The 72089-nt window shown below is 43.7% G+C and overlaps 2 protein-coding genes and 1 long non-coding RNA gene across 7 annotated transcripts; 2 read left to right on the forward strand and 1 right to left on the reverse strand.

Annotated features, from left to right (window-relative positions):
• Window positions 1–2156: 2156 nt before the first annotated feature.
• On the reverse strand, window positions 2157–48706 carry hdac9b (histone deacetylase 9b). 5 transcript variants are annotated; one of them, XM_060053581.1, is made up of 12 exons: window positions 48182–48706; window positions 43414–43524; window positions 42166–42407; window positions 41431–41684; window positions 40188–40319; window positions 39965–40086; window positions 17198–17329; window positions 16782–16897; window positions 15552–15668; window positions 14914–15094; window positions 14394–14611; window positions 2157–4362 (listed from the first exon to the last, which is right to left on the reverse strand). In XM_060053581.1, the coding sequence occupies exons 3-12, from the start codon at window positions 42334–42336 to the stop codon at window positions 4015–4017; spliced, it is 1791 nt and encodes a 596-aa protein (XP_059909564.1). In that variant the 5' UTR covers window positions 42337–42407; window positions 43414–43524; window positions 48182–48706; the 3' UTR covers window positions 2157–4014. The 5 variants fall into 5 exon arrangements, with proteins under 5 accessions (XP_059909564.1, XP_059909563.1, XP_059909561.1 ...); XM_060053580.1 differs by lacking the exon at window positions 48182–48706 and adding an exon at window positions 47842–47960; XM_060053578.1 differs by lacking the exon at window positions 43414–43524 and having other exon boundaries at window positions 40188–40311; window positions 41432–41684.
• On the forward strand, window positions 26984–27700 carry LOC132459040 (SCAN domain-containing protein 3-like). The gene has a single exon (XM_060053424.1). It carries the CDS (start codon window positions 26984–26986, stop codon window positions 27698–27700), a length of 717 nt encoding a protein of 238 aa, XP_059909407.1.
• A 6731-nt stretch (window positions 48707–55437) lies between the features above and the next one.
• LOC132459183 (uncharacterized) lies at window positions 55438–57060 on the forward strand. Its single transcript, XR_009526129.1, has 2 exons — window positions 55438–56196; window positions 56332–57060. It is a non-coding gene; the product is annotated as an uncharacterized LOC132459183 (long non-coding RNA).
• The last annotated feature ends 15029 nt before the right edge of the window (window positions 57061–72089 follow it).

Consider the following 72089-nt stretch of genomic DNA (forward strand, 5'->3'; position numbering starts at 1 on the left):
TATCGCTATACGGATAATTACTTCATTTTTTTTCCATCACTATAATATGCTTGCCTTGAGATAGACGTACTAAGAGGATTCGTAGAATAATAGGGTAGATAAAACATGATTACAATACACACACACACACACACACACACACACACACACACACACACACACACACACACACACACACACACACACACACACACACACACACACACGCACACACACACACACACACACACACACAGACCCCAGTTCAATCCACATTGTCGGCTGGCTGGACTTCAAACATCTCTGTGACGCCATTGGTGTTTCATTCCAACCGACGTATTACTACCATATAGCACCCCTAACGACTGTACTTCTTTTATTGCTCATTATTCATATCTCTCACACACACACACACACACACACACACACACATACACACACACACACACACACACATACAAAAACACACACACACACACACACACGCACGCACGTGTACTAATACATTCCTTTCATTATACAGGGCAAACAACGTAGGAGGGTCTATACCTCTATAGACCCGCCTCCCTGCGACCCCTACAGGCTGCCGGATGTAACTTGTTTTGAATATCGCTATGTTGGGGATCCTTTATTTACTACCAGGGGGTCTCAGTGGAAGAGATAAGTGTGGCTGCCAGCTGGGCGACGCCTCACACTTTCACTAGATTCTACAGGTTGGATGTTACTGTGCCTAATCTATCTCACAGTCTTGAGCGTTGGATCAGTGAACATGCCTGTTTGATGGGTTTACACTGGGACTTCTTTGGCAATACGGGAGTTACTATATCCCATATTGAGATACCGAGCGAATATTGAAAGAAAACTTAAGGTTGAGAAATTAACCAAGGTTTTCTGATATATGAGTGAGGTATCTCACCAGACCACCCTCCTTGCCCGGAGCGAGGAAGAGGTGTTTGCCTATAGACTGAAGAGATGACGTGACGACGGGACTTATGTAGTAGGAGGGTGTCCCTCCTCTGCAGGCAGACGTCACGTCTGTTGGCCAGTCACGACTGGCGTAGTGTAAAATTGCTTCTGGGGGACAGCGCGAGGGGCGTGTCCCATAGTGAGGTACCACACTCATATATCAGAAAACCTTGGTTAATTTCTTAACCTTGAGTTCCAAGTGCAGGTGGTGACGTATATCATTTGCGTCGAGAGCAGCGGAGAGCTGTAGTTCACAAAGCGGCCTCCCACAAAACCTAACATTATCAATCTTTTTCGTGATTATTATTTTTTTTTTTTGCATGAAGAATTATCATTTAAATCCACAAACAATGTGTAATCCAGGGCATATAAAGACTGGGACCAGAAAATAATTACTTTCCATCCATTGAAACCATCATATTTTTCGATCTCATAGGTCCCATGGGCTCTACCGGAAGGGGCTTGACTTTGCCACTCTATTTAACAGATGTTCAACTTGAATCCCGCCCCTTTAACGTGTCAAAATCCCCCGCTTGCACGCAAGTCTTCCCACAATCCCTTGCTCTCCACGATAACCAGGAGGCGTGGCCAATCGGAGACCACGCGTCTGGTGGTCGGAGTCATGAAACGCAGAAATAATAAAATTGGCTTGAGGTATTTAACACAGATGTGTTTTTGACATCTTTTCAAATGGAAACTTTCTTTAAACCTTGATCAAAGCACATTCCAGGATGTTTTTCACGTAAAGTATTCTTGCTACAACAAAACGTGTCGTGCAATGCGTCTATTTAAAACCACATTAAAGATATACTGTTCAAGAGAATTACCATTTCAAGTGCTTTGTACACAAACTTTTTTTTCAAATGAAACCGTTGTGTTTCGGGTGGATCAAGTAAGTCCAGTGAGTTAATCTTTCTGTGAAGTTGCTCAAGCTTTATAGTAGAGTAGGCTACCGCTAAATGTAATTTCTCAATAGCTCTGTGCTCACACTGGCGCGCGTCTAGCTGCCGCCGCGGTTTGCTAGTACGTCTGAAATAATGGGGGCATTCTGTTTTGATGCGCCGCTTCGGCGCCGGAGTGTGTTGGGATTTAAGCTCCCTTAAAAGGGTCACATAGAGCCCCAAAGCTGACAGAAGGTTGGATTTAAAAACAGTGTGGAGTTCAGTCTTTTTTTATGCAGCATCATATTGAAAAAGTTGCAAGAACTTACGTTTCATGTAGGGGAATGAACTTTATTAAAAAAAAAAAATGTTTCTCACACAAGGCAGAAAAAGAGAAGAAATGCAAATAGCTTTAACAAAGAACAGGGCCACGACCAAGCACCCTACCAAAAACAGTCACTCACTCACACACACACACACACACACACACACACACACACACACACACACACACACACACACCACTGGTGGCGAGTAGGGTTCTTTGACCAAATCAAAACGGCAAGAGAACAAGACACACATTGTTGTGATCGTGGCGATACTTACACTAAAACATTGAAACCGGACAGTCGTAACACACAGTATAAAGACAGGCAGCGTTGTCTTTCCAAATTAATCCAAATACAGCACCCCGTAACAAGTGATTTTGAGTAGACTGTCAGAAATAAAACAAGGTTTACAAGTTTACAATACATTTGTTTGAGCACTTTTCTGTAATACAGACTATACACGCTGTAGTGGGCACTTTCAAACAGAAGGATTGTCTTTGACAAATGAAAAAAAATAAAACTAAGGAAAAAGGTCTCTTCGGGGTTATTTTTCTTGAGGTAACATCAAACCTTCTTAGTGGAGGTAAGCATTTCAACAGGAATACGGCGCTAGTGATTATCTATTAAAAAAAGGGCTCCCTTAACAAGTTCCCTTCTCACTTTGCAATCAGCCTGCTTGACAGTAAATCAATCACAGGCCTGGCCCCTCGTACTCCTCCAACACCAGTTCTCTACATTCCTGCACACATGAAAATCTCCCCCTCTCTCTCTCTCTCTCTCTCTCTCTCTCTCTCTCTCTCTCTCTCTCTCTCTCTCTCTCTCTCTCTCTCTCTCTCTCACTGTCACACTGTCACACTCTCACTCTCTCACTCTCTCTCTCCCCTGAAGCTGGGTACGAGCCCAGCAGGGAGGAGAGCTTGGCGCAACACAACCCAGGCTATGGGGCTTCTACTTAAGATCTGCTGGAAATTCCTGCAAACCCAAGGGCAGATTTAGTGTTTTTATCCTTCTAACTGCTTTATGTGCAGTGGACTGTAGTCAATAATATGCAATATTAATGCTAGTGCAAAGTCTGTCAGAAGTCCTTTTCATAAGGATTTAAGTATACATTCTCACGCGGCCACATATTCGTTTGGAGATTTGTTTGTCATTTCCAGAACTGAGACCAGCAAATTGAGAATGCGATTTTAGTTTTTCATTTCCTAAGACAACATTGCAGGACAATATGATAATCGTCAATGTTAAAGTGGATAAAACAGATTCTGAATATTTTATGAATAAAATTAAAATGATAACAATTGGAACATAATTTTGCTAAAGCTGTACACATTGAAGTTAGCTCTAAAATAATCTTTGATGCTAAATCCACAGCATATACATACAATTTATTTTGAAATCCGACTTGAGACTTCCAAAAAAACTCTTAAAAAGAAAGGGTTCAATCTTCATAATATATACACAACTTAACAACCTACTTTACAGAGCCAACTACACAAATTTCACAAACACACAGTCCAAGTGTCTAGGGCCAGGCTGCAGTTTAAGTGAAAAGGGATCACAACTTGTGGGTTTCAGGGAGTGAATTGGCCTAGTCAGGGTAAAAGATAATGTGTGTGGTGTATGTGTGTGTGTGTGTGTGTGTGTGTGTGTTTGTGTGTTTGTGTGTGTGTGGACTGTATATACGTTGGTATCTGCATGTGTGTGCATGTGTGTATGTGTGATTGTGTGTGTGTGTGTGTGTGTATGTGCACACATGCGCTTCTATGTATACTTCACATGGCTGTCTACATGTTAATCTGCGAATGTTACAGTATGTGAACCTCCTGGGGAGAGTGGAGGCAGGTGGGTGGGGGCCTTCCTCAGATCATGGCCCTTATCACCAGTCTCCCCTTGAGCTGGTGCAGATAGGCGCTCTGCTCTGCCTCCAAGCGCTCGCTGCTCAGTGCTTCGTCCTCACTGTCGGCCGGCTCCTCCTTCACCCTGACGACCCCCCCATGGTGGCAAGGGGGGTCGGCCAGCTCTCCGGTGGAGCCGCCGTCGCTGCTGCAGCCCCTCAGCGTGTGCTTCCGGATGACGCCTCCAGAGGGCACCCTTTCCTCCTGGAGCATGCCGAGGCTATGCTCTCTGATGTGGCCCTCCTCATCCTCCTCGGACTCCTGCAGGTGTGCGTTGGGCTGACGTAGCTGCTCGATGGACTTGGACAGAAGCTGCGTACCGCATTGGGAACACAGATGGATACATGATATATTGGCCGTTTTTTAACATAAACGTGGCATAGGACTGTCTTATTATCAGTTATAATAAGACAGTCCATTACATAAGGGCTGTGTTGATTAGGCTGCAAACAAATATAAATAGATATAAATATAAAGAAAGATAGAATAGTATTCACAACATGAGAGCACTGCCTGCCTGTTGCTTTGCTTTAGACAGAAGACCAGTCGCTTATTCTTATTAACACGCTGCGGTTACATTTTATGAATCCAATTTAAAAGAGCTTGGTGTAGCTTACAGGTTTCCTTTCTAAACTAGCATCCAAGGCCTACCTTAAATAAATTAAAAGTATATATTCCCGCTCAAAGGAAAATTAATGATAGCAAGATATCAAGTAAATCATAAGGCAATATTAACTTAACCACTTTCCATATTTATAAATTTCCTATTTTAAAGGCATTCTATGTTTATATTAAATATATTGTATTTGCCACAAGGGGTTGGGAGTTGTCTTAATCATCATGCCGGTGAAAATAAATCTGGCCTAATGTGAAAACCTCAATCAAAGCCAGAAATCTAGGGGTTATCATGGATTCAGATTTACATTTCGACAGTCACATCAAATCAGTTACAAAATCGGCATATTATCACCTTAAAAATGCAGCAAGACAAAAACTTGTACATGCCTTTATCACTAGTAAGCTTGATTACTGCAATGGTCTCCTTACAGGTCTCCCAAAACAAACTCTGAGGAAGCTTCAGCTTGTTCAGAATGCTGCTGCTAGAGTTCTAACAAAGACCAAAAAATTTGATCATATTACACCAATTCTGAAATCGTTACATTGGCTTCCTGTAGGTCAGAGAATTGATTTTAAAATCATGTTGCTAACCTATAAATCCCTACATGGTTTAGGCCCAAAATATTTAACTGATATGCTTCCACTACATCAGCCTTCTAGACCACTAAGATCCTCTGAGACCAATCTGTTAATTATCCCCAGAGTAAACACAAAACATGGGAAAGCAGGATTTAGTTACTATGCAACAAATAGCTGGAATAAACTCCAGAGGATTTAAGACTTGCCCCAACACTGAGCACCTTTAAAACAAGACTGAAGACTTTTATGTTTGCTATGGCTTTCTGCTAAATCTTAAATACATTGCACTTTCTAAAAAGCTTTTTTAACTTTGCCTTTATTTTCTATTTTAATACTAAAATGCCTTTTTAACTTTCTATTTTTTGCACATGTTTTTCTTTTACTTACCTATTATTTAATTTAATTGTATGACAATGTTTATATGTGAAGCTCTTTGAGTCTGCCTTGTGTATGAAAAGTGCTATATAAATAAAGTTGCCTTGCCTTGCCTTGCCTTTAAGTTCACATCACATCGCGTAACTTCATTCTAATGACATTTTTGCAGTAAAATTACGTTAACTTGTTAGCTTGCCATTAGATGAGTTACCTACCCCAACAGCTGTTGATAGCATTATGTACATCTTTGAACGTGTGCTAGCCCATTGCTGTTATCTGTACCGAAAAATGGCTTTATAAGCAGGATTTAGGTCCCCCGTTGTATAATCTATATTATACAACGGGTGGCTTGAATCCAGCGATCTGATTGGTTCCTAACTGTTGTATAATGAGCGTATACATAACTGCTATGACGCCCAATCATTTTGTGAAAGTTTGCATATCACTCCGCGCCTTGAAGTAGAAACGGTTATAAGTATAAAAGTAGTTGTATAAAAGCAATAGAACAGTTCACTGAAGCCTAAAAATATGTTGAATAATGGAGAGGGTGTAAATGTTGTTACTCCGGGAGTGAGCAAGGCGATGGAGAGACTAACGAAAGCTTAGGCACCTCCGCTGCGCATCGGGCCGAACAACGCCCCTTAACAGTGGTATAATGAGCACATAACACCGCCTGTCGTGATCGTATTGCTTAATTGTATGTTGATAAGCTACACTCAACATTAAAATATCTGTACCCCAATTTTCACATCGTCGATGGCTAATACAGGATCTCCCGTGCCTGATTGTTTATCGTGTAATTAATTTGTCAAAAGGAGGCAGAAAAAACAGCAATCCGTGGCATATTGCAAGCACCAGCCTCATCAGCCAAAATACAACAATTTTAATTAATATCTCCTTTAGTAAAGACTTAGCCTCTTCAGCCAGGCATTAGTAACAGTTGCTAAACCTCTTCCTTAACCCTCTACGCTCCAGGAAATTCCAACTCCCCCAAAAACTCGCCCGTGTCTTCCTGTAGGTACTGTGGGACATAAGACAATCCTCCACATCCCCCTATTGCCTCCCTCTGCTAAGAGATGAATCAGGACAATGATTCAGAGCTCCTTTCTCAGTCATCACAAAGGACTCATCTGTGCAGAGCAGCCATTTAAAACTTCCAGTTAGCAGGGCCTTTACATATCATTGTCTTTCAACCTGGTATCACACGATTTCGTGCTCATGTGCACTAACGTCTGGGACACGTTCTATTGAATCGTGTCCCAGAGCGCGATTGTCAGCCTTTTTCCGTGCTACACAGAACGAAATGTAAACCAATGCATTCCGAATGGGAGCGTTTCTCAGATGTTTTTTTGCTACACAGAACGAAATGTAAATGAGTTTTTCAGACGAGCGAGAGAGAGAGTAAGTGCGCTTATTTTTCGATAATGACCGGCGAAGTTCTATACATTATCCCGCTTATTACACGGCTACTTCCCAAAACGAAACAATTTATTTACAATGTATTTGTTACCAGCATTCATAGTGTTGATCAGCAGAGAAATAGTCCGCCCAAGACGTTGACGTCGTCGCTAAGCAACCGACAGCGCTTGGGTTGATACATATCCCGCTTATTACATTGACAAGTTACCGGACTACGTGCGGAGTGATACCAAAGGCAAAAAGTCCTTTTGTTTACCTTGACAGCGGTCATTATTCATCCGTTGCCAATGAATTATCAAAAAATAATTGACCGCCGGAAGTTGTGAAGTGCCCATGCAAGTGAACGGAACGTTGAAAAGACCTGTGTAATAAATTCCTTCCACAGAAGGAAATGTAAACCAATGCATTTTGAATGGAAGCATTTCTCAGACAATTAACGTGCTCCACAAAACGAAACGAGAGAGAGAAAGAGAGAGAGAGAGAGAGAGAGAGAGAAAGGCTTCAGAAGCGGTGTGCGCAGATAGTATAGTGCACCCTCTAGTTATATATATATATGTCAATATTTTTGAAGCAGACCTCCTCAAAAACTGAAAAAAAAAGAAAAAAGAAAAATAACCCTGCTCCACAGAATGAAATGTATCCAATGCATTTTGAATGGGAGAGAGGGAGGGAGAGAGAGAGAGAGAGGCTTCAGAAGAGATGTGCGCAGATTGTACAATGGCCCCTTTACTTATGTTTGTGTCAAAACAACAAATGCATCAAAAGGTAAATGTAGTGTACTAGGGATACTCTAAGTTCACCGTTTTTTACAGCAGACCTCCTCAAAAACCTTCCGTTCTCACGCTCACGAAAAGTAATCTATTGAATCGTGCCACAGAGCACGATTGTCCCACATTATTCGTACGGTACAGAAAGAAATGTAAATCCATGCATTTTGGATTGGAGCGTTTCTCAGAATATACACAGGTATATATTCAATATATACAAAGAGGCCTTCTTAAGCACATCAGTTACTTGGCTCTGCAGTGCATCAGTGTCCCTCTCTATGGCTCCCTCTCTCTCTTTTCCACTGTGTTTCGTGAATTTATATCGATATAACGAGAAAGGATGCAATGATAATGGCAAGAAAATAAAGGCTCCATGTCATAATAATTTAAATATAATTAAATTAAAGCGTGTAACAAGGAAATGGGACGATCTAGTTGTGGGCCAGTAGAGGCTGAATAACCAAATTTTCTGCATCGTTTTTATATTATGAATATTTTAATATTGCCTGGTATACCTGAACCACACTTACACATTGGTGGAAGTGGATTTTCAATTGTCAGATAGGCTATAGATCTTGTTATAACGATAATTGAATAAAAGCAGGGTCTACTTATAATATAACTAAATAATTTTATATTTATATATATAATATACATTTTAATATTAAATTAATTCAACATTAAACCAATGTATTTCAATCTGGAGTTTTTTTCGACTTCAGAAGGGCGGCGCAGTGCACGCTCTATATCACCCCCCATATATCATTCTATCTTCAACAGTTTAGACCTGTAATTAATACGTTTATTTTTTAATCATTGTGACTCTTTATCTTCTTATATCACTGTCTGGTGGCTAGTAGGCTATAACGTCACTCTGAGAGACGTGCACGGAAACATTTAACAAGGCAGGGTTAGAGTGTGAACTGGGTGTGTATTGACAACACAGTCTCACTCCGAGAACGTCAAATACCGAGTGTTGGCAAGGGCACTTTAACGTCGGTCGCTGACGGGAGAGGGTTCAATTCACAACAATGTTATGCCATCTCCCTCGATGTTTGACGTTCAGAGCAGGTGCTCCAGCAGCCCATTCACTCTTGTATTAACACGACTACGGCTCTAATAGACGCTGTCAGCATCTTTCCTATTGGATAGTTTTCAGGGACGTAGGAAGGGGGGGTGATGGGGGTGCTGCAGCACTCCCCCTGGCTGGGGCTGTAACTGCAAGTGAAAAACGTTTTCTGAACAAATCAATACTTTTATTTTTGGAGAAAAACTTACTCATACAACATGGTTATCATTAAACTATGGACATCCACACTTTTTATATTTATCATATTTTATTTCATTTTAGAACATTGTCTGTGTAGGCTGACGTATGACGCACAACGCAGCGCACGCAATGCGCGAAAGATCGATAGAGCTAAGTTGCAACATGAGAAGCAAATTTCAGATTATTTAAATACTGGCCCCAAAAAAGACAAACTTCAAAACAGCAGCCAGACAGCCGACTCCCTGCCACTGGCCCCCTGTCCCTCAACCACCCCTGAGGGGGGGAGTTCAGGGGCCGTATTCACAAAGGATCTTAGGGCTAAAAGTAGGTCCTAACTGGCGAATTTAGGAGTAACTCCTAAAAATAATGGGCGTGTCACTCTTAAATTTAGGACTCCTAACTTTTTTCACTAAGACCAATTCACAAAGTATTTTAGGCCTAAAAGTAGCACCTAAGTCTAGGAGAGCTTAAAAGTCCTCAAGAGGACTCCTAACTCAGTAAGACCTATTCACAAAGAATCGTAAAATGCCTGCGAGACGAAATGTTAGGGTATTAAACTTGTTGTGGAGTTAGTGGGCGATGCAATAACATCCCCGACTAACAGGAATAATCAGATTAGTCCCGAAATAAAATGTTTGGCCACACTACGTTATTTAGCAACAGGGGAAATGCAACTTTGCAATGCCAACGATTTAAAAATATCGCAACCATCAGTCAGCCGTGCCATAAACTTTCCTTTGGACATTCAACAATTACACAGGATCAAAGCCAACTTCATGGCAATTGCAGGTATGCCCGGTGTGGTCGGTGCTATTGACGGGACGCACATAAAAATAATTGCGCCATCAAAAGACGAGGACGTGTTTGTCAATAGGAAGAAAGTGCATTCCATCAACACGCAGGTTGTTTTTGATGCAAATTTTAGCATAGCCTACTGGATGTTGTTGCAAAGTGGCCTGGAGCTTCAGCTACCCATGATTCGCGCATTTTAATGGTGAGCGGTCTGAGGCAGCTTTTTGAGATGTAGGCTACCAGTTGGGTGTCACTTGCTGGGTGACAGTGACTATCCATGCAAGACGTAGCTCTAGACACCCTACCTCAATCCAGAACCGGGAGCACAGTTAAAGTATAACATGTAAGTGATTACGCAGATTACGCTTAGTCCTATGCGTAAAACACATCGTATTGGCTCTTTGACGCCTTTTAATTGTTGAATCCATATTTATTATTGTTTACTGATTTCCTCCATATATGCTAGAGCACACAAACATACACGAAATGTTGTGGAATTGGGCGGATGAAACGTCGGTTTCATGTCCTCCACGGCGAAATACGCCTCACCCCAGACAGGGCAAGCACAGTCATCACCAGACATGGGGGACTCGAGTCACATGACTTGACTCGAGTCAGACTCGAGTCGCAAATTTGAGGACTTGAGACTTGCTTGACTAACACTGATTAAAGACTCGACTCGACTTTGACTTGTACTTCATGACTTGAGACTTGACTTAGACTAGAGACAGATGACTGGAAATGACTTTTTTACGTGCACGAAGGGGTCACTCGCGGGGAGCGGGGGAGGGGGAGTGCAGTACGACCGTTTGATTGACGTACTTACTGTCCAATGCCACTCGGTGGTTCTGAAAATCATTGGCTGTTCACATAATGGTTTTGGAATGTTTTGAATAGTTTGAGTTATTGTTAATGTTAAGACATTGTTATTGTTAATGTTGAAATAAAACTCAACTTATGAACCACTCTCTTTACCGATTTTTAAATGTGGAAACTGGGTTAGATCATCGGATTTTTGTATGACTTGACTTGTGACTTGCTTGACCTGAGCAATGACTTGACTTGTGACTTGCTTGATTCTCACCACAGTGACTTGGGACTTGCTTGAGACTTGAAGGTTATGACTTGAGACTTGCTTGTGACTTTCACATGAGTGACTTCCCCCCACCTCTGTAATCACTGTATGTGCCATTCTACACAACCTCTGCAAGCGGAGGAACATTCCACAGCCTGACGATGATAATGTGGTAGAAATTAACCTTACATTTTATGTTAAACTATGATTATTATTAGGCCTACATATCATATAGATACTTTAATAGTGGAAAATAGCTGATCACCTCTGCCCTAGATGTTATGTGCCATGTGGCACCAGTGAGTGAGTCCAGTCCATTCCCACCTGATGTGCCATGTGGCACCAGTGAGTGGGTCCAGTCTATTCCCATCTGATGTACTCTCTGAAGACAATGCTTACATTCACACGTGTGCATCATCTCTGTTTGTATAAGGATAATATATGTTCTAAGGTCACATTGGGATCCAGAAGACATGAGAATATTCTGACATCCACACAGTATGACCCAGAAAAACATGCTATGCACATCAATATTTGATGAAAGTCCAACTTTGTATTGTGTAAGGATTGGGGACATAAGGAGCTGTACGGGTGTCATTCAGTAGTGTGTATTCGCGGATACCATTCGGCTTTGTTGTCTCTCGTTTGCGGGTGGCAATAAACTCTCCATCTATACTTGACCTGGACTCTCCGATTCCTCTTGCCTATAGCTAGTTGAAGTGAATTAGATAAGTGGTTATTAGAAATCCCACCACAATGGTGATGATGATGGCGATCAACATGAAAATGAATTTGGCCGTCTGGAACCGAGTGGACTCGCATTTAGGGATCACTTTGAAAACACATTTTACCTTGGCACAAATCAGTCAACACTTGTGTAGTTCATAACATTTATTTTATTTTCAATTTTACGTATTTTTATTGTTTGTTTCTCTCTCTCTTGAACGTGCAGGCTACAACGTCATTATCGTGGTTTGAACAAAATTTTCATCATGCGTGTATTCTGCTAACTGCACTATAACTACTTAATAGGAATTCATCTCTAGCCTAGGCTATTTCCTTGTTTTTCGGTGATTCAGTGGGCTCGTCTGAACAACCAATCACCGAACTGACCGCTTCTAAACTCGTGCACGAGAATTGACGTAATCCATAGCAACGGCGCGTCACTCTTAGTTCATTCTTAGTGATTCATCCTTAGTAAGAGTAGGTCTCAGCGGCTTTGTGAATAGCTTTTAAGAAAAAACTCCCACGTAAAATGTTTTAGCGCGAGTTAGGAGCACTCCTAGCGGTAAGATAAAATGCTTTGTGAATACGGCCCCAGAGCAGCTATGTAGCGGGGAAAAAGACTGCAGCAATGCTAACCCCCTCTCTGGTCGATCCTACCTGCGGCACCACCAACTAACTCTGTTGGTTAAGAGCCCTGCCAGCCAAAGAAGTTTGACTTCCCAGCCAGGCGCTCTGCAAATGAAAACGTTTATTTTTACGTTAAGTTGAACTTCTCTATTGTTACGTTAGTTATAATAAGTATAAGTCCCTGTGGGCTTAAGAGGGCCTCTCCGTATATAATGAATATATATATGTATATATATATTTATATATATATATATATATATATTTATATATATATATATATATATATTGGATATTGTCCGTGTTTATTGGGCTTAAAAAAATGTATAGGCAGGCTATATAAAGAAGAAGAAGAAGAAGTGTGTGATCATATTTTGATTCGCCATGGTTATTAAGTACCGGTACTCCGCAAAGCTTGCCGCCGGCTTTCGCTAGCTTGCCGCCGTTTAGTTCATAAGCCTACGGTAGCTTATAGCGATCAATTTGAGCGAGTGCACGAAATGCAACAACTTATTTATTTTATCACACAGGCTACGCTACAATCAAAACCCTCATTGTTTTACATGAATTGGCTCAACAAATGACCACTGTAGAATATTTAAACACAATTCAAATTAACACATTCAAAAGTATTTCTACTCAATTTTAAAGGTTGAATCTCCTCGTGACTGAATGTTAGTATAGAGCGCGCATGCTGTATGCGCGCAGGGTTGATGCGCTCCACTTTTTTCTGTGGAGAACCAGCGCCTTGAATATTCCGCACAAAACGAAACCGGATCGTTTTTGCCCGTTTCGGCTCCGTGTGGACGGGGCCTTATTTCCAATCGGTCATTCTGACCGGAGACATTTAGAATTTTCGGTCCTCCTAATTTTTTTACGGTCAAAGACCGGTAATTACCGGACAACGGGAACTCTGCCTAATACACTACATTTACCCTTTGATGCATTTGTTGTTTTGACACAAACATAAGTAGAGGATGCATTGTACAATCTGCACACACCCCTTCTGAAGCCTCTCTCTCTCTCTCTCTCTCTCTCTCCTTCCCCCTCTCTCTTTCTCTCTCTCTCTCGTTTTTGGAGCATGAAAATTGTCTGAAACACTCCCATTCAAAATGCATCAGAAAACATTTCGTTCTGAGGAGCACGGTTAATTTTATTTATTTATTTTTTCAGTTTTTGAGGAGGTGTGCCTCAAAAATAGAAATATTGACATGAATATAACTAGAGGGTGCACTGTAGTATCTGCGAACACCCCTTCTGAAACCCTCTCTCTCTCTCTCTCTCTCTCTCTCTCTCTCTCTCTCTCTCTCTCGATGCTGGGTATGAGCCCATGATACCGGGTTGTGTCTTTAGTGGTAACGTTCACTGTTCTGTATCTTTATCATTTGAGCTCCCCCATGGTATTTTATTTATTACTTCATGTTTTTCGTATTTCTTTTTTCAAGAAATTAATAGAAAATATCTGCTCTTGAATGAATCACACCAGTGGGTACAACTCAATAAGAGTTTCTGTATTTTCAGAGTTCTAGTTTGGATGCACTTGCAGCCAGCTTCATCGGCCCCATAGCTCGTCCAAGGTATGTGTGTTTGTGTGTGTGTGTGTGTGTGTGTAGTGGGGGGGATCAGTGTGAGCACAATGTTGCCTTTCAAATTGTCTGCCATCTTACACAATTCTCTCAGCACAATGACACCCTGCGGATGGCAAAAGCATGTATTCTGGGACATCTCTCCCCATCCCCCCTTGATTTGACCTCTGCTGAATTGAGTTTCACAGAGTTAGCATGTGAACGGCGCTGATGCCTGCAGCAATGATAACAGCATTAATGCGTGGGGAAGCACTTATTTCCCCCTTGAAGTTCTGTACCCAGAACAAATAACACCAGCATGTGGTGCATTAAATGTTATACCAGGAGAGTTAGCAAGCATTCGTGGACTTGTTAGCCCCCTTTTGTGTGAAAACCTAAAACTATATTTGCATTTGTATGTTTGAAAATGATAACCTCATGGTTGCCATTGCCTTGAAGGGCATGGCCTTTAATGCTTCAACTGCTATCGCAAACCAATGACTTTTGTCATTGGAATGAGGAATAGGCAATACCTTATTTATGTGGATCTGGTGCTGGTACTGCTTCTGCTTCTCCAGGAAGTGCTGGTGCTGCTGCTGGATGACCAGCTGGGCCAGCGTGTTCTGGGGCAGGGGGGCTGACTGGGTGCGGTTCAGGGGCCGGTGCTTGGGTAACTTGGGTCGACTGGTGGTAGACTGGCGCTCCTTCATGGCCAGCGGAGATAAAGGGTGGGCCGACACCAGACTCTGGGCTGTGATGATAACAAAAAAAAGGAAACAACAAACAATATGGGTTGAGTCAGTTGTTAAAATGTATCTTGAGGCCAGGATAGTGTAATGGTTAGCCGAATGGTTGCAGCCTTTCCAAAGGCATCATTGAGAAAAATGCCTTACCCCTTTCTACTCATCCTAATTGAGTATATTAAGTATATTAATAATTCTCTAAAAGCCGCTAAATAACTAGGTTACTTTCACATTTCTAGTTTAAGAGCAAAACACTAAACAACTGACTGTTTGACAACTGGGAGTGAAAATATAAGAAGGAGGAATTCACCAGAAGACAGGATCTTCTGTTGCCTCATCTGCTCCTTCTGCAGGAGGTGCTGGAGCAGCGCCTGGTGGCTGGGGCTGACCTTGGCCTCCAGGCCGGTCGGCAGGGGGACTGGACCCATCAGCTGGCCGTGGGGCAGCCCGTGCCTGATATCTGCTGACGATTCCTTCAGCTCAATGGCATCCTGGAGGGGTAATGCCCACAATTGTCACCATAATTTAAAAATGATATTTATTTTGTATGTTTTATTACTATGCATTTTATGTGCATAACATGTGTGGCGTCTTAATATGTAACTGTAAATGGACTGCATTTATATAGCGCTTTTCTAACCATTGGCCACCCAAAAGCGCTTTCCAATATTGCCTCACATTCACCATTCACACACACACTGACGGCGGAGACAACCATGCAAGGCGCCAGCTCGTCGGGAGCAGTTAGGGTTAGGTGCCTTGCTCAAGCACACCTCAACACTCAGCTAGGAGGGGCCGGGGATTGGCCAACCCGCTCTACCTCCTGAGCTACTATGGTTATCTAGCCCCTGGGGGAATGTGTATCCCTGAAGAGTAGACCAGAGTTGTGTGTTTTCTGAGTTGTTGTGATTCATTCAGATCTTGTGATGTGGCAAGGTGTGTACTCACGCTGAAGGGGGAGGACGACAGTCCCAGGGTGATGTTGGGTAAGGATGGAGACGTGTACAGGCTCATCACGGACATGGTACCCTCAGGACGGAACAATCTGGGCTGTGAGGGCCAACGCTGTATCAAGAAGATGAATCCCCTTGAGTAATAACACAATAAAGCCTTAATAAAGCCAAAACATGCCTATCTGTAGCCGTACGTCTATAGTCAAAAAATACATGAATCCCACCCCAAATAGTGGAAAATCACAACAATGGCCCAGAATCAACCCTTACATAATAGTTTCTTGAAAAGCCGACTTCTTCCTTCATCAAAGAGTGTATAGTGAGCATATAGTTCTCATGCTCCCTGTCGTTTGTCCAGGGTCCCCACCCCTGAAGCTACTTTTGAGAGAACATCAGCACTGGGGCACACTTCCTATACCCTGCAGAGAGGTGGAACATCTCTGAACTACCTATGTTTATCCTTCCAACCCCCAACCAGTACTCGCTGACCTGTGAGGGGATATCCGGCCCGACACACAACCCGAGGGACGAGTTCTCTCTGAAAAAGGACACCTAATGTAACGATGCAAAAAAACGCCTTGCTTTTGCAACAGGCATGAGGTCTTCAGGGGGCCTTGCAGGTCTTCATGACATTTGCAGCTTGGCGCCGATACAATAGCAATCTGCTGTTTGTTTATGTTGTTAGTATGTGGGTGTCTCTAGCTACCAGTGCCTGAGATATCAATGATACTCCTTCCCCATCACCCTTCAGCCCCCCTCACTTCCAGGCCAATGTCAGGCCATCTTTCCCCCCATGTCACTAGGAGATCTGAAGAGCCTTAACAACCTAAAGAAAACACAGCTGGCCTGTAAAGATTCTTTGGGAGGTATCATGTTGGTCGGCCACGACCCGCTCCCCCCACTCAGTAATGACCTGTTCTCAGGGCTGAAAAGGGTGGACTTATGAACGCCTTAAACGGCAACATTACTAAAAAAATAAATAAAAATAAATAAAAAATAAATACAATTATGAATTCAGGGTAAATGTACATTAAGGAAACATTCCAAGCTGAAGAGATAACAAGAAAATGAATGACATTTTAAGTCTTTTTACTAACTTATTTCATTTGATGTCGCATTAGATAGAAAGATGAGTAACCTAAGTGTCACTCTCTGCATGTAATGAACGGGAGGTTCATTACATGCAGAGAGTGCCTGAGTCTCTTGGGATGTTTTACTGTCATACCTCAGTTTTTGTGGTGGTGGGCAGAGAGGAGGGTCCATTCTCAGCCCCCAGTGCACTAGAGGCCCCTATAGGGGAGCTGGGGCCAGAACCAGGGGCGCTGTTAGTGGGAGTAGAATCTGTGGAAAACATCACCGTTAGATGGGCATCGTTATAACAGCTACATTCAGTGTTTCCAAATGCCCAGATCAAGACATGATCCCAGACATGAAATGCCTCAGTGAGAAGTGAAAATTGCTTCACCTGGAAGAAGCCTCCCTGTTATTTTTCTGAGCAAATATTTGTCAGAAACATCTACAGATAATGGAGTAAGAATTAAATCAAAACAAAAATGTGTAAAGATATTTCAGGATATCTAGCAGAATTTTTTTTGTGTCAATAGAAAATCATGACAGAAAAACGTCCTCAGCTAGTCGTACCCATGAGCTCCAGAGCCCTCTTCTTGTAAGGAGTTATGATGTTGCCATCCCTCCTCTTCAGCATGGGACTGCTCCTCCGCTCAGCCACCTTCTGCTTCAGCCTGGACCGCACCTTCAGGTTGGGCTCCGAGGCTTGAGAACCCAAACAAACACAACCTTAATTCGTAGCTTAAGTAAGGATACATCATTATGCATTCAATGTATGGTAGAAAATACGTTCTCGAGCAATCAGAGCTGTGAAGAAAAGTGTTATAATACATCAAAAAAAGTATAACAAATGTACAAATCTCAGATCAAGGTATGATCAAAGTCGACAAATACATTAGCTCATGAAATTCCACATATAATAATTTGAGGAATTCAGAGCCGGTTTCACAGATCACAAACCCACCATCAAGTCCCTTTCCACCTCATCTCACAATTAGGGGAAGCAACACACAGGGGGCCCTATTTAAACGGTTTGAAACGCAAGTATGAAACATGAAACGCAAGTAGCATTGTGGGTGGATCTTTGGCGCTGTTGCTATTATACCGACGGATAAATAACACCCGACGCAATTCTAGTAAGTAAGTACAATTAATTTATAAGGCACATTTAAAAACAGTTTTCACTGGCCAAAGTGCCGTACATGGTGCAAAGAGGCATATAAAAGAACACATACCACATACATAGACATAGATGAAAACATATAAAATAAACGACATATCACAAAAGGGGAGGAAAGGCCAGGGAGAAAAGGTGTGTTTAGAGCCTAGATTTAAAAATGGTGATGGAAGGAGCGTTTCTGACTGAAGGCGGCAGCTCGTTCCAAAGGCGGGGGGCAGCCACAGCAAAAGCCCTGTCACCCCTCTGTTTTAGCCTAGTGCATGGAACGTGCAGGAGACCCAAGCTACCTCATCTAAGGGACCTGGGTGCTGAGTGGTGGTGGATGAGCTCTGTGATGTAGGCCGGGGCAGGCCATTTAGGGCTTTAAAAGCCATAAGTATGGTTTTAAAATGAAATCTGTGCTGGATGGGCAACCAGTGGAGGGATGCTAGGATGGGGGTTACATGATCCCGCTTTCTGGATCCAGTCAGCAGCCTTGCTGCGGAGCTCTGGACCAACTGAAGGCGAGAGAGGAGTGATTGAGGGAGTCCTAGGTAAAGGGAGTTGCAGTAATCCAGCCGTGATGTGATGAAGGCGTGTATTACTATTTCCAGATTGTGAAATGATAAATGGGGTTCATCTTGGCAATGACATTGAGCTGGTAAAAACTGCTCTTGACTACAGCAGCAATTTGCTTGTCAAAGCAGAAATGTGAATCAAAGATGACACCCAGGTTTCTGGAGTGGGGTTTGACGTAGGGGGAGAGAATACCTAAGTCGGCCGCGCAAGGGGCTTTGGATTTGGAAGGGCCAAAAATAATGACTTCCGTTTTGTCCTTATTAATTTGGAGGAAGTTACTACCCAACCAAACTTTGACCCCCTCAAGGCAGTCAAGGAGGGTCTGGAGCGAGTCTGCAGATCTGAGAGGAAGATATAATTGCGAGTCATCAGCATAAAAGTGAAATGCAATGTTATGCTTCCTGATTATAGTACCTAGAGCAGTGGTTCTCAACCTTATTTGAGCAAATGCCCCCCTGACCTTACCCTGATCCTCTGGCGCCCCCCCCCCCAATAAAAAGATTAAAATAAACTAACAACCCCACTCACACTCGTGTTATATTGCTTAAAGTTGTCAGTGCATCGTTTTTCCTTGATTTTGCGTTGGCCACTAATAGCAATGAATGCCCTCTGAGTCGGTTTTGGTGCAAAAAATATTAATGAATATTCATGACATGCAATTAAACTTCCAGAGAGAGAGAGAGAGAGAGAGAGAGAGAGAGAGAGAGAGAGAGGGAGAGAGAGAGAGAGAGAGAGAGAGAGAGAGAGCACACAGTGCACCCTCTAGTAACGTTATACATGTGTCAATATTTCAGATGCATTTTGAAGGGCAGCGTTTCTCAGACAATTAACGTGCTCCACAAAACTAAACGAGAGAGAGAGAAAGAGAGAGAGGGAGAGAGAAGGGTTTCAGAAGGGGTGTTCGCAGATAGTACAGTGCACCCTCTAGTTATATTCATGTCAATATTTCCATTTTTGAGGCAGACCTCCTCAAAAACTGAAAAAATAAATAGATAAAATGAACCGTGCTCCACAGAACGAAATGTTTTCTGATGCATTTTGAATGGGAGTGTTTCAGACAATTTTCATGCTCCGAAAACAAGAGAGAGAGAGAAAGAGAGAGGGGGAGGGAGAGAGAGAGAGAGAGAGAGAGGCTTCAGAATGGGTGTGTGCAGATAGTACAATGCATCCTCTACTTATGTTTGTGTCAAAACAACAAATGCATCAAATGGTAAATGTAGTGTATTAGGCAGAGTTCCCGTTGTCCGGTAATTACCGGTCGTAGACCGGAAAAAAATTAGGAGGACCGAAAATTCTAAATGTCACCGGTCAGAATGACCGATTGGAAATAAGGCCCAGTCCACACGGAGCCGAAACGGGCAAAAACGATCCGGTTTCGTTTTGTGCGGAATATTCAAGGCGCTGGTTCTCCACAGAAAAAAGTGGAGCGCATCAACGCTGCGCGCATACAGCATGCGCACTCTATACAAACATTCAGTCACGAGAGAGGCCAAGAAAGAAGAGTTGAGGAAGAAAAGGTTGGATTGAACATTCATTCAGTGCGGGCACTCCCGTGACTCCCGGCCGCCACGTCTCCCGTCGTGCCGCGGCACCCTGCGGCCAGGGCACCTTGACCTTGGGCACCGCGACCACTCCCGCGTCTCCCGCGACTCCCGCCATGCCCCGTGAAAGAATGAATGAATGGCCCGGGAACCACGGGCACCGCGGCCCGGGCAACGCGGACTCCACGAAAACAGATCACATGCAGAGGCCTAATAAGGCCTATATATTTTGTATTTGAAATGCAACAGCCTTTTCGTGGAGACTACGCTCAGAGCAGCTGGAACTGAACAAGAGGAAGGAGGAAAACGGGCTATGAAACAAAATTTGATATTTTTTTCTTGCTATCGGCCATGTTTGATTGTGTTGTGTTGGTTATTGAACTGTTAACCCGCGAACTTGGGTTATGTTTATCAGAGTTACTATAGAGATCATGACGATACCGCGCTGCATTATCAATGTTCCACTGCGCATAGACAGTAAAAAGTAGCTGAGATGGTAGAGGGGTTAGAAACCAATAAATGAAAATAGGCTATTTATTTCAGGTAGCCTATTTTTTTTACAAAAAAATAATAATAATAAAAAGAAAAAATTATAATCCCCCCCCAAAAATGGAATCACGTTCCCAGCGCCCCCCTAGGTTGTACGAACGTACCCCAGGGGGCGGTACTGCCCCCGTTGAGAAACCATGACCTATAGGGAGCATGTATAGGCAGAAGAGGACAGGGCCTAAAATGGACCCCTGGGGTACCCCACAGGACACAGGGGCAGAGGGTGAGGAGAACTGTCCGATAGACACTGTGAAAGATCTATTCTAAAATGGGTTGGTCTGAGGTAGCTTAATTACTCATAGGTGTGTTTTGGGCGTAACATGCAATAAACCAATTAGAGTGCCATCTTCCATCTCCTTAAGTGCGAGTTAATATTTTGACAGCGCGGTTGCAGTCTCCGCTGATACAGATACATGACCACATGAATTTCAAACTTCAAGTGGCTCAGTTTATGGCCAAATAATAGGACTAATTCTCACATGGAATAGCGTTTTCTTCTACAACTTCAGAAATACTGAGTTGTCATGTAAATTTCGTCAAAGAGAACACATATGTAAGGTTGTTAATTAGACAGGCCACCATGTGGCACTGTTTACTGCGATTTGAATATTGTGTCCCTTGTGGTCCTTTTCTTCTTTTATCTGAAAGAGAATGTTTATTGAATTATATAGTTTATGGTTATATGTGTTTCTATTTACATTTTGTTGGGTCAAAGAGTATTTTTCTAAATCTTGTTTCATATGTTTGACCCTAATGGTTCCAAGTTCCAAGACGACTGTTGAAGAATTTCCACCGTTGGGGAATAAATTGCCAAGCGTCTTCCACAATCCCGAACAACTGTGTCTCGTGGTCCTTGTCTACCCATCACACCAACAATCAAACACAACGCAGAGTCCAAGGGTCATAGAGAGGCAGCGGGACATTTGGGTTACACATGATATGCGGTCCTGTGACCGCAACTGTGGGTCTATTTAATGATATGCATGCAGCAATACATTAACAAACATCGTTTGTTACCAGTATTGTATCGATTATCGTTATCGCCTTGTGTTCATAATATGCAGGTGTCGCCCTGTTAAAATACATTGCCATGGACTGTACTATGCGTTACGTATTTAGCTTGCGTGTTGTTAAGTATTTTAAGAAGCTGCATTACCCTCACATAGCCACAAGGGGAGCAAGACCTTATTGAAGGCTGCTCCACCACAGAAGGCATTACCTTTAGTTAGGTGAAGAAGCCGAAGCTATTACGTCACCCCGGCCACGCCCACTAGGCCACGCCCACTTGACGTCCTCTCTAGCGGGTGATTTCGAACTCCAGAGGCAGAGATCAATAGGTAGACGGCAGAGAGCCACCCCGGGCCTAAGCCTGGGGGCTTGAAGTAGATCACGGTATTTTCCTCTCCACGCGTTAGATACGATTCCCTCCCTTAAGCTTCAGTTACCATACCGAAACATGCCTACTTTATAACAAATAAAGTGAGTTAAAAGCAACCCGGGATTGGACAACTTTCTTCGAAGAATGCTGCAATCATTTGGTGACCCACGACGTTTGGAAGAAAGTCCCGAGAATCCCGGCGGGCGTGACGCTAAAACAACTTCAACAGGCCACACACGTCTGAGGTAAGTAGAACTCATTGTCTCAAAGATTAAATCTGAAATAGGATTGGTCATAAGAAAATTTAGGTGTACGTTTGTTTTAGCCACGGTCCGGTCGTGCTGCTCCAGAGGCCTAGACCTCGATTTAAAAAGCATAACAACACGTGTAGATCAACGGTTGCAAGGAACTCTGAAGGCCCTCCCTCTCCCCTTCTTTACACTTGAGTTGTTTTGAGTGCTCGTCGTTAACAATCGTTCTTGGTACTGGTTGAGAGGTAAACCTCCACTATCGGTCTCTGTATAGATCGGGCCAAAATAGTATATTAACAAGAGTTGTCTTTCACTTCTCCGCTGAGGCCGGCACGGTCTATGTTCCTAAGCAGTTGCTCCATAGCGGACGTTCGGAGTGAATACTATATTATCTGCCGATCCGCTAAATGCCACCCTCGGCTGCATGCTTACATTTTACATTCAAGTCTGTTGGTATTTTGTTATTAAAGACGATGAATTATTAAGGTAAAAGACCCCCTGACCCCCTACACTCGTGAAGTCCCCACCGCCCCCTCCTCCAGGCCCCCTACACACGAGCACCCCCCCACCCCTCCAACGCCTCCCTCCCCCCGAAACCCCTTCATCTTCCTCTTAAGATCCCGTCCAACACCCCACTCCCCCCCCTCCGCACCCCTTCGTGAATCTACTTTCAAACACTCTCTTCCCCTACCCTTCCTTATTCATATTGCTTAAAGAAGGCCACTCGCCTCTCTATTGTTAGTTAAATTGAAGTTATTTTCTTATTGTTCCTTCTTCCCCTTGCTCCCTCCCACCATAGACACCGGGCCATGTGTTGGAACCAGAATGTACATTTTGTATATGTGTTTGTATATTTGAGGGTCTGTGTGTGTCTGGGTGCTGAAATACAGGGAGCCAGTCCCTAGTTGATATCGGCAAAACACGCAAATATTTGTGTAGGTTGTAATCAATGTTTTTTGATTCACCAACATTAATAGTTTAAACGATCTGTAAATGTTTACATTTGTACTAAATTTGTTCTTCCTCTTCAGGCCTTTGCAACCCAAGCAATGATGGATGCCCGGCATTCATCATTTTAATTCTTTACATTACCACCCAACACTGATCATTTTACTTCTGTGCATTGATCTTAATATTCTCTCTCTCTCTCTCTCTTCAGGAAAAAGCAGTATATGCAGTAACGAATGCCTAACACTCAGACATTATGTTTTTCAAGGTTGCTGGGCCCTTCTGTCTGTTTTCATGCGTTTTGTGTATCAAAACAGGAGTGAAATAGACACGGGTTGTGTCATGCACAATGATATTAGAGAACCAGGATGGTTCAAATAGACACGGGGTTCAACTGCTAAAATAATATGTTTAATTAATAAATGATGCACATGGCTTTAACCGGTGCACAAGGCGGGAGTTAGCTCAACTGCCAAGATGTGCATAATTGTTGTAAATTTGGATTACTCTTTATTCTACCTAGTTTAGACGGTTTTGATTGACCTAGCTCAAGATTCACCAGGTGTCAGACGTAGGATTGTGGCACTTCCTGGGAGCCCCCGAGCCACACATCAACTGCACCAGGTGTCAAGACGTAGGATTGTGGCACTCCTTGGGAGCCTCCGAGCCACGCGTTAATCGACTAATCGTTCCTGCAGTGTTCTGAGGTGGTAACGGTGGAGCTCAATGGGAGGCTCCGGGAGAGTTAACAATCGCGGGCTCACACGGGGAGTGGTGGCGGTGGGGCTCATGGGGATGCCCCGGGAGAGTTGTCAATCACGGGCTCACACGGGGAGAAATCAAGTAAGTCAGTAAGTCAGAAGGTTGAATGTATCGATTTGATGTTGACCAACATATTCATGTTATGGTATAGTTAGGTCTGGGACCTGCGTAGCTAAAAAAAATGTTTTGGAAATAGTAATGAACGTGTATAGCTATAAAATAAGTAAAGATAAAACTGGGTTTTACTTTACTTCACTTTGCTAAGACATATGCACGTTTGATGTGGTATGCAAAAGGTGGCGCAATAGGATGGTGTGCAGAGAATAAGGCGTATGCACGTTTGATGTGGTATGCGATGTACATAGGAGTGAATCCAAGTGTGGACAACATCAAATGCGAGCAATAGGTAGAATAAATGAAGATTAGGTCATCCAATATACATAGTTAGTGTAGGACAATCGGGTAGTATGATGAAGGTAACTGTTATTATGAGATACGGTTAACACAGAAGTGATATTGAACATGCAAATTTTAACATTGTTATTTCCCTTTTACATCTTTTTGGTTATAGCAACTTGGTTGCACTACGGCGTTGTTAGGTTTGGTTGTCATTCAATGCGCATGGCTGAATGCGCAAGGAGGGATGTAGTGTGAAATTAAATCAAAGTAGATACTGTAAAACAATTAAAATTAGAATGAATGGAAATATGTTTTTGAACAACTAACTGCTGTACATGAGTTTGTATTTCTGCAATAGAAACAAAAGTTCCAGAACCAGATGCAGACACACCCGGAGCCTAAAAACTACCACCGCCGAGCAAGGACTAACAGTCACATGAGGAGATCAAATAACAGCAGGATTTGAATCGGTTCTGTTTTGGTTGTCCACCATTAGAAAAATATTGTTTGTATAAATAACATCATAATCAGCAACAGTTCGTACAGTTTTCCACGAATAAGGTTAAAGGAATATATAAGGTATGGATATGTTATTGACAGAGCAAGGAGGGGTAAATGCGATGATAGGCACAACATGAACATGTTGTACTTTTATCCCCAATAACACAGCTCCGGTTGGGTTGGTGGCCAGGGCGCTGGCATGATTACAATCCCTCAGGTTCGAATTGGCAGAGAACTCCGGCATTAATGACCCTTTCACAGGATGGATGGAGAATATGTTTGGGAGGTGGAAAGGCATGATCCAGTAAGTGCCCGTCGCGGGAATAAATGCAGAGACCGTGTTAATTGTCACCGGCTGCCGTTGTATTCCCTGTGCACGAGGGCTACTGCATCTGCTGATCACCACAGCAGTGGGCGCTACAGAAGCGCCAAGTGCCATTCAGGCTTACATGGGGATCAGATATGATCCGATGAAAGTGGACGAGACCTCACCTGAGGGGCCCGACCCTATCCAGCTGTAATATGTAGAATAGTCAACACCGATACTGAAGCGCCAGTATATAAGATAATCAATATCCCGGATTTACTTGAATAACAAATTTTGAACCACCAAGACGGGTTGTACCGTATTGGTCCGAATATAAGACGACCCTGATTATAAGACGACCCCCCGTTTTTCAACACAAACATTTAGAAAAAAAGATTTGCAGAACAAAGAACAGTGAATTAAACACTTGTTATATTAATGAGAAGCTGCATTACCCTCACATAGCCACAAGGGGAGCAAGACCTTATTGAAGGCTGCTCCTCCACCCTTATTGAAGGCTGCTCCACCTCCATCACCTTTAGTTAGGTGAAGAAGCCGAAGCCATTACGTCACCCCGGCCACGCCCACTAGGCCACGCCCACTTGACGTCCTCTCTAGCGGGGGATTTCGAACTCCAGAGGCAGAGATCAATAGGTAGACGGCAGAGAGCCACCCCGGGCCTAAGCCCGGGGGCTTGAAGTAGATCACGGTATTTTCCTCTCCCACGCGTTAGATACAATTCCCTCCCTTAAGCTTCAGTTACCACACCGAACCATGCCGACTTTATAACGAATAAAGTGAGTTAAAAGCAACCCGGGATTGGACCACTTTCTTCAAGAATATGCAACAGTGTGTTTAAACTAGTGGTGGGCATAGATTATTATTTTTTTAATCTAGATACATTTTGGAATTAATCGAGATTAAAATGGCAAAAGGCCAAATATCCTTTTGTTTACCTTGGCAGCGGACAATTATACTTGGCAACGGTGAATTATCAACAGTTTAAACCTCCTAGTTTAGTTCACGGGTAGCATATACTAACTATATATAATATCTATGTATTTATCTATGTATCTGTATAATCTGCTGAACACTCTCTTACTAGTCTCTGCTCTCAAGGGTCTCAATGCGGCTTTGGTCCATGTCTCCCCAACGCATGCAATGCATTCTGGGGGAAATGAGAATCAATAGCAAACCGCTAATATAGTACCTACTTTTCGTATTACATTCCGTTTTGTGATACCTAACAACATTAAATACAATAGATAACAGTTTACATCTTTATTACCAACAAGCAAATTGCACAAATTCGTAGGAAAATAAACACAGCAACACAGCCTTTAAGACACTTAGCGAGCTACATGTTCTATAAGTTTGCTATTAGCGAGGTAAATCCATCATGTTTTACTGTGTTAGCCTGACGTTATTCAAATGTTTTAACGTTATTGAACGTATGACATTTCAGACTAAAACGACGACGTCTGCTGCAGCATTGTTGTCCTCCTCATCATCAGAAGAGGATGAACCAGTTTGCGGTAGCAGCGGGAGCGTGTCTATGTTCCAGGGTCCTATGTTCCCCGGGTAATATGTTACCCTCTTTGTATGAGACTGGGGAACATAGGACTGTGGAGGTAGGGCGGCGTCTGGCCTGCAGGGGGAGTATGGAGCACCGGATCTGCTGGGGTGATGTGGTCTGATTGCAGACAGGAAGTGCGTATTTATGTGCCTGCTTGTCTTTCAGTTAGGGGTTGAGAGAGAGAGAAGGAAGACGCTCTCTGCGAGCCAGAGAGAGCGTCGCAAGACCACGAGATGGACTGCATGAACATTCGACGTTGTCCATTTGTTCTTGTGACATGTTTTTACATTTGCATGACATTGTTTTTATTTGCCACGAACTGGAAATAAACAGGAGTTTGCTTCATTTTCACTAAAGAACTATGTCCTGACTCCTGTTACAGTGGAGCCCAACGTGGTAGGAGTCAATCATGGAACAATCGCCATTGGCTAGTGTCCTCGGACACCTGGCACAAACAGCAGAGCGTCAGACCCAGCTACAGCAGGCCCTCCCGGTCGGCGGCCCGCTCCTTGGCCGCCGACCGGGAGGCCATGCGGGAGCTACTCGGCTCCGGGACCGGTTGGGCCTAAGCCCGGAGGAACATCGCCGCCGGTTCCAGGCCCTGGCCTTCATCGACGGCGTCCGGCCCTTCACCTATGCCCAGCAGCTGCGGGACCAGGCGAGGAGGTGGCTGGGCCCAGAAAGAAACACACAGGAGGAGATAGTGGAGCAGGTTGGCCTGGAGAGGTTCGTCGAGGGGCTTCCGACCAGAACATCAACCTGGATCCGGTACCACCAGCCCGGGAGCCTCTCGGCGGCCGTCAACATCGGGGAGGGCCACCTGGCTCCCCCTCTGTCGGACCGACGACCGCCGATCCCGCAGACCGGTGCAGCAGGCCTGCAGCCGGACAGGCCCATCCCGGGGCCGAGGGCGAGATGGGGGGGGGGTCCCAGTCAGGAGCAGGCACATAGTGCACCTTCCCACCCCATCCCGCAGAAGGGCACTCAGACGGCAGGGGAGGCGTGTTGGAGGTGCAGACAGCCGGGCCACCTTCGGATCAGGGGAGGAGGCGGGAGGTTCTCAACCCGAGGTCCAAGCGCCGAGATTCCCACCGGTGGACGATTTCCCCCTCGAGCAGTCTCGTGACGCTACTTTACGCTCAGCCTTCGACCAAGTGATTGCTTTTGATGGTTCGAGGGTACAGCCAGACGCAGTGCTGACTTACCCACACTTTGTGGTCGTTAGGGATAGGCTTTATCGGGTGGGTCGTGACACCGAGAGTGAGGAGATTGTTACCCAGTTGCTGGTACCCCGGAGCCGCCGGGAAATAATTTTCCAGGCGGCGCATTACAACCCAATGGCGGGCCATTTGGGGTACGAGAAGACACTAAACCGGATAATGACTTGATTCTATTTTCCGGGGATTCGGGCGGAAGTGCGTAGGTGGTGCGCCTCCTGCACCGAGTGCCAGTTGGTGAATCCCCCCGCCATCCCCAGGGCTCCCTTGCGGCCACTTCCCCTGGTGGAGGCCCCATTCGATCGCGTGGGAATGGACATTATCGGGCCATTAGAACGTTCCGCACAGGGGTATCGATTTGTGTTAGTCCTGATCCACTACGCAACCCGATACCCGGAAGCAATTCCGTTGCGCAATATCTCTGTGAAGAGTGTTGCTGACTAGGGCACCAATTTCATGTAACGCACGATGAAGGAACTTTACGGATTGTTGAAGGTCAAGGCCATCCGCACGAGCGTCTATCACCCAGGCACTGACGGCTTGTGTGAGAGGTTTAACCGGACGTTAAAGTCCACGATCCGGAAGTTTGTACTGGAGGATGCTCGAAATTGGCATCAATGGCTAGACCCTCTGTTGTTTGCGGTGCGGGAATTGCCTTAGGCTTCCACAGGGTTTTCCCCGTTCGAGTTGCTCTATGGGCGGAGGCCCAGGGGCGTCCTGGACCTCATTAAGAAAACTGGGAGGAGGGGTCCAGCGGCAGTAAAAACGAAATCCAGTACGTCATGGACTTGCGTGCAAAGCTCCACTCACTCGGGGTAATGTCCCGTGTGCATTTGCACCAAGCCCAGGAGAATCAGAAACGCCTGTACGACAGAGGGACTAGATTACGCGATCTTACACCGGGGGATAAGGTCCTCGTTCTGCTGCCCACCTCTAGCACCAAATTACTCGGGAAGTGGCAAGGTCCCTTTGTGGTCACACGGCGAGTCGGGGACGTGGATTACGAGGTAGTGCGGTCGGACAGGGTCGACTCCCGACAGATCTGCCGCAGCAATCTGCTCAAAAGGTGGATTGATGTGGTCCCGGTCACGTTCGCCACGACACTACCGGAGGGAGAGGAGTTCGGACCGGAAGTCCCTACTCCGGGGCCTGTCCCGCCGGTTGGCCGAGGAGAGGATCTGTCGGTTTCGTCTTTTCGCCCCTGTCTGGTCGCACCCCATTAATAGCTCACAACGTCGAGACGCAACCCGGATTAACGGTGCGGACACGTCCCTACAGGCTGCCCGTCCACAAGCAAGACGTGGTATGGCGCGAATTGGCAGCAATATTAGAGTTTGGCGTCGTCAAGGAGTCCCACAGTGACTGGTGCAGTCCCGTCATGCAGGTGGGGATGCCGGACGGGTCTGTCCGGTTCTGTGTCGACTACCGTAGGGTGAATGCGGTGTCAAAGTTCGATGCCTACCCAATGCCTCGGATCGACGAGCTAGTGGACCGGCTTTGCATGGCCACGTATTATACGACCCTGGACTGCACGAAGGGCTACTGGCAGATTCCGTTGTCTCCAGCTGCCCGAGAAAAAACGGCGTTCTCCACTCCGCTCGGTCTTTACCAGTTGAAGGTGCTTCCGTTCGGGTTGTTCGGAGCCCCGGCCACGTTTCAGCGACTGATGGACCGCGTGTTACGGCCTCATGCTGCATACGCTGCCGCCTACCTGGATGACATCGTCATCTATGGTGATGAGTGGGGGCAGCATGTGCAGCGGGTGGCGGCCGTCCTTCAGTCACTGAGACGGGCTAGGCTCACGGCCAACCCGAAGAAGTGCGTGATCGGGCGGAGGGAGATTCAGTATCTGGGGTTCCACCTGGGGCGGGGGAAGGTCCGGCCGCAGGTCGGTAAGACCGCGGCGGTCGCCGCCTCCCCTCGGCCCAGGACCAAAAAAAGAGGTGAGGCGGTTCCTGGGGCTGGCGGGCAACTATCTGCAGTTCGTGCCGAACTTGTCCGACCTGGCCAGCCCCTTGACCGACCTCACCCGGAAGAGGGCCCCAGATACAGTCCAGTGGTCGGAGCCATGCCAGGTGTCCTTTGAGGCTATTAAAACAGCCCTCTGTGGGGAAGCAGTCCTGCGTGCTCCTAATTTTGCTCTCCCTTTTTCCGTCCAGGCAGACGCGTCGGATAGGGGGTTGGGTGCGGTCCATACCCAGCAGGTGGAGGGGACCGACCATCCGGTGCTGTACCTGAGCCGCAAGCTGTCGGACCGCGAGGGTCGATACAGCACGGTCGAGAAGGAGTGTCTCGCCATCCGGTGGGCGGTCGGTGCCCTTCACTACTACCTGCTGGGTCGCCAGTTCAACCTCTACTCCGACCACGCCCCCCTCCTGTGGCTCCACCGGATGAAGGATGCCAACGCGAGGATGACCCGGTGGTACCTCGCGTTGCAGCCTTTCAATTTCCGGGTGGCCCACAGGCCGGGGGCGCAGATGGACGTGGCAGACTTCCTCTCCCGTCCCGGGGGGGGGGGGGGGGAGTAGGTTTACGGCCGGATGGGTCCCCGGCCTGTGTAGGGCGGTGGGGGTATATGGAGGTAGGGCTTTGACTCCGAACTTTGTGATTCGAATATAATTCGAATATCCAAAAAATAAATCAAAATTCGAACGAATATTAGGCAGCCCTTAATATTCAAACCTGTTATGGGCAGGCCAAGAGGGAGAGACGTCGGAGAACCCGACGCAGTCTATTAATAATATTGTAATGACCACGGAAGAGGCAGTGAATGAAGTATTGATTAGACAGTGATTTATTAGAAATCGAATAAACCGTTGGAACACGCAAGACCGGTAACCATAGCAACGCCGGTAAACAAACCTCGCAAGGTTATTAACCTTGTATACTTATAGTATGCATTTTGTAGTACGCCACAAATATAGCGCGTCCGAATGCTCAGTACGCATTATGTAGTACGGAAAACGTTTCCGAATGCGTACTACCGCCACAGTATACAACGGTAGGTCACTATGCTATCCCACAATGCAACCGGAGTCTCGTAACGAACGAAGAAGAGATGGCTGACCCGACACTACCAACAGCGGCTTAGAAAGACGTCGTAGAAAGCAGCGAAAAAAAGAGACATTAAAAAGAGTAAAAAAGTAGAGCAAGTAATTAAGTAAAAAGAGACATTTTTTATTTAATAGCAACTATGACAAGACGGAAAACAGGTAACTTATCAAGGTAATTTTGCCGGCTTCTGAGGGGAGATACGTCATCTCCAAACATCCGGTGGAGTTTCGGCGGTGTTCGGAAGCGTTCAGAGGCGTACGCATTGCTGTAGACCGTACTACACTGCCAAGTGTAGTACGGTCAAGTAGTAGACGCTGAACAGAAATAGTATGTACCAAGTATTCGGATTCAGCCCAGGTCTTACTGAAGGCATTTATGGTCAAAATATTATTAATAAATATTCTAATATTATTTTTGGGCAAAAGTCAAAGCCCTATATGGAGGTGGGGCGGCGTCTGGCCTGCAGGGGGAGTATGCTTACCCCCACATAGCCACATGGAAGCAGGATTGAACACATAAGCTGCAATTACTATACATAGGGAGCAGGACCAAACATACAAGCTGCAATAACTACTCCAGCCACAGATGGCAGCACCTTTAGACAGATGAGGAAGCCGGAGCCAAAACGTCACATAGGCCATGCCTACTTGATACAAACGCAGAAGCCGGAGCCAGTTGAGATCAGAAACACATGGCAACTAGTGGTGGATTTAATGATTCGTTTCCGCGACCAAGTTCGCGTGAGTCAGTTCGCCAAGAGGAGTCGTTCGTGAATCGTTCGTTCATTCGTTCGTTCAGTCAAGTTTCCGGTAGCACTGAGTCTGACTGACTCAGCTGAGAACCGTGCAATGGCGTGCATTCCATGATGCGATTTACCGGGCTGAACGAACAAACGATTTGCGAACGACTCCTCCCAGTTCAGTCGAGTTTCCGGTGAATCGATTCACCGGAAACTCGACTGAACTGGGAGGACTGGGCGAATCAGCCTGGTTTCCGGTAGCGGTGAATCGCATCATGGAATGCATGCCATTGCACGGTTCTCAGCTGAGTCAGTCAGACTCAGTGCTACGGAAACTTGACAGAACTGGGAGGAGTCGTTCGCGAATCGTTTGTTCGTTCAGCCTGGTTACCGGTAGCGGTAAATCGCATCATGGAATGCACGCCTTCGCACGGTTCTCAGCTGAGTCAGTCAGACTCAGTGGAGTCAGTGCTACCGGAAACTCGTTCGTTTGTTCAGTCGACTTTCCGGGGAATCCAATGGTGAACGAAACGAACGAGTCAACACTAATGGCAACCCCGTTGGTAGCCCAGTCTCTAGAAGATAGATCAGCCGTGTGTCGCACCACGCGCATGTTAAATACAATTCCCCTCCTTTTGCTTCATAGTTACCGTACCGAAATACTTTAACACCCTCTTGTATTTCCCTCTGGCAATGACGCAAAATTACTATTTTCGCGTCATTGCCAGAAGGAAGTGAAAAGAGGTAAACACGGATTACTCCCGTCTCAGGGGAAAATGAGAAAGTGTTCCATGACCATTTAAAAGTATGACTGGGTTTCTAACAATGCAAAGCTTAATGCAAATGGGTGGAGTGTTCCTTTAACTATTCAGCTTTTTCCACCTCCACTTTTTTTTAACCATTTCCTCTGGTACTTCAACTGTTTTAAGATGTAACTCAATCAACTTTCAACCGTTTATCTTCGTTTAAACCGGAATTAAACGGAATTTCGATAACATTTAAACATTCTTCAGAATCATAGTTTTAGTTTCAAACCATTATATTCTACAGTTGGTCCCATTGAAGCCGTCTGCCCATTCTTACACTTAAATTACTTAGGAAATCTTAACTTGGTCAAATTTCAACCGCTTACCATCGTTCAAACCATTAAACAAATCGACACATTTGTATCTTCAATACTATCCCGATTAAATTTAGATAGAATACATACTTTTTTCAGAATCACAGTTTTAGTTTTAAACTGTCATATTCTACAGTTGGTCCCATTGATTTTGACGCTGGAGCGTAATGACGTTCCGCAGTGTTGCCACATTGGGTGGTTTTTCCCGCCAGATTGGTTTACGTTCGGTTGCAACCCGGTATCACGCGATTTCGTGCTCATGCGCACAAACACTAATCTATTGAATCGTGTTCCAGAGCACGATAATCCGACTTTTTTTTTTTGCCGTGGAACGCTCCGTTCACTTGCATGGGTAGTAGTCCAGTGACTTGTCTACCCCAATGTCTTCCGATGCTAAGCGACGTCACCGTATTTGCGGACAAATTATTTCTCTGCTGATCAACACTACGAATGGCCAAAAGACTTGTATGCCCCCCCCCCCCCTTAAATATATACGAATTATTATTATTATTATTATTATTCTCATTCAACTTGAACATGTGTTTTTACAGTAGAGTGGTGGAGGGATGACGTATGTTGGCCAACCCGGAAGTGAGCGTCGCCCTGGATTCCCTCGACAAAAAGCCAACAGGTTTTTCAATTGGATTTTGGATTATTGCAGAAACATTTGCATCTTTGAAGCACCTCCTCAAAAACTGATAATAAATAAAAAATAACCGTGCTCCAAAGAACGAAATGTAAACCAATGCATTCTGAATGGGAGTGTTTCTCCGATTTTTCCATGCTACACAGAACGAAATGTAAACCCATGCAAATAAAGACTTCATGGTCATAATAATTTAAATATCATTAATCTCCCGAGTGTGTAGGGTGGTATTCTATTTTTTTCAACAGGGCTGCATCCAGTCACTTGACCGTCACTTGACCTATGGTGGTTGCTATCGACCGCCCCCCTCTAATCCTTACATGGCTCTAAAAACCATGCGGCAAAGGAGCTGCCGTCAATTGTCTTGTTTTTGTCGTAAACTAGGGTCCGATGGTTAAAAAATAGACAGATATTCCAAGGTATCCTTAAAAGGCAGCTTGGATGTTTTTATTTTCTGCAGTTTAGACTTCTTCTATAACCTATTTTTGAAAGCAAAACACCAAGCTCATTGATTTAACGAGGCAGGGTTATTTGAAACAATTTATTAAATAAATATTTGTGAGAGGTCATTCCTTCTGCTGAGTTTGCTTCCTATTTATGTCTAGTATACACCCCTACTGTCCACAAGCATGAAGTTCTTCCCAGACCTACACCCTAGCCATCCAACATGCATATCTGAGAATTAGACCTCTCTTTAATAATGACAAAAAGTTATGAGAGAAATGCACATGAACTTTTTGTTATCTCATAAGCGGCGTGGTGCCGGCTCCTTTTGACCTTTTGACCCCAGACTTCAAAAACGTGGCCACAGGCCAGCTGTTTCTACACACCTTAAGCCACAAATGTACACCTCCATCCCACAAAAAATGGGGACTAGAAACTAACCTCTGTCTTATGTACATTTACTGTACAGTTGGAGGTAACGCCCCTTTTCCGGCCTTTTCGAGATAGCTAGGGATGCTAAAATGTTTACACGCATACACATTTCCCGGGGCCCCGGGAACGACATATCCGACATATCCTTTTTTTTTTTTTTTATCAAATCGACATCGACATCGTCATTTGGACAAAGCCAAAGACAAAGTGTTGCCTGCAAGACCTAATCAGGGCCGTGCAGAGACCCTTTGAGGGGCAGGGGCTCAAATTCAAAAAAGGGCACATGTTTGTTCATGAACTCATCAGAAGTGGTTTGGTGTTGATATCTATAAAAACAATTAAGCTATTACAAAATAAAAGCCTTGAATATGAATTAGCCTAACTATACACAATGTATACGTATGACTTACAATTTTTTTTTAAATGTTTTTCTATTAAACACAGGGTGGTGGGAACTCCACAATGAGTTTATGAACACATCAGAAGTGGTTTGGTGTTGATATCTATAAGAACAAGTGAGCTATTAAAAATAAAGCCTTAAATATGGATGCAATACATGCACTGAAAACTTTAGCATTTTTTAAAAACAATTAAAAGTTTTTCTTTAAAACAAGGGGTAGTGGGGACTACAAAACGAGTACATAAACACATCAGAAGTGGTTTGATGTTGATAGGAATAATTTCAAGTGAGTTATTAAGAATTAAAAAAATTACGTTGCACTTTTTTGACGGTCCCTAAGCACTTGACGCTATTACAGATACAACCCCGGAAAATAGACGAATGTCGAATATAAAACCAATTTCACCCCGTTCTGCCAGAGACACTGAGACAGAGTAGACATGAAACGGATTTGGCCATGGCATGTGGCCAAGTAGTTACTACAGAGTATACAGATTAAATATAACGATGTATGCTTTCCCTTTGCAATTTCAAAAGGTTTCCCAGATAGGTTAGCTGTATAGCTAGCTGGTAGGCTATAGAAAATAAACCGAGTGGTAGCCACTTTCACAGGTCAGTTAAAACGATGCTAGTTGAAAAGCTTTTGCTGGCAAACATAGGCCTATACTTCAAAATGACACTACAAAACGAGATAACTGTTACAGTTTATTTAGCATTATCAACTTTATGGTTTTGGAAACAACTGTCTGTGTCTGACTCTGTAGTGATCTTACCCTGCGTTGTACCGTCTCTTAAAACAACAAGCGCATCTTGCAGGCAGGCAAATTGTGAAAGGTCACGTTGATAGCCTATGACGTCACCCAGTGGCAGCAGCGCACTGAGCGCCAGTAAACGAGGCTACAAAGTACAAACTTTACTTCTGTATCATTACTTTTAGACATTTTTATACTTGAATAATTGATTCACATGTTAATGTGTAATTTTACAAGGCATTGAAAATTTAAACGACCACTCAAAAGGGCACTTTGGTCCTTCAGAGGGAAAAGGGCAGGGGCTCGGGCACCCATAGCCCCCCCTCTGCACGTGCCTGGACCTAATGGTTCAGAATGTGGTGGAAAAACTTTCTCAAAAAAGTTTTTGAGAAAGGAAGGTCCTACTGCCCTGAAATTTGAATACCTTATTCATTACAAGGTTGTATAGGAAACGGCAACAATCCCTTTCTCCTCCAAGTCGCGGTTCAATCTCGACTTCAGAGACTCTGAGAAATGACATGATCACCCGAGAACCGCCATATGTGAGTGAATGTTGTTGTGTCTGGGTGCGGAAGCATGTTTCTATACGAACGCCCAGGGAGGGTAACTCACTCCCTTAGCACTTCCTAGTCTCACATGCAGTTTCCCATCGACCCATCCCCTCCGTTGATGGCCACCCCACCATCCCTAGTCTTCATCAAAACAGTGTAACAGATAATAAGCCCTCCAGCGTAGAGCTAGCTTGATACAACGGGTTTTGTAAACCATCTGTTATACAATAAGCAACCTGGAGCAATAATGGAGGCTATGTCAATAAATAAATAGTGCGTGGGTCTGTGTGTGGGCGCTAGGGATGCATGTGTAAGATTTGTGTGTGCGTGCGTTGTGGTGTGTGTGTGTGTGTGTGTGTGTGTGTGTGTGTGTGTGTGTGTGTGTGTGTGTGTGTGTGTGTGTGTGTGTGTGTGTGTGTGTGTGTGTGTGTTTGAGTGTGAGAGCAGTGTGTAGAGCACACAGCTGTGAAGGGAGTAATGATGATGTGCGCTGGGTTGGGGCCATGGCCAGCAGATTGGACCAGATGCAGCTATTTCTGGCTCCTGTCAAAGCAGTGCAAATGCTTTGCATATTAACTAAGGTGGCCTAATGTGTGCTTGTGTGGGCAAGAGGTACAGGGTGAGAATGAGAGTGGGAATGAAAGGAAAAAGATAGATAGATCTACTGCAGGGAGGCCGTATAGAGTTAGATAGATAGACTGAAGGGAGACCGTCTAGTAGAGATAGATAGATAGACTGAAGGGAGGCCGTATAGAGATAGATAGATAGACTGCAGGGAGGCCGTATAGAGATAGATAGATAGACTGAAGGGAGGCCGTATAGAGATATATATATATAGACTGCAGGGAGGCCATATAGAGATAGATAGATAGACTGAATGGAGGCCATATGGAGAAGATAGGTAGACTGCAGGGAGGCCGTATAGAGATAGATAGACTCCAGGGAGGCCGTATAGAGATAGATAGATAGACTGCAGGGAGGCCGTATAGAGATAGATAGATAGACTCCAGGGAGGCCGTATAGAGATAGATAGATAGACTACAAGGAGGCCGTATAGAGATAGATAGAGAGACTGCAGGGAGGCCATATAGAGATAGATAGAGAAACTGCAGGGAAGCCATATAGAGATAGATAGATTGATTGATAGATAGATAGATAGATAGACTGCATGGAGGCCGTATGAATCGGCTTCACACCTCGCAGCCCTGATTGGTTTCTATTTTTAGACTCTGCCACCACCAAGCTCTGCATCGCAAACTGTCGCCACGGGAACACAAGACAGCAGCGAGGGATGTAGCTTTTTCTCGCCTGTCTCCAAGGGGGGAAAACACAAGGCACCAGGAGCCAACCATGGCGGCGGGAGCGTCAACTATGGCTGCACGGAAACACCTTCCGTTCCTCAGCACCGCTGACAGGCTAGCCAGCACTCGGTCCGACTGAAACATGCATGCCAGGAACAAACCATGATCATAAATCCATAATGTTATTACATTCCAAGTCAGCCGCAAACAGGGATCATGGTTTTGCTCAGAACATATGTATAAGGCCAAATGTGGGCATTGTTTGATGTTGGGAATAGGCTGTGAGAAATATTTTAATGAACTTAAATGCACTGCTTTGATCTAACGCTAGAGTACAATCCTTGTCCCTTCTTGTTTGTCTTTAGCTTTACAAATGAAACTTCCAAAGGTTAAGTGTACCTTAAGCTGACCATATTACCCTTTTAAGAGCCCATTTCAAATCCCTTCCTGCTCCTGCTGAATGCACAACATTGGGTCAACTAGGTCAAGACCACAGCGGGTGTTAAACCTCTCAACCGCTCAGCTGACTCTATTCTAGCACCAGACTTTCACGTGCCCTATGTTCAGGCTATTATAGTCCCCGGACATAACACAGAAAGGATATATAGCAAGTTAACAGGTTAATCACATGGAATTCTCTACACTACTTTGAATGGTTTTTGAAACTTGTAATTGTCAGGCCTTCAACTTATCTACAGTTGAATGGTATATATTCATTTATCTTGCCAATGCCAATTGTAAATCTTTAAATGTTTATAGTTAAATGGGAGCTGGTGGTGATATATTTTCAGTTTGAGTTTAGATTTGGCTTGAGAATTTGGAATGACCTGAAGGTGAATTTTTTTCCTTCAGGTCAAAACTATAGCTAGTTACTTCCCTTTACAGTAATATACTATGTTTAAGGATACAATATATTAAATTGACAATGAGCATTTAACATTTTCCAAATTAATTCCAAATTGAACATATTGCAGATATTTGTCACAGCCCCTCCTCCTCAGGCTTCACTCTGATTGCCAGGTTGAGGACACTGAATAAACATGAGCACAAGACATCCAAATGCAAAAAAGTATTCTGAGATGGGCACGATTATTCAATTTGACAATGACAAGCGACGACGACACAATTTACCCGTCTGGAAACCCTTCCGGCTCTAAGATGTCTCAATTTTAACCTTGACTAGAACAACTAGAAGTCCAAGGAGAGATCTCTCTGGCCACTAGCTGGAGCAGCAGGAGGCCTAGCTTGTAGCACTAGAGTCATCTTTATTTTCAGAGGGCTATCTTTACTTGAACAAACAGTGGGTCCATCCTGTTCCAGAGCTCTGAGTCAGTAACACCTGCCAATCAGCTATCGGTGACAGCCAATGGTGCAACAAGGCTACCTTTGTGTGTTAGTTATTAAGTACCAACTTCTGCAAGGGCTTAAATGAAGAGTCACAGGAAGTGGGGGAGGCAGACCTGCACAGGAAATGACCACATATAGATTCTGGAATCCAACTGCTGGGTAATGTTTTACTACTAATTCAACATACATACAGTGCATTATACTAAGAGGATAATAAAGCATTAAATTGATCATGAATGAAAGGCATGCCAAAGTCTTTTTTTATCAACCACATTCACTGGACAATTCATATTTTGTCAGAAGTTATCAATTTAGTTTACCACGTAATTACCTTTTGGATGCTTGTAAATAGGCATATGATGCTATCATACACCTAAAAATTTAATTCAGGCAGCTTTCATATCTTAAAAACAGTCCGAAGCTGGTAATGAAAGCTAAGTGGTTACTCCTTGTCTCCAGGATATAAAGGCACGCCTACAGCGAGGACACTTGCCTTTACTGGATATTTTCAACCAAAGTAGCAATGAACATAAACCCTTTTCATGTAACTATTTAAGCATTTACCCTCACAAGTGCCTCAACAAGGACCAAGAATGCCTTTATACCTAAACACCATCATTCACTCTCCTGAATCTTTAAATTGTGCTGCATACACATAGAATGACAGGCCAGTAGTTCAATAACTGAGCAAGTGTAATGGATAGCCAATTTATATTAAAAGAGACACAGATGGAAAAATAACATTATGCAACATTTGACCTCACTGGAGCGAACCAAGAAGGAAATTCCCTCCCATTTGTACACCCTCCCCCTCCAGGGTCCCCCTGCTCTAAGCCAACAAATCGTAGCGGTTTGGGGGAAATTTGCATGCTGTCAATATTTTTTGTTAAGCCAATAATTAAGAGGAACACAACACTTTGTATTTCAATCTTGTACTGCATTAACTGCTGAAAGAGGACTTGGGAAATATCTGTCTGATTGTAATATTGGAACACTTGTTTATTTAAAATGCTGCTTATTCATTTTCAGTACTGCACCCCATTATATTTTCTCGGTCAGTGTGGGTGGTAAACAATTGTTCACAACATATTTTTTCCTGAAATGGTACTTTATGTATTATCCTGTGGTGGCCAGTAGGCTAAGAGTGTCTTGAGGCCGTGAAGGCTTGAAGGTGGGGGGCAGCAGTCCTAATGAGCCTAGCTGAGTTAGCAGGTCTTCAACACAGCCTAGGGAAGATTGGCAATGGTTCACACCTCATTCATTGTGGTAATCTGTCTGTATTTGTGTTTGTGTGTTTGTGTTTGTGTGTGTGTGTGTGCACAGCAAGGAGTGTGCGTGCACATGTGTTCACGGTGTGCATTCTTGTATGTGTGTGTGTCTAACGCACCAGTCTTCCTCAAGGGGAAGTCGTCCTTGCTGTCCATGGGGGAGGGGAGGGTGTACTGGCACGTCGGAGATGCCCCGCCCAGCGGGGAGCAACTTTGGTCCAAGGATGTGTGATGGGAAGTCCTGATCACATAGCACACACAAATACAATGATAAGAACTGTTGTGTTAGCAGAATACGTAGCACTGTGGTAATGCTGACGCAGCTTAGAGGAGATGACTTACGTGTACCAGAGCTTCGGATGGTGGATCAGGGAGTGAGTGGCCCCGCTGCAGATGGGATCCTTCGCTGATTTGCTCAGCAGAAACTCCTGCAACTTTTGCTTGACTTCCGTACTGGCAACCGCACCTTTGAGGCCAGAGGTCAGAGACACAGAGATTGACATTACCCTAGGGGTTACGGCTAAGATGTCGATATGTGGGACCCTATTTAATAACAATGTCTTATTTGTTTAGATGATTTTCCTTTTTGTTATTGCTGCTATCCATAATGTTTGTTATTAAGCAACAGTAAGCCATGTCCTACGTTTCCATGATATTTGTATAGTGATGATAGAGCCTTTTGTATGCAGGTTGATCTCCCCCTAGTGGTATAGCAGAGGTGGTCCCTGTGTGTTGCTGCTCTGGGTTCTTTATTCACAGCAATTTTTGGTTTAAGAGAGCTGAGCTTCATTATAGAATTGCCAAATCAACTAATTATATAAATTATTAGGTATAAATACAATCAAGACAACAAAGCACTTATCATCTACCTTCAGGAGCACATTTAGTAGACCCATGACTGGCTAATGATTAATTAATTTGGATTTTATTCATACGTGCTTAAAATCTAAAATCTAAAATAGTCAAGTAAGTGTAATAAAAAGACTTCATTAATAAAAAATAATGTAGGTTTACAATCTAAAATACGTAATTGATTTATGTAAAATGCAGAATTTGACCTTATACAGGATGATTCAATGAACATTGTTTTAACATTTATGAGTACATTCTCTGAATTCCATGACGTCTAATGGAATTCTTCTTCTTTGTGTGTGTGTGTGTTTGTGTGTGTGTGTGTGTGTGTGTGTGTGTGTGTGTGTGTGTGTGTGTGTGTGTGTGTGTGTGTGTGTGTGTGTGTGTGTGTGTGTGTGTGTGTGTGTGTGTGTGTGTGTGTGTGTTCGTGAGTGTGTGTGTGTGTCTAGTAGCAGGGTGGAGGGGTGGAGGGAGAGTATTAGGGAGTAGGGCTGGAGGGAGAGTAGAAGGGTGAAGGGGTGGAAGGAGAGTAGCAGGGTGGAGGGGTGGAAGGAGAGTAGCAGGGTGGAGGGGTGGAGGGAGAGTAGCAGGGTGGAGGGGTGGAGGGAGAGTAGCAGGGTGGAGGGGTCGAGGGAGAGTAGCAGGGTGGAGGGTGGATGGAGAGTAGCATGGTGGAGGGGTGGAGGGGAGTAGGGCTGGCTGGTGCGGACGGAGCCGCGGTGCTGAGCTCTTACTTTCTCTGGAGCGCTCCTTCCCCCGGAGGCTGAGGCTGGAGAGGTGCTGCTCTCGACGGAGTCTCTCCTGCTCGCGCTCCTGCTGGCTCTGCTGCTGCTGGCTCTGCTGCTGCTGGCTCTGCTGCTGCTGCTGCTGCTGCTGCTGCTGCTGCTGCTGCTGCTGCTGCTGCTGCTGCATCTGCTGCTGTTCCAGACGTCGCTCCTTCTCCACCAGCTCCTGCTGCTGCTTCATGGCCTGGAGCTCCTGCTGGAGCTGGACAACAAAAGCAGCATGGATTATAGAATAAGATTACTGAAGGTAATAAGAATGTATGTTAAAATGTATGTATACAAATATTTATAGACTCATATTTATATACACACATATATATATATATATTTATATATATATATATATATACATATAAATGTTTTTAGAATCTTTGGGACGTCTTTGCCAGCTACATCATTTTGTTTGTCATTTTCTTTATTATTGTTTTTATTAACGGCCTTTAAGAAAGTGCACCCACACAATAAACAATAGAAGGCATTATAACAGCACTATTGCCCCGAGGCCTCCCCCCCCTGCCCTCTCCCCCCTTACAGGCTGGGCTGGATCTGCCCTATGAGAGAGACACATTCTGAGTTGTTGTCTTCTTGTTAACAGTTTTTTATTGTGCTTTGCACTGTGTTTTGCGTGCTATAAAGTGTGCTAGTGTCACAAGGCAGCGTGATGCTATGGGACAGGTGCTGACCTTAAGGTGCTCCTGGAGCTGTGCCTGGTGCTGGCGGCTCAGGTTCTCGTGCTGCTTCTGGAACTCACTGATGAGGAGCTGCTTCTGGATCTGCTGTTGCTTCTGGATGAGTAGCAGCTCCTGCTGCAGCTGCCGTTCCCACATACTGGGGTCCGACCCCGGGCCCAGCATCCTCAGCTCCTTGCGCAGGTCTAGCGGGGAGACGGGATCCACTTCGAGGGCCACCTCTGGCTTAATGTCCACTGCATGGGGAAGATACCAAGACATTTGGAGAGGTTTCTCACTATCCCCACAAAACTGGTTGCTAATAGCGTGTAAGGATCAGTGGCGTAACATCATGGTGATATGCCCGGGAGCAAATGTGTGTGTGTGTGTGTGGGGGGGGGGGGGATTGATGTTATTCTTTCAGTGCGTTAGAAGAATTTATAAATGTACACAAAGAACAGATGACATCGGCCCCCTGGGGGACACCATATCAGCCTGTCTGGCTGTCTGTCACCAAACACGGAACTAGTCCTCCTAGTCCATTATCTCCAGGAAACCCTATCGGTCTGCTGTTCAGTTAATAGACTTGCATATAGACTTAACAGAAATTCGACTAACGGAACATTCTACTTCATACAGATAATCCTCCTTCCGATCCAGGCCACATGGAGTGTGTGTGTGTGTGTGTGTGTGTGTGTGTGTGTGTGTGTGTGTGTGTGTGTGTGTGTGTGTGTGTGTGTGTGTGTGTGTGTGTGTGTGTGTTCTTTTATATCTAATCCCTCTCTTGTATCTCAGCTGCACAGAGCAGTCAGTGTGATGTCCCCATTGCCTGGAAATGCCTTCGTCTCAATAGTGGGAGACAGCATTTCCTGTTATTCTAGGTGAGGCCAGATGTTATGAAAGTGGGCATCCCCTTGTCCTGAAGGCTATATATTTAGCCTGTAGATCAGGGGATCAATAGGATGCTTGGACACAAGGAAAATACAAGGCAGCTAAATCTGCTAGCCTCAAAGAGGGGGTCGGAACGGGAGATCCAGTGTAGCCATTTGTATTTGTTCCTCCTTCTCTTCCCTATCCGTGTGGCTGTATTTTTGGCGGACAAAGGGGATTGAGTAAGCGCACAGTATCACGTGACATTCTGTCAGAAAAGCAAATACAGTGAAACAATTGTATTTGCCATTTCTATGAGAAGTTGAGTTGTAGTCATCACGAGGTAACGCTCAAAGAATTGAATGCATTGTACGCTTGATAAATGTAGCTTACATTTTTTAAACAAACTGGAGGGGGGGAAATTAAAACCTCCTTAAAAGGCAAGAGGCTGGAGGGGGAGGAGGAAGAGTGCATTCAGTGGCTGATTCTTCTTCATAACACCACCTGTACACCAAGAAGCCAGCAGGAAAACAGGGACAACGTAAACTAAAAACACACACTAAAAACACACACACTTCATCAATGCAAATAAGGATGATCTGTGATGTCCAAACCAGAAGGCTTCTCTGTATAGCGGATGTGAATCACAACAGGCAATGCTTCCAATACTTGCCCGTAATGTAAAGTACACTGGCGCCCATTTGTTTTGTGACAGCCTGTTTTCTTTTCAGCCACCAGCATGCTGTGTGGGTGCTGATGGCCATTATAAATAGCAACATAGAAGCAAATGGTGCAATCTTGGTCTACGACAAGCAGCTCCCTCCACCACCAGCCTAACTCGGTGCTGCCATGGTAACAACGGCAACGTAATTATGTCTCGCCATCCTGCGGATATTGAGCCTCTCCGTGTGGTGTCTCCTGCTAACTTTTGCCTTGGCCACACAATGACATTCTGTTGGCCTTTTGATCCGTTACATAAGACTAGAGAGAGCCCAGCATAGAGACACAGAGGGAGAGAGAGAGAAAGAGAGAGAGAGAGAGAGAGAGAGAGAGAGAGAGAGAGAGAGAGCGAGAGAGAGAGAGAGAGAGAGAGAGAGAGAGAGAGAGAGAGAGACAGACAGACAGACAGACAGACAGACAGACAGACAGACAGACAGACAGACAGACAGACAGACAGACAGACAGACAGATATCCCTTTGTCTTCTCAAAACATAATGACAAAAACACACTAAATCAACACTACCAATCAAACGAAGAGAAGAGAGAGAGAGAGAGAGAGAGAGAGAGAGAGAGAGAGAGAGAGAGAGAGAGAGAGAGAGAGAGAGAGAGAGAGAGAGAGCATGGACCTTTCTACTGCTGAGAGGCATTATTAATCTTTGGCCTGTTAGCTCTTGACAAAAGGATAGTTTTTTTTTTAAAGCGTTGCAGTGGCCAGCCTGTAAACCTGTGAACCATTGAGAAGCTCAGTGAGTCAGACAGCCCTGGCCCCTTCTGTCTCTGTGTCTCTCTCTATATCTCTCCCCACTCTCTATCACCTAATGGACCTAAATATAGACAGTCCACACCTGCTGGCAGGGAGACTTCAAGCGACTGAGATACCTAATTAATCTCATCTTTCATTCTGTAGCCTGGCTGAGGCCATTAAGGACTACTCTTGATCACGGCAACCGTGTCCAGCCGGCCATCAGATTATCACCCACAGTGAGGAACAGGAGGACAGAGACACAGAGGAGGAGAGGGGCTGGTAGGGGTCTATGAGATAGCCCTCTACAGAACCAGAGCAGCTTGATGTACCCTTTGTATTGGGTTGCGGTCAAGTGTGTCGGGTAGGATGGTTGGTGGTTCAAAGAGATGATTAGGCACACGGTGTGTTATATACAAACAGAAAAGCTAAAATAAAGTGTCAATTCAACTCTATATATTTATTTCAGAAACAGAAGGTTGTTTCATTTATTTGATTAAATTGGAAAATGTACACACAATGTGCACAATAAAACGAGCTGAATCTATAATTGATCTGTTTTATGTATTATGAAACTGTTCCTAGGGCAGAGGAGAATACGGAACCAGTAACCAGGGTCTTATTATAAATGGTTTTCTGAGAAGGGTCTTAACATAGTCTACGTGCAAAAGAGCTGTGTGCTCAATTTAACACGACAGAAATAAAATCGCATGTGTTGCATTTACATATGGCAAAATACATATTTCTTTCAGTTTAAACGTGGCAAGAGAAGTAGGCCATTGCAGTAGGTCTATCATCCACTTTAACAACTCTTGCAGTAAAAGCAATATGCGTCCTGATTGGCTAGAATAGTGCTTAGAAACACCAGCAGGCACTGGTAAACATGAGATTTATGAATGACAGGTACCCCATTGGGGTGAAGCACAAGGCAGCGTGAAGCAGCCGCCCCATGCCCAAATTCCTCCCCACATAGGGCCTGCTGGGGGGTGAGCCTTGTTGACGGCGGCGGCCTCCTTCCTTTCTTTTCTTTTTGCCACATTAGCAGACTTCCCAAACAAGAGGAACAGGGCATAGAGACCACACATCCCCAGTGCCTGTAGATAGTGACTGCATATGCAAAATGAGGGCCGTATGCATGCAAGTGTCTACAAAACCTGTTTTAAAAAGAGTCGCGTGGGAACGTTTTCACAATTTCAGTTGCAGACCACAGACTGTATCTAAACTGGATATTTTTCAGTAGCTACATTGAGGTCATAATTGTACAAAAGTAGAATACTTTGAGCTATTTTCAATTTCAAGTTAATACTTTAAGCATTAAGAAATTTGCTGGCGGAACTAATTTCTACAAATTCCTCCCAGAAACAATGTAAAAAGTATTTTGATAGTGATAATTGTAGTCATTGCAGTTGAGCATTTTCCGCCACATAAATAGAGTCAGGGATGCAGAAGATGTTTCGTGGGCAAAAATAAACAAATTCTTGGGCCTGCTATGTGGTGCTGGATCTTTCATTAAGTGCATAGTTATTCTGGGAGGCTGCTATGTCTAAAGCAGGAAACAGGCCTTTATTTATAAGTCTGGGGCTCGTCCATGCAGCTGAGCCTGTGGCTTGCTGGCTATCTGCTAACAAACACAGAGCTCTCTCTGCCCGAGGGAGTTAGGGGGAACAACGATGGCTGCTTTCCAGTCTTAAGGTGCCACTAATCACAGCACTGATCAACAGCTACACAGAAGACAACATAAGGCATGAAAAAACCAAAGAGTTTAACAGCCAAAGATTAATGCAAGTGATTTCATACGAAGGGAAGCAGCACACTTAACCGATACGTTAATGCCTCCATTGGTATGTTAACATGTTTCATTATATAATGTTATATGTCACAGCACAAATTACAATATATTCGTATCTGGCACATAAAATTATCCTGACTGAATAAGGCAGTACAGTGATACTATGCTGCTGGCATTGGGCTGATGACCGAATATGATTCAAATTAGGCTAATAATGAAGATGATAGAGATGAACGCCACCAAGGGGGCTTGAAATGTGCAATAATGTGCAATAAGGTTTCTATGAAGAAACTGTTTTTCTCCCAAGTATTGTTTTTTTTTTAGGTGAAGATCCACTCTGAGAGGCCGGTTGTCATTGCGCAGGAATTGTTGAAAAAATGTCATGGGATTTACTGTCAACATAAGCAGTCAGGCATCACACATTTCAAAACATATATATATGTTGTGAATGTACCCACTAACTGAACCATAAAGAATAATAAACAACCCAAGTGACATCTAAATACAGGACTTTTTACTACCCTATCGGTGTTCTCACATGGGCAACTATGAAGCATGTTTGATAGGAAATCATTTTTTCTAAACGTCTGCTCCCAGCACTATTCTAGAGGCTGCTGAGATGGAACTATAACTCACAGAGGCCTAATCTTAGCAGCCTAATGCCATAAGCTTAAAATAACTCCCCCAAGAATAGCTGACCCACAGAATAAGCAAGAAGCCTGAATTCAGGCACTCTGAATGTCTGTTGTTTAGCTCACAGGACCACGAAGGCAGTGCATATGTTATGCACTGCCACACACACACACAGCCTGGTTTGTTTCCTCAAGCCAGTAAAAGGCAGCGGTTGATCTGGAGGTTCGACATACCGAAAAAACATTGTTCTTGTTGGTTGTTTTTGTAGCCCAAACACAACCAACACTCACCCATCCCCAGTAGTTTATTTCAAAATAATCATCACCCAATACATGTTAAGACCAACAAATACATATTGTCTCTTATCAGCTGCTAGTTGTACTCTAATGCTAGGCTATTTTAAACAGCTCATATGACTAAATCCCCCACTCCCCTCCCAGACTCTCCAGCAGGGATCAAAAACATTAGTGCCTTCCTAAAATCCTACATAGGCCCTTACATTTTCTTGGCTTGTTTTCTCCCCTAAATGAATGACTGGTGTTTGAATAAACAGGTTGAGTACAAAGACTATGAGTCTTTGTTCATTATTCCATCTGAGTGCTGTGCACTTCAGCACAAGGGTACAAATAGAGCAGGCATTGTCCGGTAAATACCCCGCCAACAAACCTTTTTGAGTTGTCCAATTATTATTTTTGTCACAATGTTTCCTCTTCCATTCAAAATTACAGGCTGACATAGAAGGGTTTGAATACACACAGACACACACACACCCCACACACACACACACACACACACACACACACACACACACACACACACACACACACACACACACACACACACACACACACACACACACACACACAAACATTTTACTAAAGCCACATCAAAAGTCAAAGCATATAATAGCACAGTCAACTTGAACAGAAGAAATACCTGGATGGAGAGGCAGAGCAGAGCCTTCTAAAACCACCTTGGTGAGAAGTGAGCTTTAGACTCACCCACGGAGTCACACAGCGAGAGAGAGAGAGAGAGAGAGAGAGAGAGAGAGAGAGAGAGGGAGCGAACGCTAGCGAGAGCCAAACAGAGGATTTAAAATAGTTTAGAGGTGGGCGAGTGGAAGCTGATCCAAAGATAGTGAAATGAGAGAAAGGCTGGATTGTTAGGGAAGTGGGGGCTGGGGTTTGGTCTGGGGTTGGCTGGAGGGGGGAGAAGCAAGATGAAAATAGTAATGATGGTGCTAAGAAAAGATGTGTCAGGGGGTCACAGGGCTCACCTGTGCTGTTCACGTTGTGCATCTTGGTGTGGCCAAAGAGCCGCTGGTGTCCGAGGTGTCGCTCTGTGGTGGAGAAACTCGACTCGCCCTCGTAAATCGTCTGCAGCATACTCCAGTCAGCGCTCAGGTCTCATCGCCAGCCCTGGCTTCCTGTCACGATGGAGCCACCCCTCATCCACCCGAGGGAGAGAGAGGAGGAGGGAGAGAGAGTGAGAGAGGAGGAGGGAGAGAGAGCGAGTTCGGGGGAGAGTGGGAGAGACCAAGTCGACAAACAGCCAACAATCTTGCTTTCGCTGTTCCAAGCTCAGAGAGAGAGAGTTGATAGAGTAGAGAGAGAGAGAGAGAGAGAGAGAGAGAGAGAGTAAAGAGAGAGAGAGGGGGGAGAGTGGGAGAGACCAAGTCGACAAACAGCCAACAATCTTGCTTTCGCTGTTCCTAGCTCAGAGAGAGAGAGTTGATAGAGTAGAGAGAGGGAGAGTAGAAAGAGAGAGAGAGAGAGAGAGAGAGAGAGAGAGAGAGAGAGAGAGAGAGAGAGAGAGAGAGAGAGAGGAGTGCTCTCACTGTCAAGCAATAACAGAAAACCACACTGTCCTATCCTTCTCTGTGTGTTTCTTTGCTTCCGCACTTCTACTTGGTGCCTCAGTGTGCAACTGACACGATCAGACGACTTCATTAGAAGAAGGATGAGGAGGAGGATGAGGAGGAGGAGGAGGAAGAGGAGGAGGAGGAGGAGGAGGAGGAGTGGGTGCTGTGCGTTGAAAACCCACGCTGCATTCCACCGAGCTGACTGACCCCCTCCACTCACATACACACACAAGCACTGTCGGTTGCTTGCTTCCCCCAGTCCGCCTCTTTTGTGTTTCTATGGCGACTCTTTGCGTTGCCTCCATGCTCTTGTCGCTTATTTCTTGCTCAGCGAGGTATTTAAGCAGAGATTAATGGGGACATTTATCGCAGAGAGAGATGCTGGGGAGGCATGTATACTGTGAAGCTTTGAAGCTGCAGCAGTAGGGGAAGGGGAGGGAGAGAAAGAGCGAGAGCGAGGGCAGAGTGAGAGCAGAACGAGAGCGAGTGCGCTCGATTTGCATGTAAACCAACAACTGCATGGCCCACAGGTGACAAAAATAGAACAATGGCGGTCCAGGCTAAAAATAGGTCAGCGAGGCTAGGGGATTGGAGCAGCATTGATGCGTTTAAAAATAACCCACCAAACACAGCTGTCTCCTTCTTCTCCTGCCAGCAGGCATGCCTCCCCCATTTCTCTCTCTCTCTCTCTCTCTCTCTCTCTCTCTCTCTCTCTCTCTCTCTCTCTCTCTCTCTCTCTCTCTCTCTCTCTCTCTCTGCAGATCTCTCTCTCCTGCTCTTCTGTCTGTTCTCCATCTCACCCCTGATATGTTCATCTAGAGAGAGAATTTTTTTATAGTTTTCAATCCTTTTTTCAAGCATTCCTCAATTTCTCATTTGTTTTTTTCAACTTCATCAATCGATCCTTTCCTCCTTAAGCCGTGATGGGCTGTCTGTGGAGGCTAGCGGCTATAACAGCGTTTCCGCTAGAAGAAATTGGTGCCGGTCATGTGACCGGGAAGGTTTCATTTTACCGGTCAAATTGGAAAAAAAACGGTCGGATATTGTCCGTGTTTATTTCACTTAAAAAAATTGATAGGCAGGCTATATAAAGAAGAAGAATAAGTGTGTGATCATATTTTGATTCGCCATGGTTGTTAAATACCGGTGCTCCGCAAAGCTTGCCGCCGGCTTTCGCTAGCTTGCCGCCGTTTAGTTCATAAACCTACGGTAGTCTATAGCGATCAATTTGAGCGAGTGCACGAAACAACAACTTATTTATTTTATCACACAGGCTACGCTACAATCAAAACCCTCATTGTTTTACATGAATTGGCTCAACAAATGACCACTGTAGCATATTTAAACACAATTCAAATGAACACGTTCAAAAGTATTTCTGCTCAATTTAAAAGGTTGAATCTCCTCGTGACTGAATGTTTGTATACAGCGCGCATGCTGTATGCGCGCAGGATTGATGCGCTCCATTTCTTTCTGTGGAGAACCACCGCCTTGAACATTACGCATAAAACGAAACCGGATCGTTTTCGCCCGTTTCGGCTCCGTGTGGATGGGGCCTTATTTCCAATCGGTCATTCTGACCGAAGACATTTAGAATTTTCGGTCCTCCTCATTTTTTTCCGGTCAAAGACCGGTAATTACCGGACAACGGGAACTCTGGGCTATAACATCGGATATTCAAGAATCCTCAAAATCTGTTCGACACATTATCTTCACACATGACCGCCTATCAAATATTTTTTCAAACGAACTAGACAGGAGAACCAGTGATGTTGTCTTCATGGATCGCTGCACAATCAAGATATTGAGGGCTTAAATGTGGGCAAGTGAGGCACCCAAGTCATCTGACAATGACAACCAAAGTCATTTTCACAAAACACATGGCAGAAATAATAGTAAGGGTTCGTCCTTTTGTTTCTAAAATATTTTTTCTGTAAACGTATGGCAGTTACAATTGCAATGATATATTATCGAATTGAAAATATCAATCATGCAAATATCTATCAGGATAAGGGGCTATATGTCTTTTGACAACATTTAAAATGTAACCTGATTCCCATTCCGAGAAAACACAAATTCTTAAGGATTGCATTAAGCAATGCATGTGTCTAGGCTTTTATTACATAATTGTTCAACCCATCATTGAGGTCCCGAGTCGCTCAATGGATTGGTTAAATTAGTCCTGAATAAAGTGGAATTTGCATGCCATTGTCTGTTTTGTTCATAATCAGATCGGGCCCCCTATCATTTTTGGTGGTTACAATTCATGTTTAATTGATTTAACCTTAAATTACTTTCATTTAAATATATCACAATATCCCTATACTTTCGTAATACACAGGTTTTCAAAATAAGCATGAGCGCTTTAAAATCATATTTTGAAAGCATATGTTTAAAATGATAACATCTTATAAAAAATATATGTGTTTTTTGGGTTGCATTTATCTTGTAGTATTCTCGATTGTTTTAATGGCTCTTATTGTTTATTTGCTTCTACCTTTGAACTTCCAAAATACACTTATCTTTTTAAGCAGTTTGTAGAATAAACAAAGTTACTTTTTAAAGTACTTTGGTGAAAAGACCATCATTACTATTTCGGTTTCTGTTATATCATTTGAGAATCCAACATGAAGTATAACATTTTCTGCATCCATTACATATGACATTGAGGGGCAGAATTTGATTTGATTTATAATAATATCCTAATTTGCCAAGATTCATTGCAAACAAAACCGTCCACTGATGCAGGACTGAGCTGGTCAAGCAGGCTGTCCCTTTAAATTTTTCATCTTCCTTCATAACTTGAACTGTTCCTCAGCCGGGGGCACGGAGCCAGCACAGGCTATATTTAGTGCTGGAGCTCTGATGCCTTGCGTCTAGAGAGACATAGAGAAGGAGTTTTACTGTGTTGTTTGAGCTGGAAAAACATTTAACCCCTTAATCCTTTATCACAGCACAATAAATCAGAGAAGGAAAGGCACAGCTTGCAGGTTAAGTTCCGGCTATAAACAAACTCAAGATATTTCACATAGCTTGTTGTTTGTTTTTTTATATTTGTTTTTATTTGCTAGTTCAGTTGTTTATTTATTATTTTATTAAATATACTTATATACACCTAAATTCGTTATTTATTTATAATTGTTTTGGTTTGTCAGTATTTGAATGTCTAACGTGGCTGCCATGTTTTTGGCGGCCATGTTGGATGATGTCGTTAACAGTTAACAGGGATCCCAGGGCTCCAAGTCCAAGGTAATGGCCTGGGACCATCTGTCACAGGATCTGTCCTGGGCCCTGGCCTACACACAGAGGAGTGCATGATGGGGGACACAGCACAGGCTGGAACAGCAATGGCATTAATTACAATGACATAATTTCCTTACAGATGCAATGCTATAAACGATTGCTAAAGAGAATGCCCAAAAAACAGCTTTTGAGAGACATTATTATGTTTGTTACTCTAGGTAAATTTCCTCATTTCAAAGTTTCATTTCAAATTTTTTTTTATTTTATATGATTAATTTGTATGCATATATGCTGATTGTATATAACACTTGGGAAACAAAAAAATAAATAAACTGATTAAAAAAGTAGGTCAACATGTTGCACACATACACACCACTCTTAGCTTGTATAGAATTACTGTCTCATAATCTTGAATAACATTCTTTCCTAAGCCCCACTACTCCCCAAAGCTAAAATAAAAAATGCTGAATTTCTCTGGGGTCTGGTTAGCAGTGATTAACCTATAGTTCTTTTCGAATATATATATATATATATATATATATATATATATATATATATATATATATATATATATATATATATATATACTGTATATATATATATATATATATATATATATATATAAGTTCCTGAGCCTGATGAGGGATTGTGGGATTGGAAATAGCACTGTCCAATAGGCAAAGCGCAGTCCTGCAATGTGGTGGGCCCGTTTTAGCTCCTACTGCGTCACTTGCGGCCTCAGTCTACTTTAGTCCTATTAAAGCATTTAAGTGTGAACGTCAGCGGCCGGCTGGAGAATCACTCCACCGCCAAGGGGTTACAGCCCAACTGACTATCACCTCCCTCACATCAGCCTGTGGATGTGTGTGTTTAGCATGTGTGTAGTGTAGTGTGTGTTTTGACATCAGAGTGTAGGAGGAATGGGGGTAGGGGAATTAAGACATAGACGAACGTGTATTTATACGTGTGTGTGTGTGTGTGTGTGTGTGTGTGTGTGTGTGTGTGTGTGTGTGTGTGTGTGTGTGTGTGTGTGTGTTCAGCTCATCTGAAACCATTAGAATATGTTTTGTTCCCACTAATAGCAGATGATCCACATGTTGAGACCAGAGAAGTGTGCCTCTCCTCCTCTGCTCTCTGACCCCCCACCCCCACCCCTCTTGGAGGATAGTCAGCTCATGTCTTCTAAGTTGATTATGGATGAGTGCATCTCCCAGCCTGTCTCATCCACCTCCATCAATCTTTCACCGTCCAGATCAATATGCAGTTATAGTGGCGTCTATTAAAGGGATTCAATGGGAGCTTATGTAGCTCTTCATGTGTCTGCCTTGGTGCCATGGTGCGGAGGCTCAGGTGGGAGCAAGAGTGTCATCATGGAGGGCGCCCAGGATACGCGGGATGTGAGGGATGCGGCCGGATGTTTTCATTGTCGGCAAACAGCCTCTGTTACTCCACAGGGATGAGCAGCACCCACTGCACCCCCTTGAGAGGGGCTGCATGGTTACATGGAGCTCTAACACTCCGTTGCCGCTGAGGAGTCTTCTGATTCAGGATGGGGACTCGCCCTTCAACAAATATCTAGGGGCCGAGGGTTATATGAGCCATGAGTCACTGCAGGACTACAACGGACCAAGCGGGGAGGGGAAGAGCACCCTCCTACTACCTTGAGGACCGGTCTGTGTCATTTCAAGAAATCCACCCTTCTCATAGTTTGTGGACTGTCTCCCAGTCCACATTCATGGTTTCCCCACAAATGATTTTGGTGCTCACTTTTATTAGGTTAGTCTGTTTAGCGTCCTGCAGGGTTTCCTGTTGGACTTTACAGAGTGCACTTAACAGTTTTGATCCAGATCGACTCGGTTGGCAAGTAATATTGATACAATTAGATGTGTGCACCACCCAGCCCACCAACCCTCTCCTCATCCTTCAAGAAAACCTCTTATTAACATCTTATCATAGGGGCACCCGCTCTGCAAAGGACTTTGTTAGCCTTATTCTCTCCACACACAACAAGGGCAGCAATTGCTGCTTATCTGATTCAAATCAAATAGATAAAACCAAGAATAGCCTTTAAAACAAAAAAGACAAAATTCTGCGTATTATATTAAATATTGAATCAAATATAAATATTTTAGGCAATCATGCAGGATAAAATATATTTATTGGAATGGTTTCATACTCTTCTTCCCATTAGCACATGGCTGCCATTATCGGAAGTGTGGACAACCTGCTAGATCATTGGACCATTCGTTAATTTTTTAATAATATTTAAAGCAGAGAGGAAGCAGCCTCAAAGGTCGAGCTGAAATAGTGCCACAGGATACAAGATTGTTTAGTATGGGAAGGGCAGCCTGGCGCTTATTGTCCCTCACTTCCACCTACGCCACTGCCTCTAGTCTACTGTCCTCCTGCTGTTCTCCCCGTGTCAGGTCTTGCAGACAACAATAGCCTCTTCCTCTGATATCAAATTTACATTTTCCTACAAATATCCTACCAGCTACACCCACCAACCCCCCCCCCCCCTTGCATGGGTGACCTTTGTTTTATGAATGTGGACTGCTATGAATGTGCAAAACATGGCAGATATTTGTATGTGCAAAGGCAACTGTCAAATATGAACATACAGTTTTTCCATATCATTTAAACACGTTTCCTGAAACGTTTTTTGTGTAAAAATGCAGAAGTCTTGTGCCTACCCTGCAGACGGACCCAGTGTTTTTCGGTGCCTGAAAACACACATTTTTGAAACCAGGACCCAGGTTGGAAAAGAGAAAAACGGCCCCCTGCGTTTCGCGCTATGATCGTGTGGACGCCAGATACGCAAACGATGACGTCATTGCCCCCCCACCAGCTGGGCAACGTTAGACATCTGTCTAATTTGTTTTGTTCGATTTGATTTGTATTACTTTTGTATCTTTAAACACATTTCCTTGGTAAATTTTACTTTTAATTTATTACTAACTGAACACTAAATAGTATTTTATGCTCGATCTATAAGGTTTAACAACTGCTTTCTCCTGTTTGTATACAGCGCGCAGGCTTGATGCGGATGCTCCACCTCGTCTTCTTCTTTTTTTTGTGGAGAATCAGCGCCACATGTAGGCCTTGAATATGTACTACAGCGTTTCTACAGCTAATTGAGTTTTTGCAATGACCAATGGGAAAACACATCTATTCAAAATACAAAACACATTGGTCAATTGAAAATACTGAAACACACACCTGAAAACACAAACTTACAAAACTGAAAACCTATCAGCCAGCTGCAAAAAGGCCAAAGGGCAATTGTGCACGTCCCCGGGCAGCACGGGGGTAATATATCATTGTGTGCTGGCATCGAGGGTAACTGCACCATCATGCAAAAATAGGTCCTTACAATACCCAACATATCATCACATTTCTACATGAACTTCATGTTGCAGCTGAACAGGACAGATCAGTGGGGTGTTCCACAAAGCCGGTTTTATCACATAACCGGGTAAGTTAACCCAGGGTTTGCTTTAACCCTAGGTTTTCCGTTCCAAAAGGATCACGGTATGTTAGTTGCTATAGCAACATATGCTCTGAATCAAACCTGGTCGGACCAGGTTTTGCGCAGGTTAAGTTTGAAACATAACCCGGTTTTGGGTATTTCAACCGGCGTTCACCGCAGATTTCATGTGTTCACAATGGCATGCCCTTTTGATGAGAGAACTGCTGATATCAGAGCGCAAATTATACGTGCAATCCACCGGGAGCGATTGATAAGACCACGGCTCGACATCTTGGCATATTGGATGACTTTTTGCTGGAGTGGAGAGATATAGATTCTCGCGCAAATCTTTAATATATTTAAATAGCCTTGCATAGCCAACACTACCAATCGAGGACCTGGCCTCAGTTCACTCCAGACTATTTGCGTAGCCCTCCGTTTTTTTCAAATGGTAGTTTTATCTAGGCTATAGGCCTAATGCTGGAGATGCTGAGCACATCACAGTCGTTTCAGATGACCCATCCAAGATTTGTATCGGCCTCCTATCATACAAAGAGCAATATTGTCTGAGTACTATGCCGAGAGGCATTTACAACATAAAGTATAAAATAGTCCTAACGGACTTGCATCCACTGGAGAATGTTCGATCGTAGCCGGCGGCTTCATTACAAGCACTGATCCATCTTGATCTGTGAAGTTGATGAATTGTCACTTTTAGGTTTTCTACCCAGTTACCTAAAAAATAAACATTTGGAATAGTATGCGCTGTGGCAAGCACACGGTTTGCATGTGTTACTTCGAAGGCAAAAAAAATCGAAAATACAAGAAAACACAAAAACCTACATTCAACCAGTGTGGGGTATGGCCCATGACTCTCTGAGGTGGTAGGTACCTCCAGGTAGGCTACCCCCTCCATGCCAGGGCGCCCTGAATTTATGTTTATCAACAGCTCCTCCACCGGGGTCAAGACAATTTGAGGGCCAGATCCAGTCTGCCGACTGTCTGCCTTTTCACGATTGGCTTAAAAAAATGGCTTATTTAAATTTATACCAATACGATGGTGGGAAAAGCTTACCAGTTTGTATGTTTTTTATAGGCCTACTTCATTTTTATACTTGATCCTCTGACCGCTTGGAAGCAATCGGAGTACATATTGTTTTAGAAGAAAGGGGTTATGTGGTAGGATCTTTAAGAATGCTTAACTGGGATATTTATATATTCATGGCTCAAATATTAAGGATCATGCTTTTGACGTGTAACTAACGCATTTACGCGGTCAGCGATCCGCTGCCAGGCTTTGGTTCTCCGGGTTCCAGAGGTTTTAGCGTTCCCTTTTCTTGTGATAATGTCCTTCTCCTCGTCATAGCTCTCCAGGAGAACCTGGAGTTCCATTTCATTGAAATAAGCGGCCCGTTTCGCCATATCGATCAGGGTTTCCATGATCCATACATCACGTCTTTTTAAGTTTGGCGTGGACGCGCACAACCCTGTGTTAACCAACCCCGAGTTGATTGAACTAATGCATAACCGCTGCTGTGGAACCGAAAACTCTGGGTTGGTCGGCACAGGGTCAATCAACCTAGAGTTCAGCGTTAACTCAGTGTTTGTTAAACCTCTGTTCGTGGAACACCCCTCAGAGCAGAGCAGGTTTGTTGTTGTCTGGGATAATGTTTCCATCGGGATATTTTGGTCAGGAACTGGTACACCAATGATAACCAATTTGAAGTTGTATACTCGCCATTTATAAACCCTATATAAGGTTTTTTTTCGGCTTGAAGATGGCGTGTACATTACCGCCAACCACATGCCTGCATGCCTCTTCTGCTGGCAATGGAACAGGCCTGTGGGACATTGAGGTAAGGTCATCCATGGATGGATTCAGCACACAAGGCGAGGATCAATAAGCTCACCCATGCACAATTGCTGTGTTTTTCTGTGTTTACATTATTTTTTAATTGCTTGAACAAATTTTGGCAAAACTTGGCTCATTGTGTCAAAACTCACGCACGAATAAGACACAACACTGAGAAATATACCATTCACATCTATGTCAAATTCTATCGAAACCTAACAATCCTTTGTCAAAATGTCACTGATGTCAAAACGATACACACTTGTATCATATGAATACACTTTCAGATCAGCAGCAACACACTAGTCTACGTTATATAAAACACTGCAGTCTTCCATATTCACTGTTTTTATTCAGTTCCACAGAGGGCACGTTTTCACAACAACCAAAAAATCGAATACTGAATACTGTACATTGCAATCCAGTACTTTACAGTTCAATAAATTCAGTTTAAGCTCAAATATAACAAACATTTACCAAATATACACAACTGTATTGTGCATAAACACAGAAAAAGACGCTAATTGTGCGTGGGCGGGCTTATGGATCCTCGAATTGTGTGCAGAATCCATCCATGGATTGACCTTACCTCAATGTCTCCTTAGGCCTGTTCCATTGCCTGCTGAAGAGGCATGCGGGAATGTGGTTGGCGGTCATATGCACGCCATCTTCAAGCCGAAAAAAAACCTTCTATAGGGTTTGGAAATGGCGAGTATATGACTTCAAATTGTTTATGGTTGGTGGACCAGTTTCGGACCAAAACAGCCCGATGGAATCGAACATTATCCCAGACAACAACAAACCTGGGCTGCTCTGATCTGTCCTGTTGAGCTGCATCATGAAGTACATCTAGAAATGTGATGATATGTTGGGTATTGTAGGGACCTATTTTTGCATGATGGTGAAGTTACCCTCGAAGGCTTATGGCGACACACAATGATACATTTCTCCCACGCTGCCCCGGGAGCTGCACAATTGCCCTTTGGCCTTTTTTTGTAGCTAGCTGATTACTGTTCAGTTTTGTAAGTATGTTTTTCCAAGTGTGTATCCAAGTATTTTCAATTACCCAATGTGTTTTGTATTTTGAATAGATGTGTTTACCCATTGGTACGTTGAAATTTCATTTTGAACTAAGTTTCTTATGTATGAAATAGTGTGGTGTGTGCAGGAGCAAGTGTGTTGCAGAATTGCAAATAAAGTGCAAAGCAGCGCTTTTCTTTAAGGTATGGTGTGTTTATAGTCAGAAAATCTTCAAGTTTTGTTACTTTGGTCTAAGCATGTGTCTACAGTGCTCAAGCAATGGGCAAAAAGCTGTAAAGTACAGTTGTGTATTTTTGTTTTATTTTTGCTCAAACTGAATATACTGCACTGTAAAGTATCATACTGAAATGTACAGTATTGAGTATTTTATTTTTTGGTTGTTGTGAAAACATTTCTACTTTGGATTTGCACCATTCCGTTTTATTTATTTATTTATTTATTTAAACTTAAATGTATTATTTGTTCTATCTATCTTGTAAAAAAATCTTGGCATTCAGTCTGTGGAAACAAAGGAAGAATTTCATTGCACAACTGAGAACATCTCATTTATATATGACAATAAACACTTTGAATTTAATTGAATTGAATTGAATTGGAGCTCATTGGATAGACAACTATGCATTGTATCCTATTCTGATATGATTGTGTCAATGCAATATTTATATGATATATTCACATTATTGTATTACAATATGGTAACAGTCTACTCTTGACACTGTATTGTACCACCTAATTGCAACTTTAAAAAAGGAAGCTATTTCTAAAAATATATATACATTTGAATATGTAACATGGCCTCCTGCATAAGATGGCAAAAAGAAATGTAAACAGTATTTTGATGGAAGTTTTTTGAATTGATCAGACCAGTGTTTAATTGATGCTCTGTAAGAGATATTCATATGATAGCTGTGTTTATCGTTTTGGTGGAAAGAATCCGTTTTTAGAAGAGAGAACATGGTTTTGAGTTCAGTGTTTCATTTTGACAGAGATTTGTGGAGTTTTGACAACATGGTTAACTCATTTCAGTTTTGTGTTGAGAGTTTTGAGAAATTAAGCTATAGTTTCAGGAATTGTGTCTAAACGATTGAGAAAAACAGTAAATTGATGCTCTGTAAGAGATATTCATATGATAGCTGTGTTTATCGTTTTGGTGGAAAGAAATCTGTTTTGAGAGGAGAGAACATGGTTTTGAGTGCAGTGTTAATTTTGAAAGGGATTTGTGGTGTTTTGACAAAATGGTTAACTCTTTAGAGGTTTGCGTTTAGAGTTTCGAGAAATTGAGCGATAGTTTCAGAAAACGTGTTTAAACGATTGAGAAAAACTAATTGAGTGCAGTGTTTCATTTTGCAAGAGATTTGTGGAGTTTTGACATGATGGTTAACTCTTTAGTTTTGTGTTTATAGTTTTGAGAACTTGAGCTATAGCTTCAAGGAACCGTGTTTAAATGATTAGGAAAAACTGTAAAATGTTCAGCTGAACTGCCTGCAAAAAAAAAGGGGTTTTTTGAAAAAAATGAAAAAAAGAATATCAAATGTGGTGAAACAGATCTACATGTAAATCAGTCTGCATTTCGCCTCTGATCCTGATCAAGTCAGAGGACCATCTACAACACAGTATGCTCTGACACATGATTGAAATCCAGTTGAGTTTGAATAGGTGAGAAGTGAGTGAGATTAAATGGTAATTAGGTGTAGCATTTTGAAGGCTAGTGTTTTCCAGTTGAACCAAATGATGCGATCTGTGCTTAGAGTTTTGCAAAAATGTGATAGATTGGACAGAGGAGGGAGATGGATCAGAGGCGTATAGGATTGTGTCATCGGCATAAAGGTGAATGAGGGAATGGCCAGCAGCTAGGGGGATGTTATTGATGTAGATGGAGAACAGTGATGGGCCAAGTATAGAGCCTTGAAGGACTCCCTTGGTGAATGAATTATCAAACCTTACGCGTTGCACCCGGTGAGAGAGATAGTGAGAGAACCAAGCCAGTGAGTGACCTGTGACCCCAATACTGCTCAGTCTCCTGATGAAGGCAAGGCAACTTTATTTATATAGCACTTTTCATACACAAGGCAGACTCAAAGTGCTTCACATATAAACATTGTCATACAATAAAATAAAATAATAGATAAGTAAAAGAAAACATATGCAAAGAAATGAGTAAAATAGAAAGTGCAATGTATTTAAGATCAGATCAACAGTCAATCTGGTATCCGCGTCGGGACTCCAACCCGACCTAAAGGAACTTGGTACTTTCTCTGGGACTCCAACCCGGATTCTAGTAACCCCTATCCTTTCTCTCTGGTAATAGATCATGTATCTTTCTGGTAAAAATAGAAAATTAAATTGAAAGTTAAAAAGGCTTTTTAGTAAGTAAAATTGAAAGTGCAATGTATTTAAGATCAGATCAACAGTCTCTCTGGAACCCAAGTCGGGACTCCAACCCGACCTAAAGGAACTTGGTCCTTTCTCTGGGACTCCAATCCAGATTCTAGGACTCTAACCCAGACAGAACTTGGAAACGTCTCCCACGGAGCTCGGTATGCCAACACCACATGATGGCTCACTTTTTTTCCTCTCAGATTCAACACAACCAATATCTGTGATTCCACGGCGCCGGCGGGAATCAAAACAACATAACTCTAACCACGAACCAAAGGAACCCACGTCGGGACTCCAGCCCGACCTAAAGGAACTTGGTCCTTTCTCTGGGACTCCAACCCGACCTAAAGGAACTAGGTCCTTTCTCTGGGACTCCAACCCGACCTTAAGGAACTTGGTCCTTTCTCTGGGACTCCAACCCGACCTAAGGAACTTGGTCCTTTCTCTGGGACTCCAACCCAGATTCTAGGACTCTAACCCAGACAGAACATGGGTCTCAAACCCTTATCCTTTCTCTCTGGTATCAGATCATCTATCTTTCTGGTAAAAATAGAAAATAAAGGGAAAGTTAAAAAAGCATTTTAGTAAAATAAAGGCAAAGTATTTAAGATTTAGCAGAAAGCTAAAGCAAACTTAAAAGTCTTCAATCTTGTTTTAAAGGTGCTCAGAGTTGGGGCAAGTCATAAATCCTCAGGGAGTTTATTCCAGCTATTTGTTGCATAGTAACTAAGGCTGCGTCCCATTTCTACCCCTTACCCCTCCCCATTGGTTTGAAGGGGTAAGGGTGTCCCAATTATCATTTGGGTTAAGGGGTAGGGCAAAGACAAAAGGCTACGTAGCCCTTGAAACGAAGCTATCCAAGGACCACACTTTAAAGGGAGGGCTTCGAGGAAAATCCGGCCGAAAATGCATTTTACTAGTTGTTATCATTCGGACTCATGCTGTAAAGTTGACTGTATATTCGGCTCGAAGTCATACACGGACAATGCGATCTCTGAGCTCGATATAAAACATGACACAACGGTAAATAACCGTTGAACTATACATACAAGATTTTAGCGCTCTCTAGTGGCCAACCGAAATCGCCAAATAAACAAACAGCAGCGATGGCTCAAGCGAAGGACACGCACAAATGTAAGTATTTTCAGCACTTTAATTACGGCAGACTGGTGTAATAATAATATTTTCGAGGGGTTTTTAATTGTGAAGTTAGTTTTGAATCACTAGTCAAGTTTGTTTTGATTCACTAGTCAAGTTTGTTTTGAATCACTAGAAGCCGATGCTAATGTGTTCCGCTATCGCTATTTGTTGAGATAGATATCCGATTACCCTTGACATGACATGTTAAGGTTTCAAGTAAAATTTGTGTGCAGTGGATTTGCTTACTACTACTATTCCTTGGTTGATTATACGGCGCACTGCTTTGATATCGGTAAAGCTGCCACCTAGGCTACGTCGCTCGCCTGTCAAACTGAAGATTTCCTTTCCACTTTTACCTCAGGGACACCACAGGAGACCAGACAGCTCATTAATTTCAGGGGGACCAGGGACAATGAGTTCCTAAAATCGAAAATGATCGCCAGAAAACAGTGGGAGTGAGTCTTACGTTGTTCAATCTTTTCATTCTTGCGTCTGTTTTCTACTTTGGTATTTCTGTGTTGAGCTCAATAGCCCACTGAATGTCTGTGTCATTATACCAATTGCCGAATGAATGTATCAACCAAACGAGACCATTGTTTTTGTTGTAATTGAGTATTTGCCGTGTGTGTGTGTGTGTGTGTGTGTGTGTGTGTGTGTGTGTGTGTGTGTGTGTGTGTGTGTGTGTGTGTGTAGCCGAGCTAAATTTAATTTTGTTTTATTTCTTTATCATTGTTCATACCTTTTTTTATTGTGAACTCCACCAAATATTGGTTCCTAAGTAAGTTGGTTTCGTTGTTCCCTATGGCATGCCTTTTGTTTCCCTGGGGAGTGGTTTGGCGTTGCACCTAGCGTCACAGTGAGCGCTGATGCACGGAGCTGGTGAGTTGCGTTTGTGTCTCTCTCCGTTCGATTTTTATTTTAACCCCTTGTTTGTTGCCCTTGAACGGTTGTGGTGGTTCACACTGCTTTACGACGTGCTTTTAGGCACGCGGGAGAAACTCTCTGGTGCGTAGACAATTTCATTGAACTGTTGGTTGGGTGGACTTTTTAACTCGTATACTAGCTTGAGCCGGTGGTAGCTTAGTTTTTTCCCGCCTTGATAGTTCAAATGCAGTTGTGTGATCCGGTATGTGTGGACAATTGTTTGCTTCCTTTGTTTTGTAGAGTGGAGAGTGATATCCCGGATTGTGTGTGACGCCCGTGTTGTTTTGTCTCCTTTTGAAAGAATAAACCTCCATTACTCGACTCCTGTCTGCATCATCCCGAAGGCCCGCTCTATCACAGAACGCGCCTTGGATTGGCGGTAATTAAAGCGCAGCTGCACCCGCCCAATCACCGGCTCTTTATAGGGAGTCAACAGACATACGGGCGTCTGGAGGCAGGGGTACCCACCATCACCTAAAAGCATGTAACCCGGCGGTGGATACCTGGCAGTCAAATAAAAAGAACTGTTTTTCATTACCCTTGTCCTTTGTTTCTTGGACGGAATGTAACTGATAATTTCGTTGCTCTGTAACATGTGCAATGACAACAAATAAAATCCTATCCTATCCTATGGCAATGTTTTGATATGTTGAGGGGAGTGTCTTATGTCTGCATTTATTTGAAAGAGCATATGCACAGAAAAGCAGACGGACGGAGTTACAATGGAGATCCTGCGAGTTTTTAAAGCCATGTGACGCGTCACATCACAACGCCAGCATTTCTGACGTTTTTATCCACTAATTCATTATGTTATGTGAGGCAACGCGACGTATGCTTGATCTGAAACATGCCTACTCGTGGCCTCTGTTGACATAGCAGTCAGCTGTCAGCGACGATGAAGCCACGAAATGGAGGGGCGTCCCATTTCTTAGGGGAACGTTTTACCCCTCTGTATTGAGGGGTAAGGGGGAAGGGGTAAGGGCTAGAAATGGGATTGGGCCTAAATCCTGCTTTCCCATGTTTCGTGTTTACTCCGGGGATAATTAACAGATTGGTCTCAGAAGATCTTGGTGTTCTAGAAGGCTTATGTAGTGGAAGCATATCAGTTAAATATTTTGGGCCCAAACCATGTAGGGATTTATAGGTTAGCAACATGATTTTAAAATCAATTCTCTGACCTACAGGAAGCCAATGTAACAATTTAAGAATTGGTGTAATATGTTCAAATTTTTTGGTCTTTGTTAAAACTCTAGCAGCAGCATTCTGAACAAGCTGAAGCTTCCTTAGAGTTTGTTTTGGGAGACCTGTAAGGAGACCATTGCAGTAATCAAGCTTACTAGTGATAAAGGCATGTACAAGTTTTTGTAAGTCTTCGGTGGACACAAGCCCTCTAAGTCTTGCTACATTTTTAAGGTGATAATATGATTTTGTAACTGATTTGATGTGACTGTCGAAATGTAAATCAGAATCCATGATAACCCCTAGATTTCTGGCTTTGATTGAGGTTTTCAGGGACAGAGAGTGAAGGTGTTGGGTTACTTTAAGCCTTTCCGTTTTAGCACCAAATACAATTATCGCTGTTTTATCCTCATTTAGCTGAAGGAAATTTCGGCACATCCAGTCTTTCACTTGCTCAATGCACTGGCACAGCAGATCTATGGGCCGATAGTCATTTGGTGATAGCATAGATTTGCGTGTCATCAGCATAGCAATGATGGTCAATATTGTTATTTTGCATGATTTGCCCTAGTGGGAGCATGTAGATGTTGAATAAAGAGGGTCCTAAGATCGAACCTTGTGGGACTCCACACATCACGTTGGTTGATTCTGATACAAAGTCGCCAATGGAAACAAAGTAGTACCTATTTTGTAGGTAGGATCTGAACCAATTTAAGACTGTGCCTGAAAGCCCCACCCAGTTTTCTAATCTGTCCAAAAGTATTGTATGGTCTACAGTGTCGAATGCAGCACTGAGGTCTAGTAGTATTAGTATTGAGGTTTTGCCAGAGTCTGTGTTAAGACGGATGTCGTTTACAACTTTAATGAGGGCGGTCGCAGTGTTGTGCAGGGGTAGAAATCCTGATTGGAAGGTGTCATAACAACCAGTTGATGCCAGGAAGTGATTAAGTTGCTGGAGGACAACTTTCTCAATGATTTTACTTATTAAGGGTAGATTTGATATTGGTCTGTAGTTGTTAATAATAGAGGTATCTAGGCTCAGGTTTTTTAAAAGGGGTTTAATAACTGCAGTTTTCAGGGCTTTTGGGAAGTTGCCTGACTGGAGAGAGTTGTTAACCATCTGCAATATGTCTATTGCTAGGCAGTCAAAAACATTCTTAAAGAGGTTGGTAGGTAAAGAATCAAGGCAACAGGTGGATGGCTTTAGTTGTGTAACAGTTTCCACAAAAGTTTTAGAGTCTATAACATTAAAGCATGCCATCCCTGCCACGTTACTTTTGCCTGAACAGGGTGGTAGTCCAACATTTTTGTTTGAAGTGGAGATATTGATGGCGCGTCTGATGCCTTCAATTTTATCAGTATAAAAAGCTGCAAAGTCATTGCATTTCTGCGTGGAACGGAGATCAGGTGGAATTTGTGTTGGGGGGGTTGGTCAGTCTGTCAACAGTTGCAAATAGGTTTTTGCATTATTAGTATTGGTTTTAATGATATTGGAGAAAAATGTTTCTCTAGTACTTTTTAAGTCTAAATTGTAGGCACGGAGGCTCTCTTTGTAGATATCATGGTGAATATGAAGTTTTGTTTTACGCCAGATGCGTTCAACCTTCCTGCATTCTTTTTTCTGTGCTGTTACAGAAGCAGCTTTTCTCCAGGGTGCCTTTTGCTTTCCAGAAATCGTTTTAACCTTATAAGGTGCAATGACATCCATGACTTTCAAAATTTTCAAATTAAAGTTTTCTACAAGATCATCAGCAGAACATGGGTTGAGAGGTGGTAGTAAGGAGATGGCCTTTTTAAAAAGTACATTCGATTCTTCATTGATATACCGTTTTTTGACAGTATTTGATTTTTTCTGTATGTCGGGAATAAAAGATATATTAAAGAAAACACAAAAGTGGTCAGACAAGGAAGGATCAGTCACAGAGAGATCAGAAACATTGAGGCCCTTTGTGATAATCAGGTCTAGAGTGTGCCCCTTACAATGAGTAGTCTCTTTCACATGTTGAGACAGTTCAAATGTGTCCAAAATGGTCAAATATTTTTTTGAAATCACCAGTTATAACTAGACAGTCTAAGTCTGTGGAGATGCTGAAGATGGAATGGCCAACGGTGTCAAAGGCAGTCTTATCTGAGATGACAAGATCATTCACTTTGGCATGGCTGAGGGCTTGTTTTGAAGTTTTCTTACCGTTTTCCAAAATACATTGGGATCCGTGCTACACTGTGTAAATTGAGCCTTGAAGGAACCAGATTTAGCCTGGCGTACGGCTTGTGTAGACTTATTACAGAGCTGTCGAAAATGGAGGTAGTCTATGGGACATTTCGATAGACAGGCTTTTCTCCATGCAGCATTCTTTTCTTTGAGAAGAGATGTTAGCTCTTGTGTACATAAAGCTCTTGTGTTAAAGTGCTTTAGTTAGCGCTTAATGCTGATGGTAATGGGCTGTTTGGCGGAGATGTTTTAGCGAATGCATGCAATAAAACAGTGGTAACTGAGGTCGCTGCAGAACACACCAGATTGATACATGTAGGGAGTGTTAGTAATAATTACATCTAGCAAGGTAGCCTTATCCGGACAGTTGGAGTTGAGCCTGGTTGGGTGGGTGATAATTTGGTGAAGATTAAGCGAGTCTAACTGCTGTGTGACTTTCTCGGGAGGCATAAGCATGTCCCAATTGAGATCACCAAGCAGAACATGCTCAGACCTAGTGAAAGGTGCCAGTGCTCTAAAAAGGGCCTTAAGAGTACATGCAGGGGCTGAGGGAGGGCGATAACAGCCGGCCACAGTAATGGAGAAATTGTTTGATAATTTGAATGACCAAAAGATCAAACTGTTTGGGGATAGACTTGGCAAGTAACACTGAGCAGTGTAGATGTTCTTTAGAGTAGATTGCTACTCCTCCACCCTTTGTTGATCTGTCTTGGCGGAATAGATTATAGCCAGTAATGTTGATATCAGGATAGGACACAGATTTACGGAGCCACGTCTCAGTTAGGACAAGGACATGGGGATTGGAGGATTCCACCCCGACTTTAAGTTGGTCCATTTTTAGCACCAAACTTCTTACATTTACATGCAGAAAACCCATGTTGTTTCTATCACAAAAATCATGGAATCAGAAGACCATTGAAGGGGGAAGCAATATCAGAAGGACCAGGGTTGACATTGAATCATTACCAGAGATTATGAGTAGTAACACAATCAGAGCACGGCAAAGAGAAGATGAGACATTGTGTTTACGTTTCACAGATGTATGGAGATCAGATGGTAACATAATCATATTACTGAATAGTCTCATAACATTGCATGAAGACAAAGAAGGAATGGTAAAGTTTGCAATTGATGGTAACCCCAGAGACATTGTAAACAGCAGGGAAGCCAAGTCTCTATTATAGATGTTAACTGAGCCTAACCGTCAGTTTGACGGTTATGCAAATGAGGGGGGTCGAAAAGTGTCGACTCTCCCATACACACACCAGTTGAGGAGGGCGAGACAGTTAGAAGGAGGGCAAGGAGAAGGAGAACAATGAGTAGGTTGAGGTGGGCCATGCCAGGTCCGGAGAAAGTAGCCGCTAACAGTTAGCACAGTTAAGTTTGGTCACACTATAGGTGAGCAAGCTAGCTAGCCTAGGGCTAGGCAGGGTGAGAGGGGTACATAAAGTATGGGACAGCAATGAAGCAGCAGATTAGGTTTCCACAAAGCAGTGTAGCAGGAGGCCTCAGGCAGCAAACAGCGGTAATGCAGCAAGTAGGATTACCACAGAGCTTGTAGGTTGTAGGATCATGGAGGCTGGATGCTAGCAGGCCAGGCAGGTGGATTGAGGCTAGATGCTAGGAGGCCAGGCTGGATGCTAGCAGGCCAGGCAGGTGGATAGAAGCTAGATGCTAGCAGGCCAGGCAGGTGGATGGAGGCTGGATGCTAGCAGGCCGGGCAGATGAGGTGGATGATGTTGTTTATCTACCGTCGAAACAACCATCAAAATGCGAATACGAATATGACTCATTTGTTTCCAATACCTCGGTATAAGTCAATAATGATGTAATCTATATTATTAATCAAAACGAATAAGAATACAAAATCCATATCGCTGATCATATGATATATATATCTATGTATAATGTGATATTTTTTAGATAACGAGCTCCAGGACTCCCGCCAGAGCACCCGGAGTGTTCTAGAATATTTATAAAACACGGCCAAAGGCTGTGTGCGCCTCGCCATTGCGATACATCCACTGTCAACAGCGCGCATGGTACTGTGGCCCCAAGCTGCTCAGGGTCACGCCCCCCACCCTGCTCCTTGACCCGCCTCTCTCCTCCTCATTTGCATTAAAGGTCCCATGACATGAAAATCTCAATTTATGAGGTTTTCTAACATAAATATGAGTTCCCCTAGCCTGCCTATGGTCCCCCAGTGGCTAAAACTTGCGTTTGGTGTAAAACGAGCACTAGCTGTTCTGCTCGCCTTTGAAAAAACGGAGGCTCAAGCGCGCTGATTTGGAAATCTGTGCTCATGACGTCATGAGGAATCTCAGCTCCTCCCCTTACTCTGCCTGGCCCGCCCAGAGACGTTGGCCCGCCAATGAGACTCGACCGTGCGAGCGCCACATGTGTGTGTGTGAATACACACACTGTAACGCAAGTGTTTCTTGTCGGTTCTTTGACGTGTCTTGTATTTCCACAACGAGACTGTCGTGGGGGTTATCTAAGCCATGGTTGAGAAGGAATTGGGGGAAAGGAACTTTGGTTTGACTCGCTGAAGTACATGAACTGCGACATGCCGCCGGTTGCCGCGAGGCACCATCGCCCGGCAGCGGGCAGCCGGCCGCAGGCAGCGCGCGGTTCAGTCGACTTCAGGTTGATGTGAAAGTGGAAGAACCAGAGACGTCGCAGAACCCGACAAAGTCGTTTGTGATTCATAATATTGTCTGGAGGCGCACACAATATGTTATATGATATAGATATCTATGTATTATATGATATTATTTAGATATAGAGCTCCAGGACTGTAACGCAAGTGACTCGAGACACGAGACTCGTATTGGGGGTTATCTCAGCCAAGGTTGAGAATGAATTGGGGGGAAGGAACTTTGGCTTTGACTCCCTCAAGAACATGAACCACGACAAGGAGGAGAAAGGGATCTTTGCCGGGCAGCGCTTATGCACCTCCGCCTCCGGCGGTAGTCCCTCAGCGGGGCTCAAGCGGGAGACATTCGCCGCCAACAATCCCTTTCTCCTCCATGTCGTGGTTCATGTTCTTGAGGGAGTCAAAGCCAAAGTTCCTTCCCCCCAATTCATTCTCAACCTTGGCTGAGATAACCCCCAATACGAGTCTCGTGTCTCGAGTCACTTGCGTTACAGTCCTGGAGCTCTATATCTAAATAATATCATATACATAGATATCTATAACATATAACATATTGTGTGCGCCTCCAGACGATATTATGAATCACAAACGACTTTGTCGGGTTCTGCGACGTCTCTGGTTCTTCCACTTTCACATCAACCTGAAGTCGACTGAACCGCGCGCTGCCGGCTGCCCGCTGCCGGGCGATGGTGCCTCGCGGCAACCGGCGGCATGTCGCAGTTCATGTACTTCAGCGAGTCAAATCAAAGTTCCTTTCCCCCAATTCCTTCTCAACCATGGCTCAGATAACCCCCACGACAGTCTCGTTGTGGAAATACAAGACACGTCAAAGAACCGACAAGAAACACTTGCGTTACAGTGTGTGTATTCACATTGATGTGGACGTTGAAGAACCAGGAACGTCGGAGAACCCAACGCGGTCGTTTGAGATTCATAATATCGGCTCACACAGCTTTTGGCCGTGATAATATATATTATATGATATAGATATCTGTGTAGGCTATATGATAATATTTAGATATAGAGCTCCAGGACTCCCGTGTGTTCTAGAATATTTACAGAACACGGCTAAAGGCTGTGTGCGGCTCGCCATTGCGATACATCCACTGTAAACAGAGCGCATGGTGGCTGCAAGCTGCTCAGGGCCACACCCCCACCCTCCTCCTTGACACGCCCACCGAAACAGCGCATTTGGGGGAAGCTCAATGTGCGACTGGCTCGGAGTGGCTGTAACTCTGCACCACGGCTGAATTTAGGGAACGTCTTTGAATACTGTGTTAGTTGCCCACTAATACCTATATTAAAGAATACATAAAATAGCATGTCATGGGACCTTTAAAGCTACAGACACCGAAACGGCGCATTTGGGGAAAGCTCAATGTGCGACTGGCTCGTAGTGGCTGTAATTCTGCAACACGGCTGAATTTCAGGAACGTCTTCAAAATGCTTTGATAGGGGCCCACTAATATCTATATTAAAGCATCCATAGCATGCCACGGGACCTTTAAAGGGATGTTCAAGTTTGAAATCTGGTTTCCTTTTCAACTCTAAGGCCTGAGGCAGCAACCTTTAATACTCCTACTTAATACTTAAAATAGCTCTGTGAAATGAGACGCAGTGAAGAAGGCAGAACATCAAAAGGGCCTTTATTATGTATCTGCTCTGCTTGCTAAGATGACTTCATGTTAAAATGTCATGTACTCTGTAGAAAGCAAACCACTCATCTGGCCATTCAAATGCCTTAGAGCCTCTAAATGTTGACACAGTTCAACATTTAGGGCCCTATCTTGCATCCGGCGCAAGTGACTTAGTCACTGGCGCATGTGTCGTTGCTAGTTTACAACTGGCGCAAAGCGTTCTTTTCCCACCACCGCCACTCGCCGGTAAATTAGGGATTGATCATGCGCCCCAAGGGGCGGTTTGGCGGAAGGAGGAGGCGTGTTCTGGTGCAAACGGTATTTTGCCGTTTCTGAATACCATTGCGCTACTGACCTGGAAATACCTGGTTTAAAGTCAGTGGCGCGTTGTTCAGATGCTATTTTAAGGGCGCATGCATACATGCGCATGCGATGCATACGGATTGCTTGTGCACCTCGCGCATACACTTTGCTTCTCCCATCTACCTAGCCGCACATTCTTGGTAAATTATTTGGGAAAGAACAGCTGATGCAGCGGTAATAAGTTGTACTTTTAAATCAATGCATCTGCAAACACCGTACAGCAAACACATATTTTCTTGACAGAGACATCGTGTAGGCCTACATGAACATAACTTTTAGGATTGATGAGTATTTGATCGTGAAAAACATTGTTTTACCGCGAGTGAGTGTAAAGAATGAATGAATGCGCGCGTGTGTGCTCTGTTTAAACACACGCAAACTAAACACGTAACGCATAATACAATCAATGGCAATGTCTATTACCGCGGGGACACATGCATATTAGGATAGCATACAATACTGATAAGAAACAATGTTTATAATGTATTGCGTATATCATTGAATAGAACCACAGTTACCTCATATCACATGTTATATCATATACGTTTTCTTTGCCGAAATTTATTTGAGGACTCAGTATTTCTGAAGTTGTGGAAGAAAACCCCTTATTCCATGTGTGAATTAGGCCATATTATTTGGCAATAAACTGAGCCATTTGCAGTTTGAAATTCCTTTGTCTCAGACGAAGGAATTTCTGCAGACGCACGCTGTCAAAATATCAACTCGTCCGATTCAAATGCGCTCATGGCTCTTAAAGGGGATGGGAGCTGGCACTCTCATTGGTTTGTTGGACATTACGCCCAAACCACACCTACGGGTAAATAGGCTGCTTCAGACCAACCCTTTTGACACTTGCGCCGCGACGCAAGTGTCATTTATCCGCCTGTAAAATAGCGATAGCGCCGTAGAACCGCCCACAAAGCTACTTGCGCTTTGCGCTTCCCACTTGCGTTTCAGGCCGTTAAAATAGGGCCCTTACAGTTTCATTAGTTTAGTTTAGCGTTCTACAAAATTAATAATTCTTATTATGTATCATGTGTCATTATTTTATTGGTATCGTTTTCAGAAAGTTTGGAGGTTTGGAGGAAGATTATTATTCAGAACGGGCCAGTCGGAAACACAAATACAAACGATTAAAACAACTATAGAACCAATGGGAGAATCTCAGGGACGTTCTAGAGATGTCACTTGGTCAGGGGTCTGAATGTGTTTAAGATGGACTAGTGGA

This window comes from Gadus macrocephalus, chromosome 6, assembly GCF_031168955.1.
Source record: "Gadus macrocephalus chromosome 6, ASM3116895v1".
Taxonomy (NCBI): Eukaryota; Metazoa; Chordata; class Actinopteri; order Gadiformes; family Gadidae; genus Gadus; species Gadus macrocephalus.

What these genes read in the sequence shown, in the direction of transcription:
- LOC132459040 (XM_060053424.1), top strand. Translation starts at nt 26,984, where the DNA reads ATGGAACAATCGCCATTGGCTAGTGTCCTCGGACACCTGGCACAAACA.
- hdac9b (XM_060053577.1), bottom strand. Translation starts at nt 48,290, where the DNA reads ATGCTGCAGACGATTTACGAGGGCGAGTCGAGTTTCTCCACCACAGAG. An exon ending in CCACCACCACAAAAACTGAG is followed by an intron (nt 15,669 to 16,781) that starts GTATGACAGTAA and finishes TTCTTGATACAG; the next exon opens with CGTTGGCCCTCACAGCCCAG. An exon ending in ACCAGATCCACATAAATAAG is followed by an intron (nt 4,363 to 14,393) that starts GTATTGCCTATT and finishes TGCGGTACGCAG; the next exon opens with CTTCTGTCCAAGTCCATCGA.